At 43.4% G+C, this 72,089-nt stretch overlaps 2 long non-coding RNA genes across 2 annotated transcripts; both read right to left on the bottom strand.

The window, feature by feature from the left end:
• Positions 1-15,837: 15,837 nt before the first annotated feature.
• On the bottom strand, positions 15,838-21,324 carry LOC308283893. The gene is made up of 3 exons (XR_013961974.1): positions 18,430-21,324; positions 18,213-18,308; positions 15,838-17,609 (listed from the first exon to the last, which is right to left on the bottom strand). It is a non-coding gene; the product is annotated as an uncharacterized lncRNA (long non-coding RNA).
• A 714-nt stretch (positions 21,325-22,038) lies between these two features.
• Positions 22,039-36,720, bottom strand: LOC308283681. Its single transcript, XR_013961951.1, has 3 exons — positions 36,621-36,720; positions 23,639-23,728; positions 22,039-22,171 (listed from the first exon to the last, which is right to left on the bottom strand). It is a non-coding gene; the product is annotated as an uncharacterized lncRNA (long non-coding RNA).
• Positions 36,721-72,089: the final 35,369 nt, after the last annotated feature.

A 72,089-nucleotide genomic window follows, 5' to 3' on the forward strand; every position in this document is an offset into this window, starting at 1 on the left:
GGAAAGGCGCTATCAGGGAACTCCCAGTCCCCTGATTCGGCGCCACCCAGAGCAACTCTGGGAAGTAACTTCTGACCCTAACGTGGGTCGGACGAGACAGCTCTAGTGGTGCAAACGCAGACCGAAGGCCCTGCGGCCAGCTGCGAGACAGAGCGTCTAGGTCCAGAGGGGAAGTCCCCCTCAGACCAAGGTCCAGAGAACACTGACCGTTCCCTGACGACGCGAACAAGTCTGTCACCCGGTGGTCAAAGACCCGATCCCTATCTCCTCCGCCACCGAAGGGCGGGGAGACCAGATCTCGTAACGTGGTTACCCCTGGACAGCAGAATTGCCCCGCTGAACAGGAGGCCCGGAACAAGAGAGGCCCTGAACGACTGTAGTCGACTTAGGTACCACAGTCGTGGCCCGAGCTAACCTGTCTAGCTCTCGGGACTTCAGCCCCCCCTGTTTGTTGACAAAACACAAAGTCGTGGTGTTGACCGTCCTGATGAGGACGTGCCCACCCAGGATCAGGGGATCGAAGTGACGAAGGGCCAGCAACACCGTCATCAGCTCTGAGTAGGTGATAAGGTGGACTCGCACCCCCGGGCCCCGAGGGCCCCTTACTGCGCTCTTCCAGAGTCGCGCCCCAGCCTGAAAGGCTGGCGTCCGAGGTGATCACCCTACGGTGAAACACCTCTCCCATCCTGGCTCCAGCCGACCGAAGGTCGGCTTGCAGCCAGGATAGCAAGACCTCCAAGGTCTAGTGAGAAACCTGTACCGGAGCGCGACCCTCGGTGGGCGGGATCCGAAGGGAAAACAACCACCTTAGAGCGGTCTCCCGTGGAGACGTCCAGTTGTACCCTGTGCAGGGTTAGGGTTAAGAAAAACCCCTGAGGTGTAAGGCCCTCTCGAAACGGACTGAGTACTCTGTCCGGGAGAAGGCAGTGTAGGAGAGAAACATCTCTATCCCCTCCTACGAGGGGCGTTCGACCAAGGCAGCGAGTCCAGAAATATCCCTAGGAAAGTGGCACTCTGAGGAGGGGGAGAAGGCACTTTTTCCTAGAGAGGAGCAGAACCCCTGGAGACTGCAGGTGGTCCCAAACCAACCTGAAGTGACGCGCCACCTCCTGAACGGAGCTCGCGTAACTCAAACAGACGTCCGGGTAGCTAGTGACCTGACGGCCTGGCGCTGCAGAAGGTCCGAGTGCCCTCCTGGCCCCTAGGACGAAGGCCCGGGGGCTCAGAGACAAGCCGAGGGGAGAACCGTGTACTCGAACACTTCCCCTGGGAGGCGAACCTGAAAGGAGGACGGTGAGGTGGAAAGAAGGAGACTAGTGAAGACGTGTCCCTTAAAACCAGAAAGGTGAACCAGCGTTCACCCTCACCTCCACGTAGAAGACTGGCGGGAGTCAGCAACTTGAAAAAGAGGGTTTTCAAGAACCGAAACAAACCGGCCCGATTAGGGCGGGTCGAAACCCTACCTAAAGTAGGGAACGAGGGACAGGAAGGAGTCTCGTTACGAAGGAAAGAACTCCACGCGCCCTAGAGTAGAAGGCGGCTGTATGCAGCCTGTCTCCCTGACGAAGAGAACTCTTGAAGGACAGAGGGGTAAGCCAGTAGACGGCCTGAAAAACCCCTAGATAAGGTGCGAGAGATCCCGATCTGGAATGCACCAAAAAACAAGAGAAGGGCTGTCAGGGAAGAAGAGCGAAGACACTTGTTCGGCACCGCTCTCGAGGGAGGCCAGGTGCCTTAAAACAAGCGCCCCAAGAGGGGCTTACAAATGTCTGCCCATCCTGACGTGATGACGTTGGACGGGCACGTGGCGTTCTCCCCGGCGGAGCCGAGGGGAGAAGCGAGCGTTCCTCTGACTCCAGCGGAGCCGGGGGAGGAAGCGAACGTAACCCGGAAGCAGCGGGGTCATGTGGAGAAGGAGCTCGTGTCGGGTCCCCGCGGAGCCGGGGGAAACACCGAACGTACCTCGGGAACCGGCGGAGCCGGAGAGGAAAACGAGCGTACCTAAGAACCAGAGACCGTCCGTGCGGGACGGCTCGAGCGACGGACCGAACGCACCTGAGGAGGGCCGGTCACGTGGCTGAGAAGGGGAGGGCCGAGCCGGGAGGAGAACCGAGCGCACCTCGGGTCCCCGCGGAGCCGGGGAGGGAACCGAGTGCGCCCCGGAAGGCCGGCGGAGCCGAGGAGGAAAAAGAGCGCGCCCGTGGCCGAGAGACCGCCCGAAGGGGACGACTCGAGGAAGGAACCGAGCACGTCTGAAGAGGGCTGGAACGGAACCTCGTGGCCAGGAGCGGAAGACAAGGAGAGAAGGACTAAACAAGGCCTGCGAGGGCTAAAGTCCACTCTAACCTACAGCAAACGACTCCAAAAACCCCGTGGAGGCATACAGGTTTTACTCTTAGCTCATAAGGTCTAAAAAGTCCCGAGGGGGCTCATGGAAACCTTTAGAAGGAGGAGAGCAACAAGGAAAGCGGAGACTTCAGATTACCTTTAGCTGGAGGTTGGTCTCTAGTGGTGACTGAAAGAACTGCTAAGGAGAAGAGAGAGAACCTAAGCCTGAATAGGCGAAATCTCTACACACTGAAGAACAGAGGAAAGAAGGCTGTGAGAAAGTGAGAGACAGCCTGAAGAGGCAAAACACTCGACACAACTCGTGTCCACTAGGTGGTGTACTAGGAAGAAACACACAGAAAGTGGAGGACAGACCAATTTACTTGACCAGTAAAACCTTTGTGAGTACAAAACATTTTTACGTCAAGGTAAGCAGAGGAGGGAATGCCCGTTTTGAATAAAACAACATAGCATTATGTCAGAGGGAATGCACGTTTTGAATAAAACAATAAAGCATTATGTCACTGAAAGCAGAGGAGGGGATGCACGTTTTGAATAAAACAATAATAGCAACACAGACTCCGGATTCCCTGTCCGAAGGAAAACAAGGGAAAAAGCCACAGGGAAGCCAGTTCTGAAGAAAACTAAGGCCTGGGGTCCCCAATAGTCTGTTCCAAGCGCCCTACAGGGGTTGCTCGCGGTCCTCTCTGGGCCTGCGGGCTGGGGGTTCCTGAGTAGGGAGACGCCGGCCCGACCTGGAACGTTGGTCTGAGGATCTGAGGGGGTCTCCGGGGGGACGGGGGGGAAGTGGGAGCCGGGGGAGAGGCTCTTCCCAACCTGCGTCCTCTCGGCGTGTCGCGGACTGTCTCAGCAGGATCGGTAGTGCGCCCTCTAGGATACCTCTGGGAGAGCTGGGGAGCTGGAGAAGCTCCTCTCTCCCTTCGAAAGGCCTGTCGTTGGAGAGCGGAGCGATCCAGCTGCGCGCCTCCCTTTGTTGTATGAAGTCCATGGCGCGGCCAGCCCAGGTTACAGCATGGAGGTTAACCGTAGAGAGGTGCTCTAGGGTGGCAGCCAGTTCGGTGGCGTCCTCGCTGTGGAGAAGGTCCGTCACCTGGCTGAGTTGGGTCTTTGCATAGGCCGTGAGGAGGCCAACTGCGTTAAGGTCTCTGACCGAATGACCTATGGCTCTGTAGGCGTCCCTGGCTCCTTTGGACGCGGAAGAGTCCCGCCTGTCCTCCAGCTTCGGGGTCTGTCCCAAGGTGAAAGGACTCCTAGGTGCCCACGGGTTCAGTTCGAAGAACCTGTCCTGGAGGGCGCTGGCGGTAGGAATACTGACTTTGGGGCAGGTGGGGATGCCTATCTCCGGTCCCCCCACGAACTCGGTGGGGAAGTCGAGTTTGGTGGGATCCCAGTGCCGTTCCCAGGTATCGTGCAAGGCTTCTTGCAGTCCAGGCAGTTGGGGGAGCGTGGTCATCCCGTGTTCTCCCAAAGCCACTGGGAGGCCCAGTCTGTGGTTTGCCCTCTCCAGCACGGACCAGGCCGTCATCGTCGCTGGATGGGGGTTAGGCCGGTAGGGGGTCCCCTCAACGGCGAAAGCGGGGCCTCGGGGAGCCCGGGAGGGAACCTGTGCGGTGAAGACGAACACCTCAGGCCGGGGTCCCGCCACTTGTGGAGGGGGGGAAGGGGCCTGCGTCACCGTGGAGACGGGGGGGGCAGGCAGCAGGTCGGTCGGGGCCTGGGAAGAAGAACCCGAGGCGGCCGGAACCACCGGACCTGGCAGAGAGATGCCCTCATCGTCGGTATCGTCCTCCTCCTCTGGCCAGCGTCTGACTCGGAGCTGCGCGGCCACGAAGGAGACCTCGATGTCCCCGCTGGAGACCTCTTGGGAAACGGTGGGGACCTCCCAAGGGTCTGGGGGGAAGGCCTGGGGCGCCTGGCTCTCTGAAGAGGAGCGGAAGTCGGCGATCAGGTCGATGAGGCTAGCCGCTACAGCGGCGTGCCTCCGCCTGACGGAGGTCGGGGAGAAACGGCCCTCTGGGGAACCTGGGGTGGAGGAGAGGCCCCGTTCCCTGCAGATGGTGCACCTCCGTTGTGGAGCTCCCGGGTCCATGAGGGACGGACATCCGTCCACGGAGCAGGAGCGAAAAGCCGAGGGCGAGGGGACGTCCGAGGCCATTGCTAGGCTGCAAAAAGCAGGCCGGAAGCTAAGCTAACCACGAGGTAGAGGAGCCGTGGATAGCTAGCAGGCTAGCGCCGCTAGGCTAACAAGCGAGTAGCGCGACGCTCAAGCTAACTGGCTAAAGTTAGCTAGTGGAGAAACTCGAAGAAGGCAGGAGAAAAAGTCTCGAAACCGGTAGGCTCGACCTTACTCGCCAAATCGGTGCAGACGAAACGAACTCCTGAGTGTAGTTAGTGGAAAAGTTGAAACTTGAAAGTAAGATTTCTTAATGCTTAAGACTTCGTTGGAGCGAGTGAGTGAAACAAGCAAACCAGTTGAAGCAGAAGCGAAAAAGAGGGGGAACATCCGGCGGATGGGGAATTTATAGGGGTCCGCCTCCAGGCGGGTACGTCATTTGACGGACATACCCTTCGGCCAATGGGAATTGTCCTACGGGAGTTTATGTGAGTGATTCTGTTATTCTTGGTTGCCGCTAGCGACACCCATAGGAGTGGAGTGCTGACTGGAGATTCGTAAACAAACACAAATTTAGATGAACCCAAAATACACTGATGATTGCGCTGTCAAACAATGAAACTAAACTATATGGTATCTATGGGTTGTGGGGGTCCCTGCTTCATCTCTCTCTCGACTAAGGGGTCCTTGGCCTGAAAACGTTGAAGACCACTGACTTACACCCTTTATACTGATATCCTAGTTACTTAGTAGAACTTAGCCTAACGTGAAGAATAGTCTTCCTTTGTAAATATTTGGAGAGACAGTATATCTTGTTCAAGTTCAGTGGGTCTAGCACTGATCTGGAGGTGTTTAGGTTGCGTGTTCAAGCTTTCAGGACAGCTCACCGGTCCAGGACGCTGTCCGTGGTACTGATAACCCAGTATGGAGATAAGAGGTTTCTTCCCGACTGCAACGTTGTGCTTTGTGTTTCCATTGCCTTATCCTTACCTGTCATCACTGTGTCCAAATCATCTGATATTTTTAGTTTGGTTGTCAGGTTGACAGTGTTATAGGAGCCTTGCTGACTTTGTGTTTATATTTTTTCCCCCTGACATTTATAAATAAAATGCCACCTGGAGACCAGTTTTCAGTACCTCATGAGCCTGCTCCATTTCTTCCTGCATTTGGGTCGCACAGTTCCCAGTTCCTCTCAACTTAGTATACAGTATGTATAAGTACAGTGTGTTTTGAAAGCCAATAGGGAAGATTGAGAAGCTCTTTGAAGAACTGCAGCAGTAGGCTAATTAATATACGTTTGATTTACCAGTTAGCAAGCATAGACAATGCTATTGACCATTGTCACTGCTTGCTCTTTGGCATATTTAAATTAAACCGATGTATTAATTGTATTGTAGCCTGCTGTGACAGATCTGTGAAAAGAGTCCATTGTTTTGAAAATTAAATCAGAAATGACCATCGTTGCATTGTGGGATATAGCATGTCATGAAGATCACAAACTATTTGGACAGTCTGGTGTGTCATTCTGCAGTATCTCGTATAGTGGAAACATCCATGTTGTCACATACAGTACAGTGTACTACTTTTAGGTTGGATTTAGCATACTACTTTTTTGTAACCTTCCCTGTGACCCCAAAGGTCCATGTTCTGTCCCTTTTCTGATTGGACAATATAATGTCCAATCAGACAGGAGTTCACAAAGAGTACTATAAATGTCAAGACAGAATGAATCAAGAACAGTTTCTAGTATAAATAGTCCATGGGCCATACGAGATGTCGGTATCCGAAAGGTGGCAAAGGTTTACCATGCATTTTTGAAAAGCTCTGTATCTGTAGATTATTTTTTGGTATGATAACCCTTTCTGAGACACAGCTAAATTGGTGTTATCAGTCGTTAGAGTTGGTGTCCCATTAACTTAATATACAGGGGTAAAAAAAAAAGCAAAAAGGGTTTATCTGCTTTAAGTAGCATATGACGGGTCAAACTAGGGTTTTTTTCATGATTCTGAATCCATTGCAAGCATTTGTTTTGCACGAAAAACCTTTTGCCCTTTGCCACCTTTCGGATACCGACATCTCGTATGGCCCATGGACTAAAACCCATGACTTAAGAGTGTGCAAATGGCTTTCCACATGAAGAAGAACAAATACACGAAGAAGTCAAGACAGAATTAATTTCCCAGCCGATTATTCGCGGCTCGCGTCAGTGTAACCACACTTGCAATTTCCCAGAACTGCACCTATCTAGTTACACAATGTAACAATGTTGGCAGAATTAATCCATGTGCCTCCTATATTATTGTCAATCTAAACCTTAGATATGTTCAGTCATCAGAAATACCACAAACTCTAATACTGTAGGCTGTATTATATCATGTCATTATCAGAACCAATTACTACACTATGAAAACGTTATTTTCATAGTGTATGAAAACGTTATTCTCTACTACAGTATGCCATGAATAAAAAGTCATACCATATTAGCAGGAAAGAAAGTAATTATTATTGTAGAAAATGACACATACTATACCAATGCCATGTCATCAGAAGTAAGACAGGCAGACTCATAAAAACAGGCCATACTATTTTAAGTGTCAGTGTGTCGTAAGAAATGAGTCAGCCAAGTACTGAACAAGTGATTCAATAAGACCCAGGCAGCATGCACCTGTTCCCAAGAGGATTCTAAGCTTCAAGAAAGTTATTTTAAATTGAGAGGGAAGCAGTGATTGAACACACAACCTGAACATCTGCAGACAGGTGCTGAACACACTTAGCCACTGCCACCTTATAGTACACAATGTGTCTGCTTTGACATCGAAAGCAATTACAGCTTTTTCCCAGAACAGTTATTCACTTCTCTCTACAATGAAAACAAAGGAATTAAAGCAGAATGTGGAATCAAGGTCCGTTCCTGAGATTCCATGACATTCTGATGTTGTGCATGGGGACGGAGTCATGCTGCACACTCTATTTTACACATTGAAATCCTACTCTACTTTTCTATGTACCCCAGCCAGCTTTTAAGTTGCTTGATTCTATATTGAGATATTTGCTATTGATTAAATCAGATACACCCCCCCCCCCTCATATATAACACTCAGATTTTACTGTGTATAGACAAACAGTCCCTATGAATCCTTTTTTGTTTTTGAAGGTCAAAGGGGATCTCTAATGTTTACATTTTGTTTAACAGATCCCTTGTCGCATACAGAATAATAAAACATTATAATGTCTAGTTACTCATCTGAATGCTATGGTGACTGGTGGATTGTTGCTGTGAAAAACAGTATACAATAGGGCAAGCTAGAGGCTACGCTATCTGGGCTGACAAGGGTTCTCTGTACACATTCAGAATAAATGGGGTTGGCTTTAAATGAAACCTGTAAAGATATAGTGGCTCTCCAAATATTGACAAAGTAAGACTATTGTTCAAGTTCTACAAAGTAACTAGGATACAAAGAAGTTAATGGTTAGTTGCAGCCCTGTTGTTGATATACTGTAGTTAAGTCACATCTGACAGTACTGTAGGTCTGACTGGGAGAGAGTTCATCAGAAAACCCTAACCCTGTCAAATTGAGTCACAGAAATTCCATTGTTCCTGGGTCACTTCCTGTGTGTGTGTGTGTGTGTGTATGTGTGTGTGTGTGTGTGTGTGTGTGTGTGTGTGTGTGTGTGTGTGTGTGTGTGTGCGCGTGTGCGTGTGCGTGCGCGCGCGCGTGTGTGTGTGTGTGTGTGTGTGTGTGTGTGTGTGTGTTCATCCCAGCTGGTTGTAAACCAGTGAGGACTTTGTGTGGAAAGAACATCCATCCTTTCTTGGTTTCAAACAAAAACCTCCCATTAAATGGGATTCACTGCTATTTGCAGACCACTTCAATGGAATTATGTAGTCTTAAAGGCTGTAGGAATGTGATATTTGGCCTATCCAGATAAGAATAAGATTCATTTTCATCAAGACTCAATAGAGAGAAGCCATATGCCATGCCATGCCATGCCCATATACTATACTATGCCATGCCATGCCATATGCCATACCATATGCACTGCCATATGTCATGCAACATTTGAACCACATTCCAAGGTGGTTTGAAATGCAATTACAATCTGATTTCTAAAGATCTGTCTCAGTCTGGATGCTTGGACATTGAAGCCTGATTTATACTTTATTGTAATGATAGTGTTGCTTGCCGAAAATAGCCAATCTACAAACATCGCAACGTGTTGAGCATGCACGTATTTTCAGCATGCAACACCTGAGAGCAACCAAACATAAAATGACTCTCTTCCCCACTAGTCCCTCCCTAATGTTTTAGTCTAGTTTTTATTTTGTTGACGAAATTGTCAATATATTTCCGTCAGTGAAAAAAAACACAGTCGACAAACGTTTTTCGTCATAGTTTTAGTCGACAAAATCAACACTGTTGTGTTGATTTGGCTACATGACATCATTGTTAGGTATCTATATTGTTTTTTAGTTGTTTTGCAGTGCCCCCCCCCTCCACACACACACACACACACACACACACACACACACACACACACACACACACACACACACACACACACACACACACACACACACACACACACACACACTGCACTTTATTATCAATAAAGATGTCAAGTCAATGTCAAATCATCCTCTCCCGTCCTCGCTCACAGAGGGAGCCTCCTGGCAGCTGGGAGCAGATGTTGGCTGACCTCACTCACATTCTCTCTATGACTCAGCTGTTTACGGTTCAGTATCAACCTCAAGGTTTATTCTCCACCAACTGAAGCGAAAATGACCCATGTCTTGTTTATGTAAACTTTAGAACGCTCTGATTTCTTTAACAAGCACTCCTTGTTATGGATGAGTCATGACACAATAATGACGTTCCTGAACTATTTAGGCCTTTGGTTGATTGTTTCACTTTGTTCTTTTTCTTTTGTTAGTGTTAATTATTCTGACAATCTTCTTTTTTGAGGGGCTTTTATGCCTTTATTGGATAGGACAGTAGACTGACAGGAAATGGGGGGAGATGGGGAGTGACACGCGGCGTCCGGATCGGGAATCAAACTGGCGACGCCGCCAGGTATCCATGCCTATATGGCGTGCGCCCCTATTCTAACTGTTTTCATTGCTTGACTTTCTTACTTGTGATTAACAGATTCACTGTTAACTAGTTGGAGTAGTTGCTGAGTAATCTGTCGGTCGGCCAACATATTTGCAATTACATCGACTGATCGACCGTTCTGTCTGCTAGTCAGCAGGTTCTACTTCCTTCCGGACTCACATTCAGGTTCTGCGTTTGCATCCTGATCCTTATCACGTCTGAGAGAAGTAAAAAGAAATGGGAACATTGTGAGGGAGTAAGTAATATATGTTATCCTTTTTTCCCTGACACACACACATACACACACACACACACACACACACACACACACACACACACACACACACACACACACACACACACACACACACACACACACACAGGACTTAAACAAGGTCAAATCTTAGCCGGGGACAATGGTGAAAGGTTTTCAGCCTTGTGTTAAGAGCAGGTGCATTGAGGGTACCTGCAGGTTGCTTTCCAGTTCTTTCAGCCAGGAGGGAGTGTGGTTTTCATGAGTTGTCAGGCCAGTGTGGGCTAGGATTACCCTTAATGTGCACTGGAGGATGTTATGTTGATTCCACTGATGTGCAGGTAGAGAGGTGAGTAGGCTGAAAATTAAACCTAGAGGCAGTGGTGGAAAATAACTAGATAGATAGATAGATAGATAGATACTTTATTGATCCCCGGGGGGAAATTCAGATATCCCATAGCTGCATACAGGCATGTTAGTTAAAAACAACACAAAGACACAGGTTAAAAACAGTGAATACACATAAAAACATTAAAAACCATTAAAAAAGGTAACCATGGGGATAATAAAAAGTCCACTGCATAGGCCTAAAAAACGAATTAGTAGTCCAGGTCTAGCGGCTGACCATTGAATTAAAAAGTCTAATGGCGGAGGGAATAAAAGTGTTCTTAAGACGATTATTATTGCAGGGCCACGAACGGAACATGTCCTTACGACTGCTTTTCTGGCCTTTTAGGATGTTGTGGAGAGGATGACTAGCGTTGCTCATTATGGCCCTGCTCTTGTTATTTGTGCATCTCTCCACAACCAATTCCAGTGAGTCCGTCCTCTCCCCCAGAACGGAGCCAGCCTTCTTCACCAGCTTGTTCAGCCGCTTAGCATCCTTGTCCACCAGGCAGCCTCCCCAGCAGACTGCAGCGTAGAACATGACACTTGCCACAGCTGACTGGTAGAACATGTGCAGCATTCTACTGCACACATCAAAGGACCGGAGCCTCCTCAAAAAGAAGAGCCTACTCTGAGTCTTTTTATAGACGGCCTCAGAGTTCAGAGCCCAGTCCAGTTTCTCATCCAGGTGGAGTCCCAGGTATTTGTAGGACTGTACCTGCTCGATGGCTGTCCCTTGGACTTCGACAGGCTGAAGAGGAGCAGGCTTGTCCCTGCGGTAGTCCACCACCATCTCCTTAGTCTTGGAGGTGTTTAACAGGAGACAGTTCCTTTCACTCGAAAGCCTTCGTCAGGTCCCTGTACTCCTCCTCATGTCCACCCTTGACACACGCCACAATGGCTGTATCATCAGAATACTTCTGAATGAAACAGGACTCTGAGTTGTATTTAAAGTCAGACGTGTACAATGTGAACAGGAAGGGAGCCAGGACAGTCCCCTGTGGAGCACCTGTGTTGCTCAGCAGCGTCCCAGAGACACAGCTCCCCAGCCTGACATACTGTGGTCGTCCTGTCAGGTAGTCTGTTATCCAGGTCACAAAGGAGGGATCCACCCCCATCCCATCCAGCTTGTCTCTGAGTATGGGGGGTTGGATGGTGTTGAATGCACTTGAAAAGTCAAAGAACATAATCCTCACATACCGACCCGGCTTGTCCAGATGACAGTGGACTCGGTGCAGCATGTAGAGGACAGCATCCTCCACACCGATGTGTTCCTGGTATGCAAACTGCAAGGGGTCAAGCTTGTCATTGACCTGCGGTCTCAGTTTACAGAGCAGCAGCCTCTCCAGGGTCTTCATGATGTGTGAAGTGAGGGCCACCGGTCTGTAGTCTTTTGGCTCCCTCGGCCGCCCTACCTTGGGTACCGGCACAAGACATGATGTTTTCCACAGAACCGGGACCCTCCCCTTTTGAAGACTGAGGTTGTAGAGTCTCTGTAGGGGCTCCGCCAGTTGGGCTGCGCACACCTTTAGCAGTCTTGGACACACCCCGTCTGGGCCAGCAGCCTTTCCAGGGCGCAACCTCCCTAGCTCCACCCTAACCTCGTCCACTGTAATAAACAGTGGAGGTGGTGCAGATGTGGCCAGATTTGCAGCTTCAGATATTGTGTTGCAGTCCTGTGATGGAGATTGCGGGTTGGTTGGAAGGAGGAGGAGGGGCCGCCGCTTGGGTGATGGAGGTGTCAGTGGACATGGTGGACAGAGCTGGGTCAGATGGTACCGGGCAGGCATCAGCCACTGTGCTGAACCTATTATAATATTGGTTGAACTCATTGGCCTTGTCCACATCCCCCTCAGCTGTCTGGCTGTTCTTAGCTTTATAGCCAGTAATAGTCCTCATTCCCTTCCACACCTCTCGGGTGTTATTGTCCTGCAGCTTCCTCTCCACTTTCCTACTAAGTGCTACTAGGTAGGCTTAGATGTATTACAATTCTGAGTTTTAGTTTTGATTGACATGAATATTTCATTTTTTTACACTTTAAACTTCTACTCCACTACATCAGAAAACCTTAAAAAGTTATTGACCAACTAAGTCCTATTCTATACCTTGAAAAAAGCCAGTGTATAAGCTCCCAACATGTTGCATAATGATGCATTATGATCTTGTAGATCGGCTATATTTTAGAAAAGGTTTTGAAATGTTTTTAATAATTTAAGTGCTTTTACTTTGGTATATGCATATAACAAAGTAATGTGACATTCTGTTTACACAATGCTGCACCCCCTCCAACTGTATACGTTCGCCATTTTCAACAGTTTTATTATATTTTGACACTTACATTGGCAATGCCACTAAAGCTCCTTTGAATTTAATTTGAATTGGTACTGTGAGTATGATTTGACGCCAATGCTTTTGTACGTCTAAGTCTAATATTTTACTTGTAACAGAGTATTATCAATCTGAGTAGAACTTCTTCCACCATTTGAGTTGGCTGAAAATCAAGCCTAGAGGGATTAGCTTTCGATGAATTTAGTACACAGGCAGGACCTCAATGGAAACAAGCCATAGGCTTTCTTGGAAACATCTTTTTAGCAGACCTTGCAATCGTACTGTACTTCCCTGTACCTGTCTCTACAAACTGTTAATAATAAAGTAATCAATCAATCAATCAATCAATCAATCAATCAATCAATCAATCAATCAATCAATCAATCAATCAATCAATCAATCAAAGCTGCCAAATAGAGCAGTGTTTTCCAACCCCCTTTGGGGGCGCCAAAGATCACAGTGAGGCACTGTCCAAGCAAACTTGCACAAATTCATTACTTACTTACTTATTTATTCAATTGTAAATATGAGCTTGTAGATTGGCTATGTTGCTATTCTGTATTTGTAGTACCAGAAGTATGTAGGTGCACTCACAGGGATAATCGCCATGCATGCTGGCTTGTGGTGCAAATGTTTGTCAAAATTCTATATTTGCCACGGACCAGAAACACATAAAGATGTGTTTCTGGTTATTCAGGGCCCCTGAATGACCATAACAGGTCTGTAACTCTGAGAGTGTAGGCCTGCAAATGTTGCACGCCTATAGATTGGGGTTTTGATTGATTGATTGAATACTTTATTAGACAGAAATGCAAAAAGCATGTAGGCCTACAGTCTACACTTGGTCGAAAAGGATAACACAAAAAAAGTCCAGTGGAATTACTTTCATTGAGGTCTTACTGTATAGGGTCTGGTGGGATAAAGATGAGTGCACCAGTGTTGATTTTGATAGCAAATGCAAATGCAAGGGCAGGAACTACCAGGAAGGCCATCAAATAAAACAAGATTTTAGTCCATTGAAAAGATTTGTTGAATTTAAGGGTTAGGGATGGTCTAATCTGCAGTGAAATAGATAAATTATGTTATTTACAATCTGATGCATGCTCAACCCTGCACCAATGAAAGTCACTGGATTGGTTTAAAGATGGGGACTCAGGGAAGTTAAGATTTCAGAATCTCAACTAAAGACACTGGTGTCTACATGACAAGAAAGATAACTGTCTACATATTGACCAGAAAGAGACAGAGGAGAAAGTTACTTAGCCATCTGGGACATTAAGGCCACCGTGGCCTCAGGTCATGCCATTGGTTTGAGGGACACAAGGCCGAACTCCATGAAATTCTGCCCCGGTTGACAGAATTTGTCAGTCATAGTTTTAGTTATCATAGCTTAGTTTTTAATTTGTTTTTATTTCGTTTTCGTCAGTGAAAAAAGGTAGCCGACGAAACATTTTCATCATAGTTTTTTAGTCAACAAAATCAACACTGGTGTGCACTTATTCAGAATGGGCTATCAGCAGTCTTTCGTATGATTACATAGTTCATATAGAGATGCATGCTTATGCTGAGGTAGGCCTATATAATTTTGCAGGTAAACAAACAATTAACAAACTATAACTACATTTATATTGTCATGCTTACCCACTTCATTTTGAATGAAGCTTACCCACTTGACCAGCCCAAAGTTCATCGCAGATCATCTTTGTTTCTTCATTTGTTCATCATTACACAATGATAAACCACAGATGCATAGCATACAGGGTCAACAAGCGAGGAGATTGCATTCTTGCTTCAATCAGAGGTTAGAAAACCAGCCATTGTAGGCTACATGATGATGAAGAATTTAAACATACTGGGTTTCTACATAGGGAAAATGAGGGCATGTTACTGTGATTTACAAACTCTGCCACTAGAGGGCGGTGTCTCCTTCATAACATGTGTGTGCCACTGGGTGGGGACTGGGGAGAGAATGCCTGTGATATTTTACATATCATCTCTGTTGAGTAGTTGTGTCCAAAAACATTACTTCTCAGTAAACGGAAGAAATAACCTGCGTTCCAATGGATTCAATGTAGGCCTAGTTATTGTTTTGTTTTGTCAAATGCTCTTACATCTATGTAAAAGCAAATATCACATAAAACAAATTTCACAATTTACAAAACCAGCAAAAATAGCAGATCTACAAGATCCATGAGCTTGCATTGTGAGAGCTATTTTACCTACTTTTGTGTGACACTCATGTCTTGTTTGATGAAGTAGGGCAATCATTAATTAAATAAATACATTGAAATAATGGAGATACAAGGTTTCTGATGGTACAATATTACTCCATCAGCTGCATAAACTCAATGTCAAAGTCTTTTGAATAGCACACTTTTACTTTAGTCTTAGTCTTCTGAAAATGTTTGGCTAGTCTTGGTAACTAAATATCAAAATCGTAGTCTTTTAGTCTAGTCTTTAATGCAGTGTAAATTTGACAGCAAAGATATAGTCTTTTAGTCTTTTAACACAACATTAATCTTAGTCTCAGTTGACTACAGTAAATATAAAAATCCTAAATCTTTTAGTCTTATTCTTAGTCAACAAAATGTACACTGCATAAACTCTGTGTGTTTTTCTGAACAATATGATGAACTGCTGTGAGAGAAAAAAAAAGAGACAATTTTGTTCTTCTATTAATCACTACTTTGTTTGGTCAAGGATTATTTCTTGGACATTATTTTGTTTTTGTCACATTCCTGAGCCAATATTTTAATGACCAGCAGCAGCCTGAGACAATATTTTAATGACCAGCAGCAGTTCCCTATGGAGACCATTGGGAATTGCTGTTGGTAATCAAATTATTGTCTTAGTAATGCGAAAAAAAAAAAAAAAAAAAGTATCTATATCTCTGAAAAGAAAAGAAAAGAAAAGGGGGATAATTAGGGGTGAACTACAGTATCCCTTTAAAATAGGTTTGAAATGTAACACAATCTCCAGTGATATGTGTTAATGTGGCTAAATGGCGCATCACTCAACATGGGCTGATGGAAGCATTTATTTAATTACTTTGGGCCTATTTGTTACAGAGGTTGTACATATTGTATAAATGAAATAAATCTAAACATTAAATGCAGATCTTTGAATGTGATGAACCAATACAAATTTGTTCGATAAATAATTATACAAAAGCAGGTTAAAACTCATAAAAACAGTCCATATTGCTAGGCTTCAAATGTATTATTTATTATCAATTTATCTGAGAAAGTACAGACGTTTCAGTTCTAGAAGCCTTCATTTAATTGCAAAGCACTTACATCCAGATTCCAGTCGTGGGAGGTGCTTGTTAAGGCAAGACAGTTGTAGGCTACATGTAAGATATATCTTTTTCAAATAAAAAAGGTTGTAGCCATCTTCGGGAGGAGCCGATCAAGGCAAGAAAACTTTCACAAATGTAAAAAACAAAACAAAATAAAAACTCATCACGTAGTAACAATATGGGCACATTTTAAACAGTAAAAAATAACAAAATATACAGTTCCATGGATTATTACGACATAGCACTAAATAAACTCATTGACTGCCAGCATTGTTTTACGCTTTCAGAGATTTTCACTAACCGTTGAAAATTCATATTATTCCACGATGGTCCGATTTCCTTGCAGGATGGTTCAAAAGAGGAGTTGGAGTCCTGGAGTTGGAAAATAATCCCTTTCCACTCAAGGCAATCCACTCAAAAGATCTCTGTTTTCTTGTGCAGCTTGCTTTACACCACTCGTCCCATAGACTCCCATTATAAGGCTTTTTAATTTTCCCCGCCCCCAAAAAACTGAAACGCTGATTTTGGTCTGGTGACATCATCACCAGAGGAAAAATAATAATAAGCAATTCAGGAAAGTTGTGCGTGGCAGCCTGGAACATTGGTTATAACTCAGGAAACTCGGTTTTGGCAGTCTAGAGCAGTGGTTCTCAATCTTTTTTGGCTAGATCGAGTACCCCCTTATACCGATTTCCAAAACCAAGTACCCCCTTCCCCTGACTACAGCGAAATTGACATCAAAAGTCCAGTTACAATGCCAATACATTCAAAATAACATGGCATAATGGCAAATAAACATTGCTTTCTATTCAATAACTGTTACTAGTCAAGTTATTGATGCAATTTGGTTTAGAATTTTACAGATGAGCAGGTTCACACAAACTCTGTCAATGTTTTTATCATCAACCATAAAAGTAAAAGACATATTCCCATTCTTTAGTTTTCCTTACGTACCCCCTGCAGTACCCACGTGTACCCCTAGGGGTATACGTACCCCCATTTGAGAACCACTGGTCTAGAGTATGTCTTCCAGTTTTTTCTTGTGCTGCTTATCCTCCTGCTCTCTCCTAATGCGATCCTTTTCTATTGTCCTTGTACCTTTTCCCACACAACTGTTATTCTGTCCCTTTCCCAAGCCTTTCGTTCCTCTGTCATCTGCTGTCTGTTTTCTCCAACTTTCTGTCAACTTTGTCCTTTTCCTGTGACTAGAAGTTCGGGCCGCTTCACAGCCCTCACATCTAGTGTTAAGGATGACGTCTTGCTTAATCATTCCGTAATTTCTCATCTTTATAAGCCAATGAACCGGGCAGAATGTCAGTTTTTGTTACTGATTGTTGTTTGCTAGAAGTTTTGAACTATTAGACTAATCTTTAAAAAGAGAATATTCTTCCCACCAAAGGATTTATTTATCAACCTAATAATCAATTGTGCAAGAGCTTTGCCTCAGAAGTCTATAAACTCAAGCCTGAAAACAGCATTTGTGAATATTGTTCATCTAATCCTTAACATCTAGAGGTGGGGCTGGCTGCTACACGGCCCTCATAGTTACGCTGTACTGTGTAGTTGTGTATATGTAGTGAGTAGGGAAAGTGTTGGTTTGAGCAATGAGTATGAATGATACGTGTGGGAAATTAGGTATACCGGTACATGTATATGGGCAATTGTTGATGAAAATAAGATAACATGTGTTGTTAGATGTCATGGTTCTTCTAAAGTCTTCATCCTTTTGTTTTCTTCTCTGTGATGGATTAGAGTGTGTTCCGTATTGATGGTCCTCATAGCGTCGTTCTGCAAAGTTAGATTGAATAGCATGCATGAATTATCAAGAGTGTGATGATGGCAGTTGAGAAATGTGTGCGTAACAAAATAAATCTGAGCGAGTGAGTAATATTAGAGAAGGGGTGGGCAACTTTGATGATAGAGAGGGCCACTATATTTCCACACTCACACCAAAGGGCCACATTGCATATACTGCCGGGGAGAAACCTGTTATCTCTGTATTTTAACTTCATGCTATGTCACACAAGCTCAAAACGTGTCGCAGTACAACACATTTTGAGCTTATAGATTGGCTATTTTAGCTATTTTTTAATTGGAATCCTAAATCATTGTTTTGCTATTTTTTGCTCTTTTTTAAGTTTCAAAACTACAAATACATAGGACATAAAAAAGACAATACAATTTTAATACTAGTCATTAGAAATACTATTATAGACTGAAGAAATGAAAGCGGACCTGTGATGTTTGCATGTTTGGAATTGTAACAGCTGAAATCAATAATATATCAGTATTCCGATATTAACCTGTGGGCCGCATTAAGTGAAGGTGGGGGGCCGCATGTGGCCCATGAGCCGCCAGTTTCCCAATAATGGGAGAATTGAAAGTACTTACTTTTGGTGGTGGTGGTGGTGGGGTGGGGGGGCTTTAAGGTCAAATCCAACGACAGGATGTGGATGTTTCAAGGCTGACTGTCCCGATCAGGATTATCTGAGAAGTTCAAAGAGTTGCATTTTAGAAAAGAAAGGTAATTTAGAAATGTAAAGGGGGTTATATAGCATATTGACCAAACTATTTATGATAATGCTGGTGTGATAACGCTGGTGATTACCTGTTGTTGTTGCTGCAGATGCGTCGCATCCGATGTTTTTTTTTTTTTGGCATTGCATGTCCTAATGTCCAGTGATGTTTTTTGTGTGGTTGGTTGGACAGACAGCAGTAAAACCTGATGTTGTGTCCGTGATGTCCACCATATGATTGTAGATTCGACCATAAACAGCCATTTATGTGAAAGTCTGTGCGTGTCAGTGTGACTTGCATAATGTGTATCTGCCAGTCCTTGTCCCTTTTATGCCCATATATGGAGATCCCTGATGACATCAGTCGGACTATAGGCCCAATATGGGTATTGGTTGGATTGGTGGTTCCATCGTGTACAGTAACAGCAGGGGAAGCAGCTAAGAACATAGGCACAGATCTGAGCAATCTGTGTGCACACGTTGGAGTCTGTGGAACCAGCTGTTCCTGCCTTTGTTTTTGCTCTATGCTTACACTTTTCATCCTGTCCCCCTCTTCCCTGGTGTCCTGCTCTTCATTCTCTCTTTGTTAATATGGTCCTGCTTTTCCTCATGTTCTCTCTCCTGTCTCTCTTCCAACTGGCTTGTCATTGCCTGTATCTCTTCTTTCTGCTTTCTTGCTAGGTGTTCTTTCCTCTTGCTACATCTCCTCTTCCTTTTCCTTCAAATCTTCTCCACCTCTTGTTGTTTGACTTCTTCCACCTCTTGGGACCTCTCTGTGATATAACCGTTTATCTTCACCATTATTATTATGACTTTGCCAGCAGCTCACTGACTTGCCTGCGTTTTTTCTCTTCATAGCTGTTGAAGACATGTTATCCACAGTCTTTGATCACAGTACTTTTAGAAGCTGCTGATTAGCATTCAACAGCGGTTTGTATTCATTCATAAATTGGAAGCGTGACGCTATTTCGACGTGTCAATCGTTCGAGATTTCCCCCATGAATTGTCCTGTTTGGCGAAATGAATGTGCTGGTCAAAAATAACACCCAGGAGACCTTGAGCTGAAGGAAGTGTACATGAAATCTCACTCAAAAACAATTCAGCTGTCTAAATGTATATACAGTAGTCTATTTACATTATACCGAATACATTCGGTACCGTTATCAGAGGATTGTGCACTGATTCTGCTTCTGTCTAATGTCATTTATTTCTGCATCGTGTCTATTTTTCAAAACCTCCATATCTTCTTTTAGCACGTGTTCTTTGTGGTCAGAGAGTTCTTTGAGGAGTTTATACTCTCTGCCATGATGCTGGTATTGCTCTTTGCTTTGTTTCTCGAGCTTCCTCCTGAGGTCCATCATCTCCTCATCATGCTTCTCTATCAGAGCTGTGAAGTCCTTGGTGTAATTCCTTCTGAACTCGTTGAATTCTTCTGCTTGCTTCCTGGCTTCCTCTTCATATTTTCCCTGCACGTCTTCCAGTTTTTTCTTGTAGTTCTGCTCTAACTCTTTGTGCTCCTTATCCTCCTGCTCTCTCCTAATGCGATCCTCGTCAATTAACAACAATTGCTGTTCCTCTCGCCTCTGTTCGTCCTCCTTGTATTTTTTGACCCACAACTCTTTTTTTCCCCTCTCCCAAGCCTGTCGTTCGTATGTCATCTGCTGTCTGTTCTTCTCCAATATTTTGTCAACTTTCTCCTTTTCTTTTGCTTTTTTGTCCATGGCTTAAATTTTCTGTTCCCATTCCTGCCTTTGTTTTAGCTCCTCTAGCCTTTTCATCCTGTCCGCCATTTCCCTGGCTTCCTGCTCTTTCTTTCTCTCCATTCTCTTTCTCTCCGTTAATGTGGTCCTCCTTTTCTTTGAGTTCGAATGCCTTAAGTTCTCTTTCCCATTCAATCTTCTCTTCCAAACATCTTCTCGTTGCCTGCATCTCTTCTTCGTGCTTTATTGCTAGGTGTTTTCCTTCAGAATCTTCGCCACCTCTTTACATATGGCTTCCTCCACCTCATGGAACAGCTCTGTGGTGTAACAACTACCACCATTTTTCTTCACCATTCTTCTTACTTTTTCCAGCAGCTCATTGACTTGCCTGCGTTTTTTCTCTTCATAGTTGTTGAAGACATGTTATCTTTCTCCACAGTCTTTGATCACAGTACTTTTAGAAGCTGCTGATTAGCATTCAGCAGCGGTTTGTATTCATGTTTATAAACAAAATTGACATGTTTGTAAAAATGAATGTTCGGTCAAAAATAACACCCAGGAGGCCTTGAGCTGAAGGAAGGTGTGTACATGAAATCACGCTCAAAAATAATTCAGCGGCCTAAATGTATATACAGTAGTCTATTTACATTATACCGAACGTTCTGTACCGTTATCAGAGGATTGTGCACTTCTCCTCGTACTTCTGTTTCAAGTCATTTATTTGTGCATTGTGTCTTTTTTCCAAATCCTCCATATTTTGTTTTAGCACTTTTTCTTTGTGGAGTTCTTTAAGCTGCTCTCTGCCATGATCCTGGTCTTGCTCTTTGATTTGTTTCTCGAGCATCCTCCTGAGGTCCATCATCTCCTCATCATGCTTCTCCATCAGAGCTTTGAAGTCCTTGGTGAATCTGCTTCTGAACTCCTTGAATTCTTCTGCTTGCTTCCTGGCTTCCTCTTCATGTTTTCTCTGCATGTCCTCCAGTTTTTTCTTGTAGTTCTGCTCTAACTCTTTGCGCTCCTTATCCTCCTGCTCTCTCCTAATGTGATCCTCTTCTATTCTTTTCTTGGCATCATTCTCCATCGCCTTGTTATAGTCGTCCTCCAGCTTTCTAAATCTCAATTGCTCTTCCTCTCGCTTCTGTTCGTCCTCCTTGTACCTTTTTGCCCGTTCCTGTGTTTTCTCCCTCTCCAAAGCCTCAATTCTCTCCTTTTCTTGCAATTTTACTTTTTTGTCCATGGCTTCAATTTTCTGTTCCCATTCCTGCACTTGTTTTTGCTTCTCTAGCTTCCTCGTCCTGTCCTCTTCTTCCCTGGCGTCCTGCTCTTTCTTTCTCTCCATTTTCTCTTTGTTAATGTAGTCCTCCTTTTCCTTGAGTTGGAATGCCCTAAGTTCTCTCCCCTCTTCAATTTCAGTCCTCTGCTCTTCCAATCGTCTTTTCATTGCCTGCATCTCTTCTTCGTGCTTTTTTGCCAGCCATTCTCTTTCTTTCTGCATCTCCTCTTCCTTTGCCTTCAGAATCTTCGCCACCTCTTGACGTAGTAATAGTAATCATTATTATACTATTTGTAACGTTTTTGTGGTAGTTTTTGCAGTAAAACAGTTGCAATTGAATAGAATATCAACATTAATTTTGAAGATCAACATTTAGAGATCTACTGACCTTGGCTGTTAGTGTTTGAGGATGCTGAGCAGGTGGGATGTCCTGTATAGAAGCACAAATCACATTTTAGTAATTCCTTCTTGCACAGAAAAACTAAAATACAATACTGTGTACCTTTAAACTGATACAATGGTGTGTTTGGCACAGATTTCATGGGGAAAAAAACACAATTAGATTTCTCAAAACAAACTCCTGCTCTAAACCCTATACAGCTTCACCTTTGCATCCTGACCCAGTGTCTGAAAGTTTCCAGACTAAATCATTCCTCTTCATCTTCTCCAGAAGGTTTTTTGTAACTTCCACAGCTTTATCAGGATACATTTGTGACATCACATCTACTGTTTGCATCCTGTTAGCATTTTCCAGCCTCGATTTTGGAATAGATTCGTTGGAGTTATTTTCCAGGAACCATTGGAATTGCTTGAAGTCATCATCACGAAGATCCTCAAGGATCCTTAACAGAGATGCACGATCTGAAAAGAGATGTCAGAAATAAAAGTCAAGTATGATATCAAAACATTTATATATCACAGTAGGCTAAGTCATCAAATCTGTCAGATATCAGGTGGTCAGATAGCAGGTTATTATTTAATCTTGTAATATATGTAGCCTACCTATTAAATATTGTATATCAATAGCATTATCTGTGAATTGAAGACTGTCACAAGACCCCTCGGAGAAACACTCATGTGTATGGTTTTAGGGGTGTGTTGTTCACTTGAGATTATATCTATTCATATTATATGGTTATATTATAGTACCACTGCAATTTACAATTTACAATTTAGGTATTTAGCAAACGCTCTTAATCCAAATCGATTTACAGTAAGCAAGGATAACACAAGGTAATACATCAAATGCATTGAAATGGTAAGGTAAATCACAGGTAAACCAAGAACCTATCATCAGTCAGTAGAATACATTTGGCCTTTGCATAAGCCGCAGGGGTCGTAGGACAAGTGCTACAGGCTGAAGTGGATTGGCAGAGAGTCTGCAGTTCTAATTGTTCCATATAATGTATGGGCATGAAAGGGACACAGAGACGGATACAACCATGGTAACAGCCACATGCTGAAACAATGCTCAAATAATGTCTGTCTGACATGATGAAACAAGAGACCACATTTGGAGATGAATGACATCACTGACAGACATCACTACAGGAGTCCAGGAGCCTGCTGTCACCCAGGCGGATGTGTGCACGCGCCCATGTGTGCCCAAAACTTTGTATGCGCACTCCCTAGAGGCATTTCTTTTTTTAATCCAAAAATCATGCAAATCAGTAAAACAGTATCTCTCTAGTCATGTGATCAAGACGGATCTGTCCGATAATTCATATTCCATCCTAATTGGCTAACATTGGCTTCCATTTTTTGTACTCACATTCCCACTATAGGTCAAGGAACAAATGCCACCCTTTCACATTGGCCTGTTATAACACCACCAGCAGGTTGACTTTAGCAAAACACATTTTGGGAACAAAATGCCTCAAATCATGCATGCAGGGTCCGATTGCAATGAAAGGCTGAAGAAGACATGGCACCCCTTTCACTGCTTCTACTTATTATTATTTCACACCTCTGTCCACATGCTGTAAGTCAGGAACTATTTGGAACATGCATTTGTAAGACTTGGGTTGCCTTTGTGTCCATGAAAAATATGACAAATATTCTCTGCCAATGCCAAACAGCTTGTTCTGCTGTTGATGTTTTGAGGGCTTACATGAGGTACCTGGAGTACCTGGGAGGCTCCAAGTTTCCACATACTGTATATAGGATCCCACTCTTAACAGAGGTCTGTTAGAGTGTAAGGAGACACACTGGAGACACACTGAGTCTCCCCATGGGGCCTCCAATGGGGCTCCAAATTGTACCCCCAGATACCATGGGTACATCTCATTCACATAATCACATTCATGACTGAAATATGAGTGGACTCACCTGTATTACGTAGTGTCATATTGCCACTATACTGAACCCCTTCTGTGACAAATTCAACTGGAGTCACTCAGGTTTGTTGATTTGCAGGCCCTTAGAGCACAAAAGGACATAGTATAATGAGACAATATATAATCACACATAACAGGAAAAAATCACACATAGTGAGAAGTGAGCGGTGCTATTTATGAGTTCATTTCATTAAGCGTCCCGCAAAGCTTAGCCAAAGTGACGCTGGGCATACAACAAACTTTGAGCGCTTTGTGACAAGATGTAGGCCAGATGAAGACCATGCTTCAGAGCCCGGACAACAAACTTTGAGGACTTTGTGTGCCAAGATGTAGGCCATACAGTATATAAGCCACGGTTCAGAACCCGAGACCCTTAAAGTGCAGGCACCATGCAATTTACCGTGTAAAACTGTTGACACAAGTCTCTAAAGTATTTTTAACATATATTTGAGTCATATTAGTTTGAAAATACATAGTTACATTTGAGGTTTATAAATTAATAAGATCCAACATTTTGGGAAATAACTTCGTAAATAAAGTTGTCACGTGAAAATAACGAGAGCGAGCGAATCTCTCTTGCCCTCTTGTCTCGGTGAAATGCAAGCTGGACACGCCCGTTTCCTGATCACTGATTCCTGATCATGTGTGATGATCACCATCACACATTAGACAGACAAGAGCAGCGGTGGAAGAAGTACTCATATTTTGTACTCAAGTAAAAGTATCAACAAGTATAAGTATCGATACTGCAATATAGAAATACTCTGTTACAAGTAAATGTCCGTCACGCATTGTGAGCTTGTAGATCGGCTAATTTCAAATGGCCGAAATGTACATGTATATATGTAGTGATTAATGTATGTTTTGTAATAATAATTAAAGCTATACTGTATAAGTTGCTAAACTAGTGGTCAGTCGCGGTATTGCTTTTTTCATCCGTTTTTCGCCCGGAGTCGCCGCGGACCACCGGCGCGGACCACCGGAGCAGCACTGCAAACCACCGCGACCGATACGATTCCGAATGAGGGGTAGAACGTAATTTTCTGAGCAGGATTTGGGGATTAAGTGGTTAAGAATCCTTCACCATCGTAAACACTGTAGTGAGGGAGGCTACTTCCTGAAGAGACGCAGCACACGCTGTGATTGGCCGGTAGTGTATCATGTGTGTATGATCCGCGATGTGATTGGCCAACGTATACACAACGTATACAGATGATGCAGATGACGTAATTTTGCTGCGAAATCCGGTCCCCGGCCAGGATCATAGAAAACATATAAAGAGAAGGCTTTAGAAGCTGAAAATAACGGAGTGGGTGTTCTAAAACTTTAGCGATTTAACAGTTTGGACATTTTAAGATTTGTTTTAGAAAAAAAACTTTAAAATCTAAGTATTTTTTTAATAACTTCATTTTTTTTAAATAACTGCAGGGGAGTAAAAGTAGTAGCCTACAATTTTTTCTTCTCAGATGAAGTGGAGTAGAAATAAAAGTACTGAAAATGTGAAACACTCCAGTAAAGTAGAAATACCTCAAAATTGTAGACCCCTACTTAAAGGGGTCAGAAACCCCGCCTCTTTATTTGTTTTATGGGATTTCAGAACATGAAAAGAAATCTGAAATGTAGGCGTGGTTATCTGCTGTTGTGGGGGGAGGGGCGGAGTAATGCGTGCATATCATTGTGTTAGAACTATCAGAGAGAGACAGAGCGAAGCTGTCGCAGTTGCTGTTTCCATTTCGGAAACAAATTTTAAAACCAGCCATTGGAGGTGTAAATAGTATAAAGATTCGGCAACTCCATGTTCTATAACCAGTTAAAATGGGCAAGTATTTTACAAACAAGCTGTCTTTTGCGTTTAGGTCGCCCATAGTGATGGAGATGTTGGGCCTTGGGCGGGCCTTGCCCTTGATAATGGCCAGCAGTCTGAGGTAGAACTCCTCCTTGTCATCCTCATCGCTCTCATTGGTCGGAGCATAGCACTGAATGTCCATATTTATCCTCCTTTTTTCTGTTCGGAAACAGGCTGTGAGGATCCTTGTGCATCCCATCCAATAAGAGCCCTCTGTGCAAGCTTGGTCAACATCAGGGCCTGGCATCCCTGGCTGTGGGGCGTCCCTGGCTGTGGGGCGCATTGTCTTCCTCGTGGCCCGAGAACAATGCATGCATGCGTGTGTTTGAATTGATTTATTGATTGAATACTGTTTTAGCAGTTCACATAGCAAAAGCACAAGCCAGTGGGTTGCAGTTCTGATAGGTTTAATAGGATTTAAACCCAAGAAAGCACTATGGCTTGTTTACATTGGGGTCATCTGACAGACAAATATATTTGCAATAATGCAATAATATGCTAAACAGAAATCTGTCTGTCTGGATGTGAGAAGTATTTTAGTGATACCATAATGTAGCAATGAAAATGATATTCTTCTGTATTCTGTATTTTTTCGTGCAAAACAAATGCTTGCATTGGATTCAGAATCCCGAAAATTCCCTAGTTTGACCCCTCACATGCTACTTAAAGCATATTTATTTTTTTGTATTATTTTACTGTATAGTGTTGCATAAAGAGAGCACAAAAACAAGACCAATCATCGTCGCCTTCATAATGAACTATGATACAAAGAAAAAGGTAGGCCTACTGCAACCGGCGTGGCGAAAGAAAGAAGTGCTGTATAATGGACCTAAAATAAACTGTGATCATGACCTGACCGCTAAGCAGGCAGAAGAGAGCCTTGTATAAACCCATCAAATTATTAAAGAACAATATACGCTCCTATCATCGCACCAGCTGAAGTTGAAAGTGCAGAACCAGGATGGATCAGTGTCAATCTACACTACAGCAACCCAGAAGAGGCAGCAGAGGCGCTGCAGACAAGTGGAGATACAACTGCGATTGATGGCACCGCTGCAGCATTAGAAGAAGAACAGGCTGATTCTGCCGGGTCTACGCCATGGGTCTACGTCGGAGGACAACACACCGGCGCCCCCGACAGAAGAGAACGTATAAACAACTACGCCCGCTGCAGTTGTGCGGAAAGAAAACAGACACGTGACGTGAGTGACATTTCCCAGAAATGACATTGCTTTCAATCAACATTCAATATTGTTCAATTTCAATTATTTTTGAATGATGAGTGGTCATAAGGCTCATAAGCGCTGTATTACTTTCACTGCTGCTTGCCATCTCTCTTTCCTTTCTCTCTTCTCCTCGTCTTCTCTCTCTCTGTCTCTTCCTTTTCCCCTGGCGCATAGGCGCGCGTTAGGGGAGCCTGGCACGTGTGTGTGTGTGTGTGTGTGTGTGTGTGTGTGTGTGTGTGTGTGTGTGTGTGTGTGTGTGTGTGTGTGTGCGCGTGCGTGCGTGTGCGTGTGCAAGAATGTGTGTGTGTGTGTGTGTGTGTGTGTGTGTGTGTGTGTGTGTGTCTGTGTCTGTGTCTGTGTCTGTGTCTGTGTCTGTGTGTGTGTGTGTGTGTGTGTGTGTGTGTGTGTGTGTGTACACGTGCGTGCATGCATGATGTGTGTATGATGTATGTGTGAGTATGTAGTCCAGGGCAGGCCAAATATGTAAACGTAAAGTTATGGATTGGTCCATGCACAAGTAGGTAGGCCTATGTGTATACCTGCAGATGACCAAGTAGACATGTCTGAACGAGTATATTAGCACAGTGGTTCTCAAACTTTTTACGCCAAGTACCTCCTCAGAAAATTATGTGTCTCTACAAGTACCACCATATAATATTATGTTAAAATACAGGTGCGTAGACCCACCCCATATATATGCACAGTCAACACAGGAGGCCAATTTATTCCTTGAATTCATGGATATTTTTTTTGTTTTTGTTGCATTTCTAAGCCAATAATTTGATGACCGGGTCATCAAACTGATTTACCTATTTGTGAACTTCCCATGCAAACTGATGATATTTCTAATGATTAATCCGTTCTCAAATCCTCTATTAGCAGCTAGGTGTGCCCTCATGCTCATTTCAGCACGGCTGGAGAGCCGATTTAAATCAATTGCTTGGTCAGAAGAACTACAGTACCTGTAGTATTATATAAATAATTCACTCCACTCATGTATTTTTTCTTTTTTTCTGAGTACCACCAGAGGGGGGCCCATGTACCACCAGTGGTACACGTACCACAGTTTGAGAACCACTGTATTAGCACATGAAACACTATGGTGAACATAAAGAAGTGCGCACAGCCGCACACATGCAGGCTTCCATCTGGGTAATTCCCATGTTGATGTGCAGGTGGGCACACTTAGAGATGTATTTATGTATCAAGTGGAAATATACAGACGGGTAGAAAACTAAATATGATTAAGCATATCACCTAAATTAAGATCCTTGTCCCTCGATTTCAACAAGCTGAGCGGGGTTTCCTTTTACTATTATTCCTTTTATTTTTTTTTGTTAAAGCAACTAGTGCATATTCATATTGGTTATTACCTTTATATGTAATAATATAATATAATATATATGTAATTTATATGTAATATATTGTGCCCTGAATTAAGAAAAAAAATCTGATCCAAGTTAAATAAAGGAAGTGGACAATGGGTGTTTTATTTTATTTTAGTTATATGATAGAAATGCATTTTGAGATGGAGAGGGCATTGATTAAGAGATAGGCCTAGACATGACAGTTTTCTTTTCCTTTTTTCTTTTATTTTTTATGTTAGCTGACCACATGCGTCTAGGTACGCTTGAAAGTAAGAGCAGTCATGGAGTGGTTTTGACATGTTTTGTTGTATAAGATTGTTGCTATATGGGTTGAGAAAAAAAGGGGAAAAACACACACACACACACACACACACACACACACACACACACACACACACACACACACACACACACACACACACACACACACACACACACACACACACACACACAAAGAAATACTCCAGAATAAAGTATGTTCAGTGTAAAAAAACATCACAAGGATGCAGCTGGGTATCATCAGTGATGTAGCCTGGGGTCGATGGGTGTTTCGGTTCTCGCAACATCATACACCCTCGCCCAGGTGACCCAGCCGGGGTTGATCAAGTCCCGACTTACGTCCCAGTAGCTATCCACGATCAGTCCTATTAGGGAAAGACAGGGTCACTCAATGTGCAGCACCGGAACTACTCTGCCGGGATTGGGGGTACCATTCTGGCGCATGGAAGAACTAGGCTCTATGGGTTGACTCCTGGCCGGGCTCCTCCTACGTCTCACCAGGTCCTCCCCTGCTCTCACCAGGTTCAGAACCTGTGCGTTGCACCAGACCCCAATCCAAACATTCCATTCAGCTGCTGCAGTTGAATGGCCCTCCTAAAGGCCTCACCGTGGATTTGTTCAGACCTGGCCATGAAATATTATATAACTAATTACTCTACCATTGTTAGTAATATTAGCTCTTTCGTTAAACGCAGACTATACAGACTAGTATATGGTGTTTTTCGTTCTTAATGTAGTATTATGATTATTATTAGTATGATTATTACTCTTAGTAGCCTATTATTATTTATCTATTATTGACTCATTATTATTTATTATTATAATGTTTTGTTTATGTCGACAGATAACAAATTAAGACTGGGATTTGATTGCAATGTCGGAAAATATATTATTATTAGTCCAGAGGAAAAAGGGTTCCTGGGAATTTAGGGCGAAATAGGGGGGGCCGACACGATGTAGAATTAACTAAAGAAATGAAAAAGTGTTCAATCACAGAAAACATACTCAACCATGCAATGACGAATGCATGGAACAGAAGGGAGTAGAAAACCAGGAGTTCACTTTTATGGTTTTTACTTTGTCACACACAGTTTGCTGTTGTTTTTTACCCCCTCTATGTTGACAATTTGAATATAATTTCCTTAAATGTCAACAGCCTTAATAATTAACAATTGAAGAGAGAAAAGGGAGACCCTTTTACAAGAAACACATTTAACACAAGTAGAACACAAAAAGCTAAGTAAAGTAACAAATGCACAAGTGTTCTCATCCTCCTTCAATTCTAAAAGAAGGTGTTGCCACAATAATAAAACCCCATATCCCTTTTGAAAAAATAAAATATGTTCAGGACAAAGAAGGAAGATTTGTCATGGTGGTAGGGTAAAATTGAAACAACTGAAATATCATTGGTTAATGTGTACTACCCACCTAATGAAGGTTCTGACTTCATGACCCAATTGATAGAGACAATAATAACGCAAGGGAGAGGTATATTATAATTGGTGGCAACTTTAATCTAACTCTAAACAAAGCAGACTCAACAGCAGGAATACATAGTACAGGGAAAACAGCTACAATTTTAAGAAAAATAAAATGCTTACTACAGTATTTTGAACTAAATGATACAGGAGAGGTAAATAAGATAATGGTATGGGAAGGAGCTAAAGCGGTATTAAAGGAGTAGTTCACCCCCAAAATGACTTTTTTTCTATTGATTACTCATGCCATGGAGACTAGAGTTCAATAATATTTTTTGGTTTTTGTCACATTCCTAAGACAAAAATTTGATTTGAGTAAATTTTCCCCCATTGATTCCGGATTGATTCCGGATGGTGACCCGAAACGGGTCACCATCCGGAATCAATGGGGGAAAATGTATTGTTATCACATTTTTGTCTTAGGAATGTGACAAAAACCAAAAAATATTATTGAACTCTACTCTCCATGGCATGAGTAATCAATAGAAAAAAAGTCATTTTGGGGGTGAACTACTCCTTTAAGGGGAGAAATAATAGCATATGCAACAGCAAAGAAAAGAAGACAGGAACAGCTCAAAAAGGAACTTGAAACACAAGAAAAGCTTCTTGAAGACAAGCATAAACTTCACAGCTCCGATAACATGATTAAATTAAAGCAGAAACGCGCAGAGTTAAACAAACTATTGACAGAAGAAATAGAGAGAACCCTTATACAAAACAAAGACACTATGATGGGGGACCGAATTCTATTAAAATCGTTGCATATAAATTGAAGAAACAAACCAAAAGATCACAAATCACTAAATTAAGAGACAAGAATAATAACGGAGAAAGAGGAGATAGCAGAGACATTTGCAACATTTTAAAACGTATACAAAGACAAATCAGGAAAAGGAGACCCAACAATAGAAACCTACTTAGGAATACTCAAACTCAAACAAGTAACCCCCCAGCAAAATATATCTTTAAAAAAACCAATAACAACAGAGGAAATAGCTAGACAAATACAAAAAAACTTAAAAAAGGTAATACACCAGGGGACGATTGCTATACAAATGATTTTTTTCAAGAGTTTCGAGGTGTATTGATACCAATCCGACACAATGTATATAATGTTGCTTTAGAGTCGAACATCTGGGCACCAACTTGGAACTCATCCGTAATAACAGTTATTCCAAAAGAAGGTAAAGATCCAACTGACTGCTCATCTTACAGGCCATAGCGTTATTAAATACTGATCAAAAAATAATATCCTCAATAATAGCTGAGAGGTTAAAAGAAACAATGGAAAATATAATAAACAGATCAGTGTGGATTTGTCCCTAATAGGTACTTAGCGGACAATATAAGACGCACACTAAATATAAATGAATCAAATTAACCAGTGCGGGGAAATGGATTTCCCAACTTTGTGGCTAAACTTTCAGACCATCCAGCCAAACTATTCACGAGAGGGGTGGTATAAAAACCACCAATCTGTCTCTCGACATATTGTATAGGTAATTCTTTTGGAAGCGGCGGCTGTGGAGGGGTGGAGACGGAGGATTTAAATGCCACCTTTGGGACCTCATCACTATATTTAAATAGAATGCACTTGGGAGCAAGGTTCCTTGTTCTCATCATTACGTTTTAATCGTTTAAATCAGAGATCTTCAACAGGGGGTCCGCAAAATTGTTGCTTTAGCCTATTTCATTTGTCTTTAAATATTTTAAAAACATTTTTCACATTTATGTTAAAATAAATCATGAATCATAAATCATCCATTTTAAATAGCTTATATACTGTAGCCTACATGATTACTGTGCAATTGACAGATTGTTGATAGTACTGACATTGGTTCTCAGTTAATGAGTATATATATATATATATATATATATATATATATATATACATATACATATACATATACATATATATATATATATATATATATACATATACATATACATATATATATATATATATATATATATATATATATATATATATATATATGTTGTAGCCACGACCCCCCACCCAGGTGGTAGGGGATCCCCGCTCAATCTCCCTCAATCTCCCCATCGGTTTGGGGGTCCCTGACCTGAGAACATTGAAGACCCTGTTTTAAATAATGGCATTTTAGTGAGTTAGTGAGAAAAAAAAATAGTGAGAGTGAGAGACCATGCACAGTGTGTTTTCACTTATTTCGCCACATACACCCTTCAAACTATCAAACTATAAACCAAAAAACAGTACTGTACCATAATAGAATAATCCACTTATTTTCAACACAGGCACTACAATACAAACAGAATAATACAATTATTCTTAATACAGGCACTTCTATGTATTGTCCCACAATACAAACTTAAATTGTTGCAACATTGCTGCTATATCCCTTGAGGTGATGTGGAGAGAAAATGTGAAATTATGAAAACCCAGAGTGACAGGTCATCAGCAGCAGGAAAACAGACCATATATTGTCAGAGAACAGACTGAAGCAACAAATAGGTGTTGGAGTTCAATATATTCTTCTTTATTACCCTCAGACAAGATATTATATAGTGCAGCCCTGTGGCAGTCGCGTGGGTTAAAGTTAAAAGGTCACATATTATGAAACATCAAAAAGGGTACATTGGTTAAACTAAAGGTAAGTTGAATAGGAGATGGAGCGACATGCAACCACAGTGCAGGAAACATATCTGGGCATATCTTAAAGTTATACCATGTAACTTTTTTTATAAAACAAATCTTAAAATTGTCCTAACTGTTAAATCGCTAAAGTTTTAGAACACCCACTCCGTTATTTTCAGCTTCTGAAGCCTTCTCTTTATATGTTTTCTTTGTAGCAGTGACAGGGGCGGGATTTCCCGGCAAAATGATGTAATCTGCATCATCTGTATACGTTGTGTATACGTTGGCCAATCACATCGCAGATCATACACACATGATACACTACCGGCCAATAACCGACTCTTCAGGAAGTAGCTTCCCTCAGCAACCAGTGTTTACGATGGTGAAGGATTCTTAACCTCTTATTCCCCAAATCCTGCTCAGAAAATTACGTTCTACCACTCCATGGATTCGTAGCGGTTGCGGTGGTTTGCGGCGCCGCTCCGGTGGTCCGCGGTGGTGGTCCGCGGTGACTCCGGGCGAAAAACGGGCGAAAAACGGACGAAAAAAGCAATACCGCGACTGACCACTAGTTTAGCAACTTACACAGTATAGCTTTAAGTAAAGGATGGCAGGAAGTTGGAAGTTTGCATTCTGCACGTAGCTATACTTGTGCAGCCACCTCACTCAACAACAGTCTTTCTGAGAAACATAAGAACTAGAATTGACATATTGTCAATAATTGATATGTGTTGAATCCAGATATTATTATTGTTATTATTTTATTATTATGACATTTGTTATTGTTTTTATGTTATTATAACAATTATTGTCTCCACCAGCCGAAGGCATGGGGGAGAGTGAGTATGTTTTCCCCTTCGTCCGTCCGTGTGTCCGTCCGTCCGTCCGTGCGTCCGTGCGTCCTCGCAGTTTGTGTGCACCTAATCTCAGTCGCCGTTGGCCCGGTCGCTGCCAAAGTGAGCACACACATTCCCTGGATGCCAATCTAGAACCTCTGCCCTAAATTTTTCAAATGGGCTTTTTCTAGCGCCACCTAGTGGCCGATGTTTGCAAAACACATTTCTGTGGACTACTCTTACAGATTTTGTCCAAAAATCCTACAAATCGGTAGGCAGTATCTCGACAGTCATGTGATTGACACGGAATTGTCCTGCATATTCCATCCTGATTGGCTTCCAAAGTTTGTAGGATTGAGCCGTTTTGAACAAAATGCCTCAAATCCCAAACGCAAAATGCAATTATCATGAAATCGCGCAGACACGTTCCCACTAGGTCGAGGAAGAAATGCCACTTCAAATTTTTGAAATCAGCCTCATGGTGGCGCTATAACAGGCAGATTTGTGGTTTTACCTATAACTCCACCGATCAGTTTCAAACTTTGTAAGCACACTTCCTAGAGGCTAAGGATAAACCTTTGCCCTGCATTTTTCACATCAGCCTTTTATAGCGCCACCTTTGGGCCGACTTATGTAAAACACATTTTTGGATATTACTCCTTGAGATTTTATCCAAAGATCACGCAAATCGGTATACAGTATCTCTATAGTCATGTGATCAAGTCCGATCCGTCTGATATATTTCATATTCCATCCTGATTGGCTAATATTGGCTTCCAAAGCTTGCAGGATTGCTCCGTTTTTGAACAAAATGCCTCAAATCATCAACGCAGCTTGCGATTACCGTGAAATTTGCCACACATATTCCTACTAGGTCAAGGAACAAATGCTACCTTTTTCACATTGGCCTGTTATAGCGCCACCAGCAGTTAGACTTTAGCAAAACACATTTTTGGAACACAATGCTTCAAATCATGCATGCAGCGTCCGATTGCCATGAAAGATCTAAGGTGAAGAACATTATACAGTAGCACCACCAGGACGCACAGCCTGGTGGAGACCTGTGCTCGGAAGAGCACTGCTTCTAGTTAGAAAACTGTACTTATTAGTTACAGATATACAATTATATAAAACATACATTAATCCACTTTAGCCCCATGTATACCATATATTGTGTAATTAGAGTCATTAACAGGTTGCATAAAGACAAAACAACTTTAAAATGTATTTTTCAAACATGTTCTACTCTTACTTTTAGTACTTTAAGTACATATTGATACCAATGCTTGTTCATTTCAATTCATTCAATTCATCAATATACCGGTATCATCAAAGACATTCAAATATCATCACACGTTTTGGCCTCCTGAAAGGTTAATTTTCAGGACTGACTCATCAGCAAGCACTGCATGAAAGATAAAAGAAAGATAACTTACGGACAAACCAAAAAGAGAACTGAGAAACTTTTTAAATTAAGGAACTGATATTCCTACTGTTTTGCCATTTATAAAATATCAAGTCAGTCAAGTGCTATCATCATAATGTTTTTATAATTGTTTGATGTGCACTACTCCTTTTTCATAATTTTAAATATTTAACTATTGACTTATTCTCTTTGCATTATTTGAATTAGCGGTCTCTAATAAGATGAAAAGTCAGTGGCTAAATAGAACTCATTCCCACAATGAGACTGTTGGGGCTCAGAGCAGAGATTCCCATGGTGCCCTTCTTGAATTAGCCCTCACTTGGGTTTCTGGTAAAAGTATTGACCAGTTATGTTGTATGTCTGTGACAAAAATAGAAATATTGATCAAAATGTCCATCACAAGCTGGCAACATGATGACCCCTGGGCCTGGTTACCGCACTTTCTTTTAACACTATAATTGCTGTAATAAATAAGATAACTTACCCATTCTGCCATGTTCTCTGTGTGAGCTGTCAGCCAAAATGAGCAAGGTGCTCTTGAATCCTGTGATCTTGAGCTTGAGAGGGCTGTGCCACCTTATACACCACAAGACAAGACTAGTCTAACAGGAAATCATCCTGCAATCTATATACTGGTATCATGGGTATTCAACTAAATTGTCCAGGGGGCCACATTGACAGAAACCCAAGGCCGCACAAAGCAGAATACTTTTCATGTTAATGTGCTTAAGTTCTGTTCAACAAGTTGACAACTGCAAACAGCTTTCTTGTTTAGAAGTGCTAACTATACATCACACTAGTGCTGGCCAACCTGGCTTTGATGCTATCTTAGAGTAGACTCAACCTTATTGACAGTGCACACAACAAATTGCCTTCTTTGATGCTTTAAATATGCTCAGCGAGGATCAGGTGGGTCACAGACACACACACTCCACTCTGCTGCAGGGCTCTGACTGGAGTCACTTCACTTGAATATGATGGAATATGATTAAGGATTACTGTGATTATGAAAAGCCCACATTTCATAACACACACCATACCTATAACTTTCATTAGCCCCCACAAAATAACTATTTTGGATTATTTTTTTTCTCCAAAATCGTTGTTGTCGGGTGGAAATCTTGTATGTCCTAAAACATTTGTTTTGTATTTATCATTTTTAATATGATTTAAACTAGTGAAAACAGCTGATCTACAAGTACACAACGCCCCGCCTTTGTGCGATGGCCTTGTATGATGAAGCAGTGCTTTATTTTGGGAAGAAATTTACAAATTTGAAACTTGGAGATACGAGCCGAGGTTTCTGCCTGTGATGATATGCATTTCCATGTACATTTCCTTACGTCAGCAGTGGGCTCTGAATTACGCTCAACACAGCAACTACACAGCAACATAGAATAACTTCTTTCTTGGCTATGTGCATGCAAAGTCGTTAATTAGATCCATAATCTCATGAAATAAACCTGTAATGAGAGAGAGTGGGGCACTTCTCTGCATCCTCGTCGACCTGAAACATCCTGTAATACCTGATAATTAACTCACAGATTATGAGCTCTCTCATCATTATTCCAAGGTATTTGTCTTTGATCGATTGATTGAATATTTTATTGGACAAAAATGTAGTAGAGCACAAGTGCAGTCAAAACACTTAATCTAAAAGGAAAACACCAAAACTAAAAAGAGAACTGAGAAAAATAAAAAAACGAAGGAACTGAAACCCCCACCCCCCTTTTTTTCCATACTCTGTTTGAGACTTGTGATGATATTTGAATGTTTTTGATGAACATAAGCAAAAAGTGGTTCATCTTACCCCGTTCTCCCCTACATTGTACCAATTGTATAGCACATAATAAGCTCTTAATATAACATGTTTGACAAAAAAGAAATTATGAGTGTACTCACCATATTCTGGAGTAACTGAGGCCATACTGCCTCTCTACTGAACCGCTTCCCAGACAAGTTTAGCTGGAGTCACTCAGGTTTGTTGATTTGCAGACCCTTAAAGCACAAGAGGGCATAGTTTAATGAGAGATTATACAACAGGTAGTTCCGACGAAGCAATCTGATTGGTTGAAATAGCTCTCTACCCATGCAAATAATGAGCACTACAAGTCTAATCAAACAAAGATATCAGCTGTGTTGGTCGCGAAATAGCTAAAGCGCTCCCTCTCCCAACACTATGATAGTAGCTAGGCTAGCACTAGCCTAGCAGTTTTCATTTGAAGTTGAAGTTGCCTTTTTTTTTTTTTTTTTTTTTTTTTAAGGGCAACTGTTGGTATAATGGCAACTTGAGGTTGTTGGTTATGTGATTATTGGAACCTTTACGCTGCCTACGGGCACTCGCCCTTCAGGTTTGTGCCTGCGATAACCAACACCCTCTTGTGTAATATTACTTAAATAATCACACATAACAGAAACGAGCCATGTCCTGTGACTCACTGGCCAGTTTTATAAAGGTGCAAAACATGATGACCAGGAAACACTAGGAGAATACTACAAAATAAAGGTACATCATAATAAAACACAGTTCATGACATCACCCTGCCTGAATGAGCCTTAAACGGCCAGTTCACCTCTGGGACAACCAGATCTTATTTTATTATTGTTTGGGACAAGATCAACACAATCCTGAGTATTTTTTGTGTTCAATCTGTGTTTTGAGATATTTTAGTATTTCAGCATGAATGATGATGCATTTTGCATCATATGATGCACTGGCCCTTTAAGGCTGCGTACCAGTCTCTCATCCACCTTCATCCATGACAGCCTAGCATGCATCTACTCCTGACAGTGAAGTGCTACTGTATAGTCTTACTGCGCTGTTCTGAACAGAACAGCGCAGCAATCTATGATACCAGTATATAGATTGCAGGATGATTTCCTGTTAGACTAGTCTTGTCTTGTGGTGTATAAGGTGGCACAGCCCTCTCAAGCTCAAGATCACAGGATTCAAGAGCACCTTGCTCATTTTGGCTGACAGCTCACACAGAGAACATGGCAGAATGGGTAAGTTATCTTATTTATTACAGCAATTATAGTGTTAAAAGAAAGTGCGGTAACCAGGCCCAGGGGTCATCATGTTGCCAGCTTGTGATGGACATTTTGATCAATATTTCTATTTTTGTCACAGACATACAACATAACTGGTCAATACTTTTACCAGAAACCCAAGTGAGGGCTAATTCAAGAAGGGCACCATGGGAATCTCTGCTCTGAGCCCCAACAGTCTCATTGTGGGAATGAGTTCTATTTAGCCACTGACTTTTCATCTTATTAGAGACCGCTAATTCAAATAATGCAAAGAGAATAAGTCAATAGTTAAATATTTAAAATTATGAAAAAGGAGTAGTGCACATCAAACAATTATAAAAACATTATGATGATAGCACTTGACTGACTTGATATTTTATAAATGGCAAAACAGTAGGAATATCAGTTCCTTAATTTAAAAAGTTTCTCAGTTCTCTTTTTGGTTTGTCCGTAAGTTATCTTTCTTTTATCTTTCATGCAGTGCTTGCTGATGAGTCAGTCCTGAAAATTAACCTTTCAGGAGGCCAAAACGTGTGATGATATTTGAATGTCTTTGATGATACCGGTATATTGATGAATTGAATGAATTGAAATGAACAAGCATTGGTATCAATATGTACTTAAAGTACTAAAAGTAAGAGTAGAACATGTTTGAAAAATACATTTTAAAGTTGTTTTGTCTTTATGCAACCTGTTAATGACTCTAATTACACAATATATGGTATACATGGGGCTAAAGTGGATTAATGTATGTTTTATATAATTGTATATCTGTAACTAATAAGTACAGTTTTCTAACTAGAAGCAGTGCTCTTCCGAGCACAGGTCTCCACCAGGCTGTGCGTCCTGGTGGTGCTACTGTATAATGTTCTTCACCTTAGATCTTTCATGGCAATCGGACGCTGCATGCATGATTTGAAGCATTGTGTTCCAAAAATGTGTTTTGCTAAAGTCTAACTGCTGGTGGCGCTATAACAGGCCAATGTGAAAAAGGTAGCATTTGTTCCTTGACCTAGTAGGAATATGTGTGGCAAATTTCACGGTAATCGCAAGCTGCGTTGATGATTTGAGGCATTTTGTTCAAAAACTGAGCAATCCTGCAAGCTTTGGAAGCCAATATTAGCCAATCAGGATGGAATATGAAATATCAGACGGATCGGACTTGATCACATGACTATAGAGATACTGTATACCGATTTGCGTGATCTTTGGATAAAATCTCAAGGAGTAATATCCAAAAATGTGTTTTACATAAGTCGGCCCAAAGGTGGCGCTATAAAAGGCTGATGTGAAAAATGCAGGGCAAAGGTTTATCCTTAGCCTCTAGGAAGTGTGCTTACAAAGTTTGAAACTGATCGGTGGAGTTATAGGTAAAACCACAAATCTGCCTGTTATAGCGCCACCATGAGGCTGATTTCAAAAATGTGAAGTGGCATTTCTTCCTCGACCTAGTGGGAACGTGTACGCTTTTCCTCCGCTACCCCTGATCCCACAGGTGTTACATCGGGTGAGACTGGGTTGCTACAGGGTTCTGTTGATTGCACCCCGGTGGCCAGGGAGACATTGGTTCCCAGATCTTCTTCGGCTGGTCCAGGGGTCCCCATGGCCTCTACCAGCCAGGAAAGACCTCTTGTCCCAGGCAGAGGGTCAGATTTGGCACCCCAAGCCGCTGACTCTGCAGCTCTGGGCCTGGCCTCTCCTGAGCTCCTCTCTCAGGGTCTAGATGAGGCTGTTCTTGACACTATGCGTAATGCCAGGGCTCCATCCACCCGTGCCAATTACGACCACAAGTGGAAGTGTTTCTCTTCCTGGTGTTTGGCCAATCAGGTGAGTCCCATCACCTGCAGTATTTCCCATGTCCTGCGTTTCCTCCAGTCCCTCTTGGATGCTGGCAGGGCAGGAAGCACCATCAGGGTGTATTCCACTGCGATTTCCTTCCGTCATGAGGAAGTGGAGGGGCTACCAATTGGTAGGCATGACTGTCACAGAATTTTTGAAAGGTGTCCGCAGGTTACGTCCCGGACGAGAGTTGAGGGCTGCCCCTTGGGATCTCCCTCTGGTGCTGCAGTCCTTGACTAGAGCCCCTTATGAGCCTATGGATCAGTCAGATCTGAGATCCCTGTCTCGTAAGACTGTGTTTCTCTTGGCTCTCTCCTCTGCTAAGCGTGTTGGTGAGCTGCAGGCTCTAGTCAGTCCAGACTGTATGAGGTGGAAGGCTGAGGACACAGGGGTTTCGCTGCGGCCTAACCCGGCGTTTTTGCCCAAGGTAATAACTCCACAGACAGTGAACCAGGTGCTGGAGTTAGCAGCATTTCACCCTGATGGTACGGAGGGCCTTTCCACTTTGTGTCCAGTTCGAGCGTTGCGTGCTTATGTGGACCGCACACAGGCCTTACGGGGCACTGGCACACAGCTGTTTGTCTTTTATGGTGGGAAGAATTTGGGTCTTCCTTTGTCCAAGCAACGGCTGTCACATTGGCTTGTGGACACGATCTCTGCGGCCTATGCTAGTCTAGGCCAGCCGGTACCTGAGAAGGTGGTGGCTCACCATACAAGGGGGATGGCCACTTCCTGGGCGGCTCTTAAAGGAGTTTCTATGGCAGAGATTTGTGCAACAGCCTCTATCTATTACAGGCTCAACGTGGCATCCCAGATGTCGTTGGGTTCCACAGTGTTGCTTGCAGCTGCCCAGCGGGTTGATAATGGGGTGGGTTCCCCTGTTCCTCGCGACCCGGTTGATATAAGTCATCCATTGTAATGACCGTAGTGACGGTCAGAGTGAGGTCGAAATAGATCGTAAGTTATGTCTATAACTATGGATCTATGAGACCGAAGGATGACTATCACTATCTCCTGTCGCTCGGAACGGTCTGAGGCATTCGAGGCTGGAGGCGGAGACGCTCTCACCCCTCATCATTGTTAAAGGTGAGACCGCCTCCCCGGGTCATGTGGGCATGACTTTGTTGGTATTTTGGTCTTGTTAATAGGTAGAAGATGAGGGCATCATTCATTGTAATGACCGTAGTGACGGTCATCCTTCGGTCTCATAGATCCATAGTTATAGACATAACTTACAATCTCTAAAGTCATGTCATCAACATGGATCTGTCCCATTTCCCATATTCCCTGCTGATTGGCTACCAAAGTTTGTGTATGCGACCTGACAGTCGCTTATCTTAAACAGTATTTAAAGATTGATGTTGGTTTCATTAGTTTGCATTATAAGACTTGTTTGATAAACAAATACATTCCTGATACACTGCAGGCCAGACTGTGTAAGCTTTGATTGGCATTTATTAACTTTACATGTCATAGATTTATATAATGTTATAAATGTGGAACACAAGTAGGCTACATTACTACTTGATCATTTAATTTTAAACCTTCGAGCAAATTAACTCACAGATTATGAGCTCTCTCATCATTATTCCAAGGTATTTGTCTTTGATCGATTGATTGAATATTTTATTGGACAAAAATGTAGTAGAGCACAAGTGCAGTCAAAACACTTAATCTAAAAGGAAAACACCAAAACTAAAAAGAGAACTGAGAAAAATAAAAAAACGAAGGAACTGAAACCCCCACCCCCCTTTTTTTCCATACTCTGTTTGAGACTTGTGATGATATTTGAATGTTTTTGATGAACATAAGCAAAAAGTGGTTCATCTTACCCCGTTCTCCCCTACATTGTACCAATTGTATAGCACATAATAAGCTCTTAATATAACATGTTTGACAAAAAAGAAATTATGAGTGTACTCACCATATTCTGGAGTAACTGAGGCCATACTGCCTCTCTACTGAACCGCTTCCCAGACAAGTTTAGCTGGAGTCACTCAGGTTTGTTGATTTGCAGACCCTTAAAGCACAAGAGGGCATAGTTTAATGAGAGATTATACAACAGGTAGTTCCGACGAAGCAATCTGATTGGTTGAAATAGCTCTCTACCCATGCAAATAATGAGCACTACAAGTCTAATCAAACAAAGATATCAGCTGTGTTGGTCGCGAAATAGCTAAAGCGCTCCCTCTCCCAACACTATGATAGTAGCTAGGCTAGCACTAGCCTAGCAGTTTTCATTTGAAGTTGAAGTTGCCTTTTTTTTTTTTTTTTTTTTTTTTAAGGGCAACTGTTGGTATAATGGCAACTTGAGGTTGTTGGTTATGTGATTATTGGAACCTTTACGCTGCCTACGGGCACTCGCCCTTCAGGTTTGTGCCTGCGATAACCAACACCCTCTTGTGTAATATTACTTAAATAATCACACATAACAGAAACGAGCCATGTCCTGTGACTCACTGGCCAGTTTTATAAAGGTGCAAAACATGATGACCAGGAAACACTAGGAGAATACTACAAAATAAAGGTACATCATAATAAAACACAGTTCATGACATCACCCTGCCTGAATGAGCCTTAAACGGCCAGTTCACCTCTGGGACAACCAGATCTTATTTTATTGTTGTTTGGGACAAGATCAACACAATCCTGAGTATTTTTTGTGTTCAATCTGTGTTTTGAGATATTTTAGTATTTCAGCATGAATGATGATGCATTTTGCATCATATGATGCACTGGCCCTTTAAGGCTGCGTAACAGTCTCTCATCCACCTTCATCCATGACAGCCTAGCATGCATCTACTCCTGACAGTGAAGTGCTACTGTATAGTCTTACTGCGCTGTTCTGAACAAGCCGAAGTTTGCCAATTTCTTGCTTTGATGCATTAGACCAGTTAACAGGACAGTTGTCCAGATTTGACAGAACCAGAGATTGTATGAATAGTCTAATTAGTCTAAAGATCAGAGACATTTTACCTTCATCTGCAGAGGAGACATTAGTAAACAAAGATGTTGCTTATCCGTCTTCAGCAATGTCTGAATTAATCTGAGGGCGTTGTTACAAACTTCCTAAAACTCTGAAAAACAGAGAAAGACGGCAAAGTGGAAAATAAGGATCAGGTTACATTTGCTCGAAGGTTTAAAATTAAATGATCAAGTAGTAATGTAGCCTACTTGTGTTCCACATTTATAACATTATATAAATGTATGACATGTAAAGTTAATAAATGCCAATCATCATCATTCTTCGAGAGTGAGGTCTAGCCAACACCAACTCGGGATTCCTGGATCGCTGCCGTCCACAGTCTCCTATCCAACATCAGGTTCTTGAGCTCTGCAGTGTTGTGAGCAGAGCTGTCGCGCCGCAGCACGTCTACATAGGTGGTTCGCCTTTTTCCCCTCCTGGCTTTGCCCTGGATTGGCTCCCATAGGGTCAGTTTATTAGCCTCCAGCTCTGGGTGCCTGACACAGTGTCCTGCCAGCCTCATCCTTCTTCCTCTGACCTTGTCCGTGACCCGTGGTAGGTCTCCATAGAGGTCCACATTTCTGATGCGGTCCGTCCATGTGACACCTAGTGCCATTCGTAGCATTCTTGTGTAGACTCCATCCAGGGCTTTTTCCTGTTGTGCTGTGAGGGTCCATGTCTCAGCCCCATACAGCAGCACAGACTCCACAGTAGCTATGAACAGCCGCCTCTTAAGGTCCTCTCCAAGTTCTGATTTCCACACTCTCCTCATCCCGTGCAAGGCCCTCCAGGCAAGTGCTCTCCTGACCTTCAGATCCTGTTCAGTTGTGGCAGTCCAGGCCCCGAGGTACTTGAAGTCCTCCACACGCTCGAGCACAGTCCCGTCTGCAGTGGAAATGGTTTTGTCCTCCGTGTTCACAGTCATTACCTTCGTTATGTGCGATCCACATAAGCACGCAACACTCGAACTGGACACAAAGTGGAAAGGCCCTCCGTACCATCAGGGTGAAATGCCGCTAACTCCAGCACCTGGTTCACTGTCTGTGGAGTTATTACCTTGGGCAAAAACGGCGGGTTAGGCCGCAGCGAAACCCCTGTGTCCTCAGCCTTCCACCTCATACAGTCTGGACTGACTAGAGCCTGCAGCTCACCAACACGCTTAGCAGAGGAGAGAGCCAAGAGAAACACAGTCTTACGAGACAGGGATCTCAGATCTGACTGATCCATAGGCTCATAAGGGGCTCTAGTCAAGGACTGCAGCACCAGAGGGAGATCCCAAGGGGCAGCCCTCAACTCTCGTCCGGGACGTAACCTGCGGACACCTTTCAAAAATTCTGTGACAGAGTCATGCCTACCAATTGGTAGCCCCTCCACTTCCTCATGACGGAGGGAAATCGCAGTGGAATACACCCTGATGGTGCTTCCTGCCCTGCCAGCATCCAAGAGGGACTGGAGGAAACGCAGGACATGGGAAATACTGCAGGTGATGGGACTCACCTGATTGGCCAAACACCAGGAAGAGAAACACTTCCACTTGTGGTCGTAATTGGCACGGGTGGATGGAGCCCTGGCATTACGCATAGTGTCAAGAACAGCCTCATCTAGACCCTGAGAGAGGAGCTCAGGAGAGGCCAGGCCCAGAGCTGCAGAGTCAGCGGCTTGGGGTGCCAAATCTGACCCTCTGCCTGGGACAAGAGGTCTTTCCTGGCTGGTAGAGGCCATGGGGACCCCTGGACCAGCCGAAGAAGACCTGGGAACCAATGTCTCCCTGGCCACCGGGGTGCAATCAACAGAACCCTGTAGCAACCCAGTCTCACCCGATGTAACACCTGTGGGATCAGGGGTAGCGGAGGAAAAGCGTACAACAAGCCGCCCGGCCACTCTTTTGACAGAGCATCCAGGCCCAAAGGCCCCCCCTGCCCTGCCAGGGAGAACCACAGCTCGCAGTAAGCATTCTCCTGACTGGCAAACAGGTCTGTCACACTCTGCTCTAGAGTGAAGATAGCGTAGGCCGAAAGGCACTTGATTTTAACTTAAAATTCACATACGAACCAGTAAATAACCATGTCCAAAGACAATATATTGACACATAAGTATCATCACACTTCTTAATCAAATTATTATCACAATGATTCCACTATTTACACACAAACACACCAGTATGATCAGTAGTAGGAGGGACCAAGCAAACTCCCCACATTGGAGTTATGGCACTACCCAGAACCAGGAAGCATATGGTATGAAAAGTAACAAACATTTTCAAAAAGCAAAACTCTTCAATAACAAACAACAATAATAAATCTGTTTAACAAACTTTAACTCGTGTTCTGTGAAATATTAAAATGTATGGGGAAATAAAGGAAACCAAATAAATGCCATAAATGTAGCATTAGTGGCAGGTTGAACTGCCACAAGGTCGGCTCGGGCCTTCCCGAAGTGAGCCCACAACTGAGACACCACCTGCGGGTGAAGTCTCCACTCCCCGGGAAGAGGGACAGCTCTGGACAGCAGGTCCGCTGCTCTGTTCACTACCCCTGGCACATAAATGGCCCTGAGTGAAGCCAGGCGAGGCGCTGCCCAGAACAAAAGCTCCTGAGCCACTTCGTTGCCTGTAGGCAACGAAGTGACTTTGTGCTCCCCTGGTGATTGATATGATAGACCGCTGAAGTGTTGTCTGTCCTCACCAACACATGCTTGCCGCGGACAAAAGGGAGGAGGGCCCTGAGGGCAAGGTGAACTGCCCTCAGTTCCAACAAGTTGATATGGTCGGACGTCCATGGAGGTGACCACAGACCTCTCGCCGTCCTGCCCTCCCATACAGCTCCCCAGCCTGTCAGGGAGGCGACCGCGTATTTCCCGGTGAACCTGTGCGCAAAGGTGGGGGCCGATGGGCAAGGAGAGTTGCGAGCTTATGAGAAACAACTAAAATAAGACCTTAAAACCTGGCGAAAACAGTTGCGTGCATTAGCGGAAGATGACGATAAAGGAAATCATTAAATGGAAAACATTAAATCAAATTCTGAAAAGCCTACACAGCCTTAAAACATGGCAAAAACAGTTGCGTGCATTAGCACAAGATTAGATGAGGATAAAGGAAATCATTAAATGGAAAACATTAAATTAACTTCTGAAAAGGCTTCTAAGCCTACACGAAGCCTTTTCTCTATATAGCCTACTAAAACTAGTGAACCGCGATCTTGCCACACGTGAATAATTGTGGTTGTAAACAATAACACATGCAGACAATATAAATCCTTAGTTAAATATCTTGCAATTGGCGATGAGTCTCTTACTAAATCGGCAAGAGTGCCTCTCATTTTCAATACATAAAGGCTAGCCTATATAACTTCTCCATCATCAGCAATAGTCAGTGGTGCGTGTTCGTGTTCCCCACACTCCCAAGCCCCCACCGTTGCGCTTAGGTTCACCGGGAAATACTCGGTCGCGTCAGGGAGGCATCCGTCGTCACCACGGTCCTCCTGAAGGGGAGGCTCTGTAGTGGGACTCCGTGTGCCAGCATACGCCCCGTCCTTCCACGGACGTAGAGCACGTAGGCAAGACCTGGTGACCATCAGTTTTACATGCCTGTCCCGCTTGGGATCGAGGCGGAATGAATTCAGCCATCTCTGGAGAGGTCGGGCTTTGAGAAGGCCGAGTGGAACAACGGCTGTGGCCGATGCTGTCATCCCCAACAGACAGTTGAAGAGGGTATAGAGCGGCCGCCACCACCCTCGTGAACACTCGCGGTGACAACGACAGACCAAATGGAAGCACCCTGAACTGGTACGCTTGCCCTTGAAAAGCAAAGGAGGAAATGCCTGTGGCCCGCCCAGATGTGGACGTGAAAATATGCGTCCTTCAGGTCGAGAGTGGCGAACCACTCTCCTTGCCCGATGGACTGAAGTATATGCTTTGTCTGTAACATCTTTAAAGGCAGAACCTTCATGTATCGATTTAAACCCCTGAGATCCAGGACGGGACGATACCCGCCGTCCTTTTTCGGCACCAGAAAATATGTCGAGTAAAACCCTGCTTGCTGATCGGTTGAACTCACCTTTGTTATTGCGCTCTTCTGCAGCAGGGTGGACAATTCTTCGGCCAGTATCTGTGCTTGGACAGGGTCCTTGACCAAAGTCATTCGGACCCTTAAAAGGGGGGGGGGGGGGCCCCGTCGAAACTGAAGTTTGTAGCCCCCGGAAACTGTATTCAGCACCCAGGGGTCTGAAGTGTGCTCTACCCAGCTGTCCAAGCAAAGCCGGGAGAGCCGTTCGACGGCCGGCCCCAGACCTTCACGTAGAGCCCCCCTGGCGCCCTTTGCCCCTGTGGGGGCGACGCCCTTTGGACTCACCTCGGGAAACACCCCGAGACTGCGACCCTTGCTGCTGGCGAGTTTGCTGCCGAGCAGCCGTACTGGAGGCCTGAAACGCCCCATCCTCGTACCTGCCACGCCCCCAGGACCCTTGACGAGGCCATGAGGCCTGACGTGTATGTTGTGAAACCTCAGGTCCAAGTCTGGTGGACACATGCCGGCGGAAGGTCCGCTGTACATTCTGCCGTGTCTGAAAAGAACGTTCAGCTCTATCCAGGGCATCCTGAGAGCCTGGATTGAACACATGGCCTGCCACAACTGGCATATTAAGCAGTGTCTTCCTAATGTTTTTAGGGAGAGACGGCATCTGGGCCAGCCAGACTTGACGACGAGTCATCACGCATGATGCCATAACAGCCCCAATGTCCCTTGTGAGCTGCGAATGGACTGATAGAGCCGTTTCTATCAGGTTTCTGGTGTCCTGGTCCGCCTCACCGCCGGCCAACTTGCGCAAAGCAGCCAAGAGGATGGACAAGCATTCCCAGAGCGAGCTGCACGGGTAGCTGAGTTATAGGTGCGACACACCAGACGATCCGTCTTGTCGCACTCTTGCCTGGGGCAACGTGGGTCGGCAGTGACCTTGTCAGGGCCGAGCGCAGTCAGCGCGGCCATCTCCTGCTCAACCGGTGGCATGTCTCCCATGCCGGATTCCTGAGAATAAGGCATTTTTGCCAGGCCCCTACAACCAGCATTAAACAATGATGTACTGGTAGGCTTCGCCCAACCCATCATCAGCATCTGTGGGTACTTGTCTGCTTCTGGAACAGCAAGAGATGCGTGAGCCTGGGACACTCCATCCCAGACACCCCCTGGATTAGTGGGGCCTGGGTCTGCAGGACGCATACCGACTATTTTTGCAGCCGTCAAAACGTTTGACATCATCGCCTGATTAGCAGACACGTCCAGAGTGGACATTGTCTTGTCCCCGTGCACCGCAGACCTGGTGCTGCCTGAGACTGAAGCTTGATCCGAATGGGGACCGCTACCAGTAAGTGAGCCACCAGCATAAATGGAGATGGCATCAGGATCATCCTCTGGGTAAAGTGCCCCCCTGGAGGGAGATGCCTGCGAGGACGCCGTCCCATGTGACACCGTAGTTGAGTGCTCAGCCTCAAACCTTCCCATTCGTTCAGAAAGGGACTGAATAGCTGCTAAAATCTGCCTCTGAGTGCACTCCTGCGAGTCTTCAACCTCTGTGGAGTGAGCAGTACGCTTGGAAGGCACAGGCTCACGAGACTTCCCATGGCGCCGATCAGGTGAGCGCCGTCGATGGCGTTTTCGGGAATGCCTGTCAGAATGCCCACGCATTGGCTCCTGACCAGGAGGCGCTGACTCCCCCCCCAGGCTAGCACGCCGAACCCTCTCGGCATAAGGCAAGTCGCATGCCGCATCACATGGATCATCCACATCCTGCACCAGATGAGCCCTGCCCAAACAAGTGGGACACTCTCTGTGGCCATCACGGGGGTCCATAGTGGCCTGACAAAAACGACAGACCGGAGGAGCCATAGTTGTCCAATATCCAATACCAACCTGCTTACAGTACGCGTACGCACCAGAGGTACAGCCAGACAAAACCCCACTAGCTGCGAACAGCCTAGTATAGGGCAGTAATATAAAAATGAAAAATGAAAAATACCTACTCGCTGCACACGAATGTGCGAGAGGGAAGAACGGGATATCCAAAAAGTAAAAGTAAACCCACCTGCTGTGCACAGCGGACCGGGGAACAACAATAAACACGTGCACTGCACTAGTAGCACTACTGAAATAACTGCTTCTCAACTACTCACTGTACACGCACGTACAAGAGGGAAATGGACAAACTCCAAATAAACACTCGATTGCCACAGCAATGTAGAATAATGAACCAAAAGGAAACACCACTAACTTGGATGGATATTCAACAGAAAACCCAGCGGCTGCGAACAGCGCACAGCGCACAAAACGGGTGACGTGACGTGACGTGACGTGACGTGGCGTGGCGTGATGTGACGTGACGCAGCTGTAATAAATATCACTCTACACATTATGCATTTTCTTTTCTTCATGTAACTTCACATGCAAAACACTGGTCTGTCAATGTTTTCTTAGTGAAAAGTTATACAAACCGGGACCCTTAAAGGACAACTTTGTTTTTTTACAACAAGGGTTCATAATTGTAATTAGGGAAAAGAAAAGGTGAGTGTTAAAATGTTTTCATTTGTTTCGTTCTATTGCTTTATTGCGCTTACCGTGCTAAAATGTGGGGCATGCGTACGCATGGGGGCATGCGTACAAGTGGCTAAATATGTCTTTTTAGACACAATAAGCCAGCAGTTTCTTTATTGCTATTTTCAGTAACACTTCTAGCCCCCATAATTCACATCCAACCATGAAAGGTTGCGTTGTATCTTGGGAATGGGCTTATTCTGTGTAAAATGACATGCCCCCAGCCACTGAAATAAGAATCTCTAAAACAATAGAAAGAAGTAAATGTAATAATTTTAACACTCATCTTTTATTTTCTTTAATTACAATCTAAAATATGAACCCTTGTTGTAAAAAAACAAAGTTATCCTTTAAATCAATGTGCCTGTTCACACGCACTGCTATTCATACATGCGCACGTGTTTATGCACGCACCCCACCACCACTGATTGACAAAAATCAAACCTCGGTTCGAAGTGGAGCGGTGAATTTGAGCAGCTGTACCCTATGTGAGTGAGTGAGTGAGTGTAAACTGTGCCTGTGAGTGAGTGGTGAGTGTGCCTGGCCTGCACAAAACAGCGCCCCTCCTTTAACTAGTGTGTTGTGTGTGGCCACTCAAGGTATTGCCCAGGCTACGGACAGGGCCAGCCAGCCACCCACCCACCCAGCCAGCCAGCCAGCCAGCCAGCCACATACCCACAGATATGTAAGCAATTTACCCCGAGTGAGAGGACATTATGCTCTGATAATGTCCTGTGTTAGGGGGTGATCGGACGAGGCGAAGCCGAGTCCGATAACCCCCTAACACAGGACATTATCAGAGCATAATGTCCGACCCCGAGTGGTAAATAGCTTTTCTACCACTTTTTCCCATATACATGAAAGAAAACACATAGTTGTAACTTGCAAGGATCTTAAGTTACAATCATTATTGCCTATAAAACTTCCGCCATAACAACAAATAGTGCCACAAACAACATCTTCTACTCACCACCAGATGGCGCCAACTCCATGCTGAGACAGATGTCGCCTTACGCGACCGAGTATTTCCCGGTGAATCTGTGCGCAAAGGTGGGGGCCGATGGGCAAGGAGGGTTGCGAGCTTATGAGAAACAACTAAAATAAGACCTTAAAACCTGGCGAAAACAGTTGCGTGCATTAGCGCAAATGGAAAACATTCAATTAACTTCTGAAAAGCCTACACGGCCTTTAAACAGCGTGCATACGGTGCATTAGATGAGGATAAATGAAATCATTAAATGGAAATCATTAAATTAACTTCTGAAAAGGCTTCTTCTAAGCCTACACTATATAGCCTACTAAAAACGAGTGAATCTTGCCACACGTGAATAATTGTGGTTCAGTGGTTGTAAACAATAACACAGACAATATAAAATCCTTAGTCTAGTTGTGGGAAGAAAAGTATATCATCATCATCATGGCCCCAAATAACTTTTAAATATCTTGCAATTGGAGACGAGTCTCTTACTAAATCGGCAAGAGTGCCTCTCATTTTCAATACATAAAGGCTAAGCTATAGAACCTCTCCATCATCAGCAATAGTCAGTGGTGGTGCGTGTCCCCCAGACCCCCACACTCCCAAGCCCCCACCTTTGCGCACAGATTCACCGGGAAATACTCGGTCGCCTAGCTTACAGCTAAGCTAACGTCAGTTAAAAGCACCGTTCCGGCCGTAAATAGAGGCTGTTCGCTTCCAGAAAGGCATAGGTTCAGAGAAAAGGGGCTTTAAAGTTGGCGGATTGCATTGGATCCAAATAAATCGGCGACGATAGTACGCACGTTGGTAAACATAGGACCGCTGCGACCGTCATTTGTTGGTGGGGGGAAAGGTGTTCCGACCATAGCGTTCCGACTCCCTCCTGAAGTCCCCGGATGCGTTCATCGCGTATTGATCTCGGAAATGTGCCTCATTTGCATGTACATCCGGGCATTTCACACATTCCGGCTATTGTGGCCTCATTTACTACTGTTTTAAGCCAATCACAATCCAGTATTTGAACACGTGACTAGAAAAAGTGGTAGAAACCTGTTCATTGGGAGCGCTTTCACCGCTCCAAAAATCTGTGTTGAATTCAGACACACATTTGTTCATGTTTTCTGACTGGTTTGGTGGGATTTTTGCATTAAAAGAACATGATATACTGTACGTGTAGTCGTGTACTGTATATGCAACCACTGAAAACAACTATTATTATTTTAATTCTGGACAATTTCGTAACGAATGTTGAAAAACAGGACATACAGTATTAGTGTTTTAGAGACAAACCCTAATACAATGGTTCCCAAACACTGGTCGTGGACACAATGTTATGCATGCATGGGTCCCTTTATTTTGTTCTTAATTACATTTTTGGACACTGCTCCTAAAATTTTTGCCCTAAAATCACGCAAAACGGTACACAGTATGTCTACACTCATCTCATCAACATGGATCTGTCCCATTTAGCGCCACCTTCAGGCCGATTTTTTAAAACACATTTTTGGACACTACTCCTACAGATGTTGCCCTAAAATCACACAAATCGCTACACAGTATGTCTACACTCATGTCATCAACATGGATCTGTCCCATATAGCGCCACCATCAGGCTGGTTTTTGCAAACACATTTTTGGACACTGCTCCTACAGATTTTGCCCTAAAATCACGCAAATCAGTACACAGTATGTCTACACTCATCTCATCACCATGGATCTGTCCCATATAGCGCCACCATCAGGCTGATTTTTTCAAACACATTTTTGGACACTGCTCCTACAGATTTTGCCCTAAAATCCCGGAAATCACTACACAGTATGTCTACACTCATGTCATCAACATGGATCTGTCCCATATAGCGCCACCATCAGGCTGATTTTTTCAAACACATTTTTGGACACTGCTCCTACAGATTTTGCCCTAAAATCACGCAAATCACTACACAGTATGTCTACACTCATCTCATCACCATGGATCTGTCCCATATAGCGCCACCATCAGGCCGATTTTTTCAAACACATTTTTGGACACTCCTACACTGTGACCTGACGGTCGCTTATCTCCCGATTAGGGAGTCTTACTGGTTACACTATATTGGGTCCCCGGAAAACATCTAATTTCTCTTTCGGCTCTTGAGCTAAAAGTTTGGGAACCACTGCCCTAATATAACCCCATTTGGAACCTCTCCCTCTGCTATAACGCTATACAGCGGAGAGAGAGTGATAACTAGGAAAATCACAGAGGAAAGAGCACTATGTGTAATTATATTTCTGTACCAGGCACCCCTGGGCAGCACAATTTTGCAATAATATGATATCATCTCAAGTTGATAAACACAGTTTGCTGACACGGTTGGTTACACTATTGGAAATTCAAATAAAAGGCATGTTTTCACTACAGTTCCGGAATTTTTACAAGCAAAATAATTTGCATAATATTTAGCAACTTGCAGGGAGTTTAGTTTTTTGGGTGTTTTCACATGCCCTCATTAAACCATTGTGGCGGCATAAAGGACCAGTGTTGCCAGACTTTGTGAGAGAAATAAGCAAAAAGGTGTACGAAAATAAGCCCCAAAAAGTGACTATTATCTAGACCACACGAGCACTACACATTGCCGCATCAGCGACTTGAAAATTGCCTATCTACAAGCTCACAACAAATACAACGCATCCAGCAACTATCAATAAAGCGTAGCGCAAGTTTATGCAGGGCATGGGAGTCAAGTTGCTGCTCAGCTGTAGTCAGATGTCAGTCAGCTCTGTTCTCATACCTCATTAACATATCTGCTGGTCATTATGTCACATGACTGCCATACTCCAATCAGAGCTCTCAATCAGTAGGGAAGGCTCCTTTAAATAGAGCTTGCTTTCCCTACCAATGCTTGGTTCCGAAGCTTCGGAATCATTTGCTGCTTGCTTCCTCCTCCACCCCAGCCTCCACCTTTGCATGATCACTCTGGCTAAGCTCAAATACTTGTGATTGTCTGATTAAGTTACATGTCAATGTGGTTAAGCAAGTACTGTGATCTTGACTAAGTTTCATGTCAATGTTGTTAAGCTCCTACTGTGATTTTGTCTAAGTTCATGTCAATGTTGTTAAGCTCAATACTGTGATTTGACTATGTTACATGTCACGGTTATTGCTATTTGCTATTCTATCCCTATGGGGGGGTATTGTTGCGTTCCCTGATTTTGCTTAGCATGCTCAGAAAAGCCTGCACAAAATTCAGGGAGCATCTCCGATCGCGGAGCCCTTCAAACGCCAAGTTTAACTGTATTACATTTATGCAATAAATGGTTAAATATCCTTGCCAATATCCTTGCCAAGTCTATCTGTTCATTATGTTATTAATTGTTATATTCTTGACGTGAATGTTCCTGCCTAAAATGTATACAAGCAACTTTACGGAAATCAAGTCCAGAGTCGCTTATAATTAGCAGACATGGCAACTGCCTGGCTTACTGGCTTCGGTGTCTGTGACATTGATTGATTGATTGAAGACTTTATTAGAAGTTTATAGGAAAAGGTACAGTTTCATGACGGTACAGTTCACTGGTACAAGGTCTACTAAAAGGAGATCCATGAAAAGACTAAGCTTATTTCCACTGGAAACCATTGAAGTATCTCATATAACATTGAATGACAGACAAATAGAACACAGTACTATGCAGTAGATATGTAAAGAAAAAGAAAAAAGAAAACAGTAAGTCTAAACAAACAGTATATACAAAGAAGGGGCAGGGGAGGGTAGGGTTGGGCTAGGTTCATTTTTTTTTACCAGTTGCAAACGGCTGCTGCCTGTAAGTGGTTTTTCAGGGCAATTTTAAAGGATGCTAGTGATCCACACTCCTTTATGGCCTTCGGTAAGGCTTTCCACATTTTGGTGGTATAGCAGAAAAACAAGTTTGACCCTTTGTTGGTTTTTACTCTGGGTTGGAAGTGATCTGTGGCGCTGCCTCTGGTGTTATAATTATGGACATCCTTAATGTTTATAAAGTATTTTGACAGGTACTTGGGTATCATAGTGGTGTAGTGTATCTTGTACACCAGGCCCATTGCAAGTTGCTGTACTCTGTCATCTACTCTGAGCCACCCCACTCTTAATTGATGAGTAGCGGTGAGGTGAGTCTGATAGGGAAGGTTAAGCAGGACCCTAATTAGTTTATTTTGGGCTGTTTGGAGTTTTGTTTTCAGGGCTTGTGGGGCGTCACGATACCATACGTGGACTCCGTAGTCAAAGAGGGGCTGGATTATAGCACCAGCTATGGTCTTCAGTGTGTTGAAATTGACCATTGGGGCGATCCTCTGTAGGAAACGAGTTCGTTGATTGATTTTATTTATTACTTTAGAAGTCATCTTTTCACTGGAAAGATTAGCTTCAAGGATACATCCTAAGTAAGATATTTCGTTTTTTCGTGTTATGACCTTGTCACCCACTTTGATTGTGAAATTATCGACTTTTTTGAGGTTATGATTTGATCCAAAGAGGATGGACTCAGTTTTTCCCTGGTGAATTGATAATTTGTTGTCATTAAGCCATGTGCAGATATTACTTAGTTCAGAGTTAAGTGTCTTTTCAACCTGCAAGTGGTCCTTGCCCGAGACTAGGAGAGCCGAGTCATCCGCGAACAGGAACAGGTTGCAGTCACAAACAGATGCCATGTCGTTCACGTATATTAGGAACAACAGAGGTCCCAGTATGCTACCTTGAGGAACACCACAGCTTACTGGGAGGGGGGGGGGGGACAGGGTACCGTTAATCTCCACCACCTGTTCCCTCCCCACCAGGTAAGACTGCATCCAACTCACTGCTGCGCTGTCAAGACCGATGGCTTTTAGTTTCTCAATCAGAATAGAATGATTTACAGTGTCAAATGCCTTCTGGAGGTCCATCATGACCATGCCGCTATATTTGCCGTCATCCGCTTCGCGTTTGATTTGGTCAGTCAAATAGAGAAGGCATGTGTCAGTGGAATGAGATTTTCTGAATCCAGATTGGAACTCACATCGAAGCCTATCTCACTCTCTCTCTCTCTCTCTCTCTCTCTCTCTCTCTCTCTCACCCTTGACCCTAAAAGGAGATTTAATATGATTTAACAAGCTACAAGACATATTCTTCATGCAACAACACTTACTCACAAAGGATCTCTGATGCAACGTGTTGTACTTGTGGGCATCTAGACTAGATTAGCTGCTTTTTGTCACACAGCGTCGTCTGAGGGGGAGAGGTTACGTTGAGAAATCATTGCAAAGGCAGCCACTGCCAGTCAGTCATGGATACAATACGACTCTAGCCTAAATAATGAATCCCCTAATGCAAGGTGAAGCTGTATTTTATTTCTATATCCCATTCCTTTACATTCAACATTTCCAACTTCCATCACAGCATAGCCTAATGAGCGCATCGTTGGAGTGATGCGATGCGTCCCAGACTCCTGTTCTCCAGACTGGACTTATATCAAAATCATACAGCTTAATTAAAATTAGGCTATAGAATAAAATAAGTATGAAACATGAATTGATCTAGCAAGAGATTGCATTTCTCAGCATATTTCTATATCCTATTCCTTTACATTCAGATCGTTTTCAATCCCAAATACAACTGTTATTATTGCCTCCTTTCATGAACCTGCTTGTCAAAAAAAAAAAAGTCAAAAATCACGGAATGCGTTTTCATTGCAGGGAAATTTGTATTCTCCCAGTACTTTCAGCAAAAATTACTAGCTAGTTTGACGTGACATTTTGGACACCAAAACTTCCGGCACACAAAATAAGTGGCCGTTTTCACAGGGCGTGAATTTCAAAATTGCCGTAAAATTTTAAAAAAACTTCCAGAAGTTTGGCTCTATGAAAACGGGGCATAATGCAATTGTTTAATAATATTTTAAACATACAAATGATTAAAATAGAAGCACACTATATATATTTTTTCCCCTTTTTTTCAGAGAGGTTCTGATTGGAGCTATACAGTACATAGGCTGCTGTATTTTCTACCAGTGCTTTGTTTGCATGCACGTGTGCACATTTTATACAGATAAAATGTTCAACATACAAGTTAAGATTTAATAAGTTTAAATCTCACATCGTAGGCCTATTGTACTCTACTAGTTTCACATCAAGTCTACAATCTCTCACATTTTGCAACATAAAACCTTCATATAGTCTAGTATGTGACCACACATTTTTTTTGTGATGGCTGATTTAACTGGAACAATGACAGACAGCTCAATTATTGGCCACAGCAGATACAGTCAGAGACATTTACCTTAATCAGGAGACATTGAAAGAGAGGGCACTGCTTATCCACCATCAATGATCCAGAGAATGGTGCCTGAATCTAATGCCTCTAATACCTAGTGCCTGGGCGTTAACTTCCTCAAACTCAAATAAAGTCAAGTGATCTGGCATGAAAGTGAGTGTCAGATTACATTTGCTTGTTTAGATGGTTCAAATGGTTTTCTACGGTCAAAAACACAACAGTCTTCAATAATAATAATATCGTCATGGGGCCCTCGCGGGGGTTAATCCATCCATGGGGTGTTTTTTGTCACTTGCACATACGTGAAATTTGTCCTAAATGATCCAAAGACTGGTGTCTAAATTAATCTAAGGGTGTTAAGAGGCTTTTGTACCAGAGGAGAGGAAATTTAAGTTAGACATTAACTGGCTGTGGCATTTACATCATGTAGCCTACTGTAAGAGGAGTCGACAGGAGAAGGAACATTACACTTCAAACATGAACACTGTGTGTTTGTACATGCATGTGTGTGTGTCTGTGTGCTTGCGTGCGTGCATGCTGTCGAAGGACGTGGCTTTCAAATCAGCCTTTCAACTCTGTTTTCCCTTAACTTTAGATCAAGTTGGAGATGATCATCTTTGAACTGCTTAAATGCTGGATGCAGAATATTATTTGGGGGTTATTTAATGCTAAAGGTGAAGATGTACAGACAAGACAGATTACCACACACTTGTATCCTGTTATGAAGAGACACATGGGGGAATTCTGGTTGAAATGAAAAACAACAAATGCAGAAGTAACTTGGTCACTCAGGAGACAGCAGTTAAGGGGATAATCAGGGGTTGTATAATCATAATTAATCAAGCCTTATTCATTTGTATTCAATTATTCAGGTATCATTGTGGTGTAATTATGGTCACTTCTTCACTTGACATCTGTTTCCTGTCATGGGAGTGTTGGTGCTTCCCAGTCATGCGCTAGCCGATGTTGCAATGTGCCACTTCCTGTCTCCTGCTCTAGCGGAGAGGAGAAGGGCGTGGTGGAGAGCAAACAGTGTGAGTGTGTGACATGTCAAAAAGATCAACTAACAGTATTATAGTGCTACCAAAATGGTTAAAAAGATTGTGGGAAGGATGGGAAAAGTAAAACTAGTTAAATGTACTCATGTGTGATTAGGTTCAGTCTAAAGCAGGGGTCTTCAACGTTTTCAGGCCAAGGACCCCTTAGTTGAGAGAGAGATGAAGCAGGGACCCCCACAACCTGTTCATAGATTCCATATAGTTTCATTGTTTGACAGCACAATTTGGATTCATGTCAATTTGTGTTTTCAGATACGTATTTAACCACTTGAACCGTCAATACCTAACTTGACATTTCACTCTGTACTTAGTCTGCTCTTTTTCCCCTCTACACCGCGTCTTTGTCGAAAATAGCCGATCTACAAGCTCACAACGCCTCGCAGCGCGAGGCGTTGTGAGCTTGTAGATCTGCAATTTTTTGGCTATATGGACGCTAGGATTCAAGTGGTTAATATAAAAAAGGAGAAAAAAGTTTCTAAAGATTTGGAGGACCCCCTGTAGTAACTCTGAGGACCCCCTAGGGGTCCCGGACCCCCTGTTGAAAACCCCTGGTCTAAAGGAATTGTCACTACAACATGACCACTGGCATATACTGGCATAATGAGAATATAGTATTTTCAGGAGTCACCAGCGTTTCTGTGTCAGGTACACAATAAGTGTGCCGCATCACGGTGACTGACTGAAAAATAGTTAAAGGTTTGCTATACCTGCACTTGGGTTTATGGTGTGGGTATGCTAAGAAATGCCATGCCAGGAGGTGCACTCATAACCATAGAATAAACAGTGCTTGCTGCTGGCTGCTCCATGTCTTGGCCCAAGCATTATATTAGCTCAGGGGACACTGGCAGATCAGGACTCATATTAGAACCTCGCATTAGAGGTGATATGAGGTTGTGATTTGAAGTGTGACAATGACTGGAGCAGCATAATGGCACCGTCATGGCCGAATGGTATGGGCATTGGAGTCCACCCACATAGGATGGACGGACCCCAATGCAATGATATGATAGGTCCGATGAGAAGAGAGAGAGGAGGGTGGCCCGTCCCCCATTTCCTTCCTCCCCCTCCCTGTCACGGGGCTTCGGTAGCCCCTTAAAACGTGGTGTACTGAGAAAATGTCAGGCTATTACGCACTGAGGACAGACACCTATTGAGATCTGTTGAAAGTAGGCGTAGCTCTGCTACTCTAAGCTAGGGACTTACCGGTAGGGTCTCCTAACCAGAATTAGTATAGCGTCAGAATACTTGGTAAAATAGATGGATAGAAAAATCAGCCAAATAGGATGGTGTAGGATAGTGTAGCTAGGGAAGGCTATGCCTTCCCAAATGCTACGCTGGGTATTTTGCAAATTATATAATACTAGAATTAGTCGGCACCCTGGCCAACTCGGGAACAATGTAAATAGGGGATGAATGCCCCGCCCTTTAATGCAAACCCCATTATACCTGTTGTCATAGGATCTGTTTTGACCATCTGTTTGCGTGTGTCCATTTATGCCCATATATGGGGATATCTATCTGTCTACGTCCATTTTATGTCCATATATGGAGATCTCTGTAGGACCCGTTTTGACCATCTGTTTGCCTGTGTCCATTTATGCCCATATATGGAGTTATCTGTCTGTCTGCGTCCATTTTATACCCATATATGGAGATCTCTGTAGGACCTGTATTGACCATCTGTTTGCCTGTGTCCATTTATGCTCATATATGGAGATATCTGTATCTGTCTGTCTGCATCCATTTCATGCCCATATATGGAGATCTCTGTATCTGTTTGTCTGTGTCCCTTTATGCCCATTATGGAGATCTCTGTATCTGTCTGTGCCTCCGACTGTGTTGCAGACACAGTGCTGGTTCCCCCTTTAATGCAAACCCCATTATACCTGTTGTCATAGGACCCGTTTTGACCATCTGTTTGCCTGTGTCCATTTATGCCCATATATGAAGATATCTGTATCTGTCTTTTTGCGTCCATTTTATGCCCATATATGGAGATCTTTGACCATCTGTTTGCCTGTGTCCATTTATGCTCATACCGTATATGGAGATATCCGTATCTGTCTGTCTGCATCCATTTTATGCCCATAAATGGAGATCTATGCAGACACAGTGCCGGTTCCGGAAAACCCTGATGTCAGACATCAGAATCCGAACCTTTTGTGCTGGTTCCAGAAAATCGCGTATCGGATCGGGTCGAGGCCGGGCACTGCACTACCTGCTGCGGCGGGGAACACGCGTGCCGAATTTGAAATAGGGAATGAATGCCCCACCCTTTAATGCAAACCCCATTATACCTGTTGTCATAAGAGCCGTCTTGACCATATGTTTGCCTGTGTCCTTTTATGCCCATATAGGAACATCAGAATATGTAACCATGGCATTTTTTGTTGACTCATGTGGCGTACGTGATCTCAGAGCCTTTTATGATGTGATGTCACAATGAGTCAGCGCTTGCACCGATTTCCTCCGGAACAGCCTGATGTCAACAATCAGCCCGCATAAGGAGATTCAGAACGTTTCGCGCCGGTTAGGGAAAACCGCGCGTCGGGTCGGGTCGAGGCCCGGCACTGCACTCCGTGCCGCGGCGGGGAACGCGCGTGCCGAATCTGAAGCCGGTGGGACGAACGGTTCACGAGATACGCGGATTACAGACAGACACGCACGCAGAGACTTCTCGCATTTATAGATAGATAGGCCTATGTGTGCAGCATTATATAGGCTGCTATATTGTGTGTTGATGCTGCAGCGCAGCCCACTAGTGACAATCAGTAGCCAATCACACTGATATTTTATATTCTGATCATTGTTTTTTGTAAACATCCATATTCTGAATTTCCACCTGCCAATTGCTTTGTCGCTCCCGCTACTTTTTTGCAAATTGAATAGCACAGCAATATTATTTCATAATGACCTAAACATGGTCTGAAATGTCATCCATTTTGATTTTGAAACAGAAACTTTGTTGTTGTTATGATATCTTTATGCTTTCTAATACTATTGCTTGTTAGTTCATAGGCCATTTCATGATCAGACGTTTCAAATTTCATTCTGACACTGTGTACAACCAGAGTTGGGGTCCGTTACTCAAAAAAGTAGTGCACTACATATTACAAGTCTCTGTCTGCGTGTGTGTCTGTCTGTCTGTAATCTGCGTATCTCGAGAACCGTTCGTCCCACCGGCTTCAGATTTGGCACGCGCGTTCCCCGCCGCGGCGCGGAGTGCAATGCCGGGCCTCGACCTGACCCGACGCACGGTTTTCCCGAACCGTCAGGAAACATTCGGAATCTCCTTATGCGGGGCTGATTGTTGAGATCAGGCTGTTCCGGAGGTAAACGGCGCAAGCGCTGACTCATTGTGACATCACATCATAAAAGGCTCTGAGATCACGTACGCTGCATGAGTCAACAAAAAATGCCATGGTTACGTATTCTGATGTTCACGTATTCTGATGTTCCTATATGGGCATAAAAATTCGGCACGCGCGTTCCCCGCCGTAGCAGGTAGTGCAGTGCCCGGCCTCGACCCGATCCGATACGCGATTTTCTGGAACCAGAAATCGGATTCTGATGTCTGACATCAGGGTTTTCTGGAACCGGCACTGTGTCTACATAGATCTCCATTTATGGGCATAAAATGGATGCAGTCAGACAGATACGGATATCTCCATATATATGAGCATAAATGGACACAGGCAAACAGATGGTCAAAGATCTCCATATATGGGCATAAAATGGACGCAAAAAGACAGATACAGATATCTCCATATATGGGCATAAATGGACACAGGCAAACAGATGGTCAAAACGGGTCCTATGACAACAGGTATAATGGGGTTTGCATTAAAGGCGGAACCAGCATTGTGTCTGCAACACAGTCGGAGGCAGAGACAGATACAGAGATCTCCATAATGGGCATAAAGGGACACAGACAAACAGATACAGAGATCTCCATATATGGGCATGAAATGGATGCAGACAGACAGATACAGATATCTCCATATATGAGCATAAATGGACACAGGCAAACATATGGTCAATACAGGTCCTACAGAGATCTCCATGTGTGGGCATAAAATGGACGCAGACAGACAGATAACTCCATATATGGGCATAAATGGACACAGGCAAACAGATGGTCAAAACGGGTCCTACAGAGATCTCCATATATGGACATAAAATGGACGTAGACAGACAGATATCCCCATTCCCCATATATGGGCATAAATGGACACACGCAAACAGATGGTCAAAACAGATCCTATGACAACAGGTATAATGGGGTTTGCATTAAAGGGCGGGGCATTCCTCCCCTATTTACATTGTTCCCGAGTTGGCCAGGGCGCCGACTAGACGCTCGGCCGCCCTTCTTCTAGTAATAATAAAAACAATAAATAAAAATGATAATGTAATTATTTCGGAGCTCCTGGTGCCTTGTTGTAATTTAAGACTCCCATTGTGCAGCAAAAAAAAACAAACAGCTGCCATACATTCATGAGTTTATTAATTTATTTACGGACATACAAGGCTTCCACCTGACATTATATAGCCTATATATGGTTCTGTATCTGTATGTCAGTAAGTTTAAGCAGATTTCATTCCATTTGGCTCCTATGAATTTTACAGGCCAGGGGTGGACAACCTAACCTGGCGGAGATTTTCCCCCCGCAGAGCGCAGGACAGCATAGCAGGGGAGAATGATCAACGAGGCGATTGATTTACTGTGTACAGCTCAAACTGATTAGGCTATATATAGCTGCTGAAAACTTCATGTTTGCATAAGGAGCGCTCTCTCTCTCTCTCTCTCTCTCTCTCAGTGATGGTTGTGATCAACTGATTAATCAAGTAGACCTTTTTGTGAATAAAGGAGTTGTTAAGTAAAAAAAAAAGTCTCTCTCTCTCTCTAGTGAGCCTACATGGATTTATAGTAGGCCAATTCATTCGGCTTGCTGGATATTTAATACTCATTATTTTGGCGTTTTGGTTTACTGTGTCACATGTAGGATATTAATCTAGGTTGTTAATCAATTGTCAGGTTTGCGCACCATATGCGCTGCCTGCCACCCAGTGCGACTCTTTTTTCTCTTTTCTCCCTCTCTCTCTTCCTAAAAGTAATTCTTTTCTTAGCTTGATATTATAAATCTCCTTATTTGGGGGTTTTGTTGTGTTGTGTTGTGTAGTGTCGGGTGCCTGCTACTGTTGATTGCAAGCATGTCACCGTGACCTGCTGCTGCGCTGTTTGATTACCTCTTCTCTGGTTAGTTATTTTAGGGAAATGACAGTTCCAATGTTCTAAAAAGACAAGTGATGATGTTTTTTACAATCGGTTCCTGCTGAAGGCAGAAGCAGGAACTGCGGGAACGAAAGTAGCGGTCAAATTATGCTAAATAACTCATCTATGCCATTGTGGAGAAAAAAAAATAAACTCATATTAACAACACCATCATATTAACTATTTGTTGTTAGATTGTTATTGATTACTATGCAAAAATCACGATACAGTAAGTTAATGATGGCAGAGCAAGCACTAGTCTGCACAGATACTGTAAGTCTTTGTACAGAGTAACATTGCAACCTAACTGCCATGAATATTGTGGATGTACAGAGTAAAATTGCAACCTAACTGCCATGAATATTGTGGATGTATTCTATTTAATCCTTTTGGGGATCTGCCCATTTGTTGATGGTCAAAAGAAATTGGTTGAACAGAACTCATATTTTGGGACCATCGCTCCATTGTTTACAATGGTTTGTAATGCAGGCTGCCACCCCATGTGGTCATGTGATCCAATATGGCCGCGATGTGAATAAGGTCTATTCCCCTGGCCCCGTTTTCTTTATGTTACGCTGATGATGCAATCTGTTTAATTAAATTAGCGGGTAAAGGCGCTTGGCTTGTAAGAGCGGACATTACCCCTTAAGTGCTGTTCGGGTCATTTTGACCCGTTTTGCATTTTCATTTGGAAAAAAAAGGTAGAAGTTTAAATTGTTTCCACCTGAAACTCACTGGCCTTAAAGATTCTTCTGAGATGAACATGTAAAAAAAATATTTTTGCACTACACCCATGCTACACCCCCCTCATATTTTTTGAACCTTAAGTGCTGTTCGGGTCATTTTGACCCGGAAGCACAGATGCACAGAAATACACAGTATTATGCCAAAACAGAGACACACAGTCACCCCCACTTGTCACCCCCACTTCTAACACCCCCCTTCCGAAGCCCCATTCCGAACCCCCCCCCCCCCCCCCCTTTCCGCACCCCCCCTCCCCACACTTAACCCCTGATGCACAGAAATGCAAGGAATCATGTACAAACACAGATACACAATCACCCCCTAACCCCTTCCACCCCTCCAACCCTCCTCACCTCGCCCTTACCCCCTCCCCTCCAAACCCCCCAACCCAACCCCCCAACTCCCTCCCACCCCCCCCCCCCCGCCACCCCAGATGCACAGAAATAAAAGAAAGCATGTATACTAACACAGACACACAGTCACCTCCTTCCCCCCCTCCCCCTCCTATCGCCCTCACCCCCCCACACCCTTCACCCCCTCTCCTCCTCACCCTCCCCTCCTCACCCCCTCTCCTCCTCACCCCTCACCCCTCACCCCTCCCCTCCTCACCCCTCACTTATCTGAAGTTTTCCTTGTGACTGTATTGTATCTTAGGGCAAATTTTACATTATTTTACATAAACATAAGGTGCTGTAAAGTAACACTGTATTTCAGGGGTGCTGTGGATGAAAATGATGTTTACAGGGGTGCCCTGAGACCAAAGTGTTTGAAAACCTCTGTCTTAGTGTATACTTTCAAGTGTATATTCATATGTGATGTTCATGTGTGTTCACATGTGTGTTCAGCTCTATGTGAGAATGATGTCCTGTTGAACCACAAGTATTCAATTAATGGGCATGTTGTTCATAAAAATATTGTCTGATTTTAATTTTGTCCTATAAGCATGAGCAATATTGCCCAGTATTAAATAAAGTAGTTTTTTTACATGAATTTCAGCGAAATCATTAAAAACGCCTAGCTCTTTCAGTGTTTAATGTGATATAGCAAAGCAAGAATGCAAACATTTACCATATATATCATATGAATTGTTTGGTATTGAGTCAAAGTCAATGTACCATGATGATTTGTTAAGTTAACATTTATATTAGTGTTGTTTTTTTTAAACCAAATACCCCCCGGGTCAAAATGACCCGAACAGAACGAAGGTGTAGTGAATCTGAACAGAACTTAAGGGTTAAATTAATTAGTGAAATAACGTTATTCAATTTAATCAAACCTGAGGGTTTGATTCAATTAATTAGGCATGATAACATTGGCATGATAATATTGGCATGATAACACCTGGTTTCACCCGAGTGTGTATGATGGAACATACAGGTACAGCAGTCATCACATGTAACTGCAGTGCTAATGTATACTCATATCTAGCCCTTTCAATTGACTCTACAAAAAACTAAATTCAAAATATGTCATTCAATAGTTCCAAAACAAGTTAAGAGCCATAACATATTTAATAATGTTCTTATTCAAACCTCTCACGTTTACCCTATTTTGATTGCCATGTAATATACTGTACAGTGCATTGTGATTATCAATGTACCTGTAATATCCTGCATGTAAATTAAGTTGTGCTTCAAGTACTGTGAGCAGATGGTAGGTGTGGCGCTCCACCTCAGCAATCCATCTCCTAGGTGTCTAGCACATTGTAACGGGAACAGACGCCTGTGTGTTACCGGCTGATACCGACAATAAGCCACTCCCGACCTACTTTAGATTTAATTGACTACTGTCTATGTACCGGTATGCCATTATGATTAATTTACCACCAATACTTAAAGGGGAACTAGGCAAGTCTGTGTGTATACAAACACATTCTCCCCTCCCCTGTATGGCAGGCATCAACAGGTATTGTCTTTGATGCTTTCATTGATAGGAGAGATCACTAACGAGCACTTGACACCTTTACGGCCCAATCAATTACCTCAGTGCACAACCCCTTTGACGTTCAAAGGGAGCAATTTAGAGCCCTATGTAACATATATTAAAAATAGTCTCTCGCTCTCCCTCTATCTCTCCTCTAGAGTACCATTACAGTGTACTGTCCCTGACACAGGGGCCAGTTTAGTGTCAAAGTGACTAATGCTGACAAATAATCATTTATTGCGTCTGTGAGGTCGCAGTTACTATCAAAACCTCCACCGGCTGTCTGTCAGTCTGTCCATCACGTCACACTTTTCCCCTGAGACTCATATCTCAGCCACCGTTGCCCTGATCCATGCCAAACTTTGCACACACACTCCTTGGCTGCCAACCTCTGATTTCTCACATGGCCTTCTTCTAGCGCCACCATGAGGCCGTTCCTTGCAAGACACATTTTTGGACACTGCTCCTGCAGATTTTGCCCTAAAATCACGCAAACCGGTACACAGTATCTCTACAGTCATGTCATTAAAATGCAATTCTGGACTTTTACTTGTAACAGAGTATTTCTACATTGCAGTATTGATATTTTTACTTAGTAAAACAATTGAGTACTTTTTCCACCACTGACCACTGGGCTAGGCTATGTATGCACGTTGATTCAATGAACTGTCCGTGTGTCTGTTCCAGCATGTATCCAGTGCAGCCCCTACGTTGGACCAGCGGCCCTGTAGCATCTCTGTCTCTGACACAGCCTCCAACCTGGACTCTGTCTCCGTGACGGTGACGACTCCCGGACAAGGCTGCAACTTCACTGCGACGACCATGGACGGCACAGAGGGGACACCTTGCACGAGGAGAGGAGCGGAGAAGGCAGACGACAACGACTTTGGGTCTAACGAAATAGCAGGCAAGGACCTCAAAGAGGACGGGAGGCGAGAGGACGAAACGGGAGACGGAGGAGAGCAAGGAGACAACGAGATAGGAGGCAAGGGTGTAGGAGGCGAGAGGGAAAGTGTCGAGGAGGAGGAAGGAGACGAGATAATGGGAGGAAGGGACATGGCGGAGGTCTTCACCTGCCTCTTTGATCATCTGGAGCCTGGGACCTCCTATAGCCTGGAGATTCAATCCCAGACCGACTGGCAGACAGCCAACATCACTGTGAACACCAGTAGGTCTTGGTCTTCTAACCTCTTGTAACCAAGTGTATTTGTTTTTTGGCGCAGTCCTATTAGGGCAGTGGTTCCCACATGTTTCAGGCCGAGTAGAGACCCAAAAGAGAGATTAGATGTTCGCCCTATGATGGAAATTAATTAATGTTCCACGCAGTGGCGAAATTAGACCTTATTCCCCATGGGTTTTCGGATCAAGGGGGCCCTGATCAAAGGGGCCCAGGTCTGTTGTCTTTGCGCGATTTAAGCGCAAACTACAATGATTACCCCTAATATATTGGAAATTACTAAATATATATAATATCCTAGTATGAATTTATGTAGATATGGGCGCATTGGGCGTATATTTTTATTTAGGCCTATTAAAAACAAATTTTATTTTCGCCACTAGTGGGGGCCCTTGGGTTTTTAAAACCCAAAAACCCTATCAAATTACGCTTGTGGTTCCACAAGGATGTAGGATTTGAAGGATTGACAAAGTTTTATTCAAAAGTCAAAAAGTTGAACCGAGTAACAGCATTATATCAGAGCTCTGGCTTGCGGCCAGAGCTTTGCCCTGTGGGGCAGAAGCCTCCCTGAAATGTCAAATGGGACACCTCTTATACACCAAGATGCTCTCCCTAGATGGAGATATACATGAACATGCTATACTAAGTACCATACAGTATATAATAAGGCTGACTGCTGGTTAAGTTAGCAATGATGTATAACATCCCTTAGTACAGATTTTATGCTGACACAGAGTAGGAGTAGAAGTCACGGTCCATGGAGGATGTCAGCTGATTGGCAGCTGCAAGAAAATCTAAATTAGTCCTTTGGCTTGTGAGATTTTCTTTAGACTAAGTTCTACAAAGTTGATAAATACACATTTGACAGTCTATAAATATTTCTACCACAGCCCGTGGGACACAAACCAGTGAAAATAGCAGATCTACAAGCACGCAACGCAACGCGACGCTAAGCTATTTTCACTACTTCCCAATTGTTCATATTCACGGAATTTCTTAGATTTGTTAGTTTGTTTGTTTGTAGGTAGGGCATTAATTATGAAAAAAGTTAAAATACAGAGATAAGATGTTTTTGCCCAACAGTATGCAATGTGGTCGTCTGGACAGTGTGGAAATAATAGTGTCCCTCTGGAGTGAGTGTGGAAATAGTAGTCCTATCCTGTCTCGTCCTGTCCTGATTCCAGGTTCACATCTCCTCTGCTATGATTTATTAATTCAGTGGTTCTCAACCTTTTCAGGCTGCGACCCCCAAAATAATCATATTCTAACTGGGGTCCCCCCCACCCTGACAAGCATTAAGAGTTGAGGCATTACAATTTGTAATGCCACAAACAGTTCTATTGTGAAAATAGACAATCCACATGCTCACAACGCCTCGCGAACGCGAGGCGTTTTGAGCATGTAGATCTGCTATTTTCACAATTTCTGCCTCTAATATTGGACAATGAGGCTAACGTTTAATTTGTCATTTTAGAGGTATTAAAAAGTCCTTAAATTGTCACTTTAGAAATGATACCCTTTATCACCGGTACACTTAAACTTTATGGTGGTTTCTTTACTGTTGAGTGAGAAAACAATGTTGCACATTAAGTTAATCGTCTGGGGACCCCCTAAAATAATTTGGGGTCCCGACCCACAGGTTGAGAACCACTGTATTAAAGGACAACTTTAGTTTTTTACAACAAGGGTTCATATTTTAGATTGTAATTAAAGAATATAAAATATGAGTTTTAAAATGATTTCATTTACTTCTTTCTATTGTTTTAGAGATTCTTATTTCAGTGGTTGGGGGCATCGTACAAGTGGCTAAATTTGTCATTTTACACAGAATAAGCCCATTACCAAGATACAACGCAACCTTTCATGGTTGGATGTGACTTATGGGGGCTAGAAGTGTTACTGTAAATAGCAATGAAGAAACTGCTGGCTTATTGTGTCTAAAAAGACATATTTAGCCACTTGTACGCATGCCCCCATGCGTACGCATGCCCCACATTTTAGCACGGTAAACACGATAAAACAATAGAACGAAGCAAATGAAAACATTTTAACACTCACTTTTTCTTTTCTCTAATTACAATCTAAAATATGAACCCTTGTTGTAAAGAAACAAAGTTGTCCTTTAATGAGCTGCAGATCAGCTCAGCTCTCTCTTGTGTTGGCTGCATGTCAGTGGGTTTGTTTGTGTGCATCCCACGGCTTCCCTCTGCATGGCTCTGTAATCAACTACAGGAACTAGAGGCTGATAGAGCAGGGGTCTTAAGGCCAAGGACCCCTTAGCTGAGAGAGATATGAAGAAGGGACCCTCCGCTACGTATTGTATAAAATTGTGTTGCAGATTAAAATGTTAATAGAATTCTGGGCCCTGGGTACAAGGGTGCACTGCGGGGCCCATGAATGTTCTTCATGGGGGAGGGGGTTTAAACCATTTAGACTGGGAATGCATTATTACGCGTTATTTTGTGCTTTAACCATTGAAAAATAGCAGATATACTATCTGCTATTTTTGAATAATCGTGAACATTTTGCAAGTCTTTGAACATTTCAAATCCAAGGTTTGACCTATGTTTCTATGTCAGTGGTGCTCAAACCTTTTCATGTGAGGGACCCCCAAAATAATATGTATTTGGCCGCGGACCCCTATCTCAATATATTTAGTTCCAGGGACCCCTCAGAAGCAAAATTTGAGTTACAAATGTTTGCTTATAAAAAATACATATATATTCAAAGATTTGCACACATTTTCACAACTTTTCAAAAATAGCAGATCTACAAGCTTGCAGTGCGGTGTCGGTACCATTTTGGCTCGCCAACCATTTTGGGGCAGGGATCGGGCGCTTGCGACTGACGTCACACAATATGATGTTGTGATTGGCTTTTGGCTTGGAATTCCTCTTCAAACCTTTATTGAACACAGAAACTAACATTCCCAAACAATGAAACGTTTCTTAATGGGGCTAAGTCTGACATCATTTTGTAGGCAGAGGAGAACTTTTGCCCCCCAAAAAAGCGAATCTTTTTACTATTTTTACTATTTACTAATTTTTATTCTCTTTGTTGTTGAAAGGAAAGTGGTAGAATTATACTTTAGTCGTTATTTTTGTCTCGGATCTGTTGAAATAGCGAGGGACAGATATTGACAATAAATCTGCTTGGAGGTCTGACTACAAAATGATGTCACGGCTTAAAAGCCCCATAATGAAAAATAATTTGTAATGATAAATATCAGTATTGCATTCATTCTTATAGCAGAAAATTCCTCTTCAAACCTTTATTGAACATTGGAAAATAACATTCCAAAAAAAGAAAAGGTTTCTTAATAATAAACTTTTAATAATAAATATCAGCAGCGAGGGACCCCCGGGGACCCCCCCTGAGGAGCAGCGCTCCGCGAGAGGCACCAGTGGGGCGACCGCAGCGGGGGTCCGTGGCGGCCATGAGAGGTGCCGCGGGACCCCGGTGGAGGGTCGCCGACCACGGGCGACCGCAGCGGAGGTCTGCGGAGGTCCGTAGCCGGCGACCCTCCACCGAGGTCCCGTGGCACCTCTCGCGGACCCCCGGCCCTGGCAGGGGAGACCTTCAAATAAAAGGTTTGAGAAACACTGGCTTGAAATACTAATTATAAAAGAGAAGAAATGAACATGCTGTCTTTAAAAACGACTGGGCACCGGTGGCAGTGTTGCGTGGCGGAACAGCCGATCTACAAGCCCACAAAGCGTTGCGCTTGCGATGCGTTGTGAGCTTGTCTGCTGTTTTCTGCGCACGATACCGGTGTAAAGCCAAAAGCCTGTAGAAAACAGAGAGTAAGGAGTGCATCTGTTTGGCTGTAGAGTAAAAATCTCCAACGAAAGGTGCTCTTTGGTAGCCAGGTGACAAAATTGATGCAAAAAAGTTAGACCAAGGCACTCTTGAGGGACAGTTAAAAAGCCTTTATTTAAGGGCTAATGCATGGCAAGAATAAAAAAATTCACCTACGTGTTGCGGCACAAGCCAAAAGCCATATTGTGTGACGTCAGTCGCAAGCGCCGGAAGCGTGCCGAAAAAGTTGCCCCGGTGAAAATGCTACTGACAGCGGCACTTGGTGCCGCGCTGTGAGCTTGTATATCTGCTATTTTTCAATAGCTAAAGTTTAAAATAATTCCAGGCCCCAGCACACATGGCGGCCCTAGTAACTCAGTCCCACTTTCCCCCCCCTTGTGACGCCCCTGTGCATTCATGCTGGCGTGGCTCCAGAACAGGAGTCGGGCCCTCCGTGTGTATTTCCTCAGTGTGTATTTCCTCAGTGTGTATTTCCTCAGTGTGTATTCAGTGTGTATTTCCAGCGCGTTCAGAGCTCAGGGTTCAGCCATTTCCTGTCTTCATTGTTTCTTTGTTCTGTTAGGAAGCACTGGGAAAGGGTGTGTGTGTGTGTGTGTGTGTGTGTGTGTGTGTGTGTGTGTGTGTGTGTGTGTGTGTGTGTGTGTGTGTGTGTGTGTGTGTGTGTGTGTGTGTGTGTGTGTGTGTGTGTGTGTGTGTGTGTGTGTGCGCGCGTGGGTGCGTGTGTTTGTTTGGGAGGAAACTGGGTGTTACTGCACCCAGCAGAGCTCGCGTACAATGCACTCCCACTGTGTGTGTGTGTGTGTGTGTGTGTGTGCGTGTGCGTGTGTGTGCGTGTGCGTGTGCGTGCGTGTGTGTACGCTACCAGCCTCCTTATCTTTCTAGGCACACTGACATTCCAGTTCTCTGACCTTTTGCAGGTAAAGTCCATTATAGACCTAAGGCTATTTTTAAGATAGAATAGACCTCCCATAACTGATCTCCGCTTAAAGGGTGTGCTATGATTACACGCTGTGTCCAGTGTGCACACGCACGCACGCACGCACGCACGCACGCACACACACACACACACACACACGAGCCCACAATACATAAATAATGACAAAAACGTCAAAACATGAGACAAAACTCCTATAGGTGTACCTATAGCCATACCCATACCAGTGGTCTGCTAGGACTGGGTAATATACAATATTGATGCTATATTGATATTGTGATGTGATGTAATTATCTGGGATTTTTAATTCATAATATAATATCGTGATTTAATATAGGTGTTGTCTTTCCTGGTTGTAATCACTTACCCCCTATTTTTCAAAATCCAAAATGTACGCATTGTGAGTTATAGATTGGCTGTTGAAAATAGTACTGTAGAGATTTGGTCAAAAATAGTGTGTGATATTAGATTTTGGCCATATCGCCCAGCTCTAGTCCAAAGCATTAAGGAAGCCATTGGCATGATGCAATTCATTTCAGTACGAAAGTCAATTTGCAAAGCTTAGAATCTGGCTCGAGATATACAGTATAATTCATCATACTTACATTATTTTACTTATTTTAGCTTACAATGTTACATTGTTACATTTGAATGTATTTCAAAATAATAATTTGTTTGAAATGTCTAGCCAAAAAAAGCCCCTGGAGAAAATAGTTATAAACCAAATTCAAAGTATGTTGCATTTACCATGCAACATACTCAAATATTCAGTTTCAATATGTTCAATGGCAAAT

This window comes from Nannobrachium achirus, assembly GCF_963921795.1.
Source record: "Nannobrachium achirus genome assembly, chromosome: 4".
NCBI classification, from domain to species: domain Eukaryota; kingdom Metazoa; phylum Chordata; class Actinopteri; order Myctophiformes; family Myctophidae; genus Nannobrachium; species Nannobrachium achirus.